This window comes from Ambystoma mexicanum, chromosome 5q, assembly GCF_040938575.1.
Source record: "Ambystoma mexicanum isolate Mex_15411 chromosome 5q, UKY_AmexF1_1, whole genome shotgun sequence".
Lineage (NCBI taxonomy): Eukaryota > Metazoa > Chordata > Amphibia > Caudata > Ambystomatidae > Ambystoma > Ambystoma mexicanum.
The window spans coordinates 13,410,159-13,482,247 of NC_090933.1; positions in this window are offsets into that span (position 1 = coordinate 13,410,159).

The window sequence follows — 72,089 nt, forward strand, 5'->3', positions numbered from 1 at the left end:
CAGTTCACAAAATGTAACAAACAATTCCTTAATACAATAATTTACACCATAGAGAGTCAGAAAACCCTAAGTGGGTTATTTTAATCAACCAAAGTGTATAATTTTACAAAACCTTTTTTAGTGAACATAATCAAAGTCCCACCATAGTTGGTTTGTCTCACATAATTTGTTTTAGTACATTCACAATTTGTAAGTGTTTTGTTTCACACATAGATTTGCACATAAATTTGCATTTGCAAAGTCTCTTTTCCCTGTATGTGATAATAACAAAATCAAATAATATGATAAAGTTCTTTGGTTCAAAGTCACCAATCCAAAGTAGCATCAGGATATTTCAATGTATTGCCAACGCGTTTCGGACGTTATGCCAGTCCATCTTCAGGGCCAATGATACTATTTGATTCCAAAAGTTCTATAAATTTGTGATTTCAGTTCCTGAAGCAAAAAACATAGAAGGTATTCTACTATCAGTGTCATTACGCTGGGTCAATCTTGATAATCTCATCTTTAAGCTAATTATCACTTTAAGAGTTGCAACTCTAATAATTATAAACATAATACTCAAGGTACCTCTTTTATAGTGCCAATAGCACCTGTATCTTTGGTCTTTGGACACACCCTTTAGGTAGGATCGATTGTGCGTAGCTCGCTGTGTGTGTAGTCAGTTATACCTCGAGAAGACTCTCACAAAAAGAACTTCTGGAGAAAAAACAGAGTAGAATGTCGGTTCAGTGCATGTTTCTACAGGGATTATAAATACATTTGTATGCCATCATTTATAAAATTGGTTCCTATGAAGAGACCCTTAATATTAATGGAGTGAACTGAATCATCCCTCACACCCTCCTTATTTGGCAAGCTAGGCAGGGGTAATTCTAACCTTAACAGTGTTCAGAGTCACTCGATAGCTCCATGGCAAAGAAGAAGCTGGTCTCTGGTTGGGTAGTGACCTATCCCTCACCTCTCTACGCAAGGTGCATGTGTGTTCAGAGTTGTCAGGTGTCTGGATCTCGAGGTGCTTCCTCCGGTCCGTGAACTTGCGAATGTAGACTGTGTTAGGTGTTGTTTAAGTACTTTTACGCATGCGTTTCGGCGGGCCAGTCAGCTTCCCAATCGCGCATGCGCATGTGGGGTGTTTATAAAAGAACCCACTGCGTATGTGCGGGTGATCACCGCTACGCCCATGAACTGATCGCATTTCGTTCTGCGCGTGCGCAGAGTGTGCAGTGTGCCACCCTGAGGCTCGCAGGCTACCGACCTGCACATGCGTGCGTGCTTTTTCCTCGTTCCTGCCAGGGAAACAAGAATGTGTTGCGTATTTCCATGCTGATGGTGTCTAAGAGGTCCTAATGGTATGTCAATTACCGACTATTGGGGGCTCCCACCGTTCTTACTGATGTAACCATATGATCGTGGACAATTCTAGTAACTCTGTGTCTCCCTTCCATATCCCACTACCTGGAGACCAATGTGCCAGATAGCAATGCCTGTTAAGCCTGATTTTTTAGAAATGCCTGTTAATCCTGATTTTTGAGATTCAGGGCCACGACGTCTCATTAATTCTGGGTTATTAATAGGTGTAGGAGATTCTGAGTGCTAAATGGGAAATCGGGTCATAGGGCCACAGCTCAGGAGAGTGGGGAGTAGCGCAGATAGTTAGTCTGCTCGGGTCCCCGTCTATCCTATGCTGTAGCCAAGGTGGCACGATTCTCCGTCCCTCCAATTCTGGCTTTTGAAGAGGGTACATTGTTGACTGTATACCTAATGGTTTACATGGCCATGGGGTTTACTAGCTCCAATGTGGTATCATGCTTTCATCTGGTAGGGGCTTTTCCTGTCTCACTCATTACGACAAAACTTAGTCTTAATTTATGTACATTCCACATTTGTCCCTGCCGACCTGCCGGCTCACACTCTACAGCAATTCCTCCTGTACCTTAGTTTCACAATTCAACCCGAACAAAAAGTTTTGAAACATGTAAACATGTAACAGGCATTTTTTAGTGTGTATTATTTTAGAGATCATCATATGACTTTACGTCAAGGGTCCTTCACACCCTTAAGGTCAGGCATCAAGAGAGATCTACTTCTCGTTCATGTCCATCAAACAGAACATATCAGATCGAACTCCAAATCAACTTTACATTGTGATACATCAAACATAACACATCAGATCGAACTCTACATTTATGCCTCTAGGGACAAGACAGTCAAGGGTATCAATCCATGTTATCTCCCTCTGGTGGAGAGCTCTTACAATATCTCCACCTCTAGGGCCCAGTTTCACATGTTCAAGTATTACACATTTCATTTGTGCTACAGAATGTCTGGCTTGTGAAAAGTGTATTGCAACAGGCGATTTCTGACTTTTTGTTCTAATGTTGGATTTATGCTCTGACCATCGGATTTTAGCTTTTCTGCTGGTCATGCCTACATAAAATAGGCCGCAGGCGCATTTGAGTCCATAGATGACATTTGATGCATCACATGTGCAGGAGTGTTTGAGGGGGATGGCTTTCCCTGTATACGGGTGACTGATCGTGTTTCCTTTTATTATATTGCCACAGTGTTGGCAGTTGTGGCATGGGACCGTCCCTTTGAACGTGATTTTTCCAGTTCTCATGGTTGTTATGTCTGCTCTGATCAGGCTGTTGCATAGAGATATGTTATTCCTGTAGGCGAATGTTGGGATCTCCGGGAAGAGTTGTTGTAATTTTGGATCCATTTGTAGCAGGTGCCAGTGTTTCTGGAAGATCCTTTTTATCCTCTTACTCTGGGTAGAATAAGTCGTTACGTATACCAATTTCTGTTGTTCCTGGGTACTCCTGGTTGTCAGGAGAGTTTCTCTTTGGGTCAAATTCACTTTCTCTTTGATTTCAGAGATTACATTTCTGTCATAACCCCTTTCGATGAATTTTGTTTGTAAGGATAATGATTGCCTCGAGAATTCTCCCATTTCCGATATATTGCATCTGTATCGTAAGAATTGACTCAATGTTACGCTATCCAGTGTTCTTTGTGGATGAAAACTTGTGGCTAGAAGTAGGCTGTTCCTATCTGTCTCCTTTGTGAAGATACGTGTCTGCAATTTCCCTTCTTTCACGTAGACTTCGACGTCCATGAAGTGTATTTTGGACTCACTGGTAGTTGTTGTGAACTTGATTCTAGGATTCATCAGGTTCATCATGGCAGATTCCAAACACGTCATCAAAATATTGTGTGTAAAGTGATAGATGCCGAGACCATCTGGGGGAGGTCAAGATATTCTCATGTTCCAGATAGAACATGAATATGTTGGCGTAGCATGGTGCCATAGCAGCTCCCATGCTGGTTCCTGATACTTGCAAAAAATAGCGCTCTCCAAATTTAAAGAAATTATTCATTAGAACCAATTTCAGTAATGTCCAAACAAACACCCTGTCTGCTTTGCAATCTGCTGTTCTTAGCAATATCCATTCTACCGCCTCCAGACCCGTTTCATGTGTAATATTAGTGTAGAACGATGTCACGTCCATGGTGAAAAGGATGTCGCGACCCTCTGCAAATTCAACAACTTGTAGTTTCTGTAGAAAACTTGTTGTGTCCTTCAAATAAGTTTCTGTGTTCTGGATCAGTGGTTGTAAGATCCGGTCCAGATACTGTGCAAGAGGTTCTAAAATGCTGTTTGTAGCTGCAATTATTGGACGGCCAGGTGGTTTCAGTAGTCTTTTATGGATTTTAGGCAATATGTATAAAAGAACAAAAAAGGGAAATTGCACACCCTGCATTTCAGTGAGAAAGTTATCTTGATTCAACAATTCAAAGCTCCACTGGCTTGTCGATATGTTAAATAGTCTTTTGGGGTGCCGGGGAGAAAACAATCGACCTTGGTATCATAGGTCAGTAATACTATGGAAAAAAATGGTGTTCCTATTGATAATAGGAACTCCCGTCCCCTGCACACCTCTAAATATTGGATTGCAGTATCCAAACAACATATAATTTTATGTCAATCTTTTACTGATATTTAACTACTCAGTCTACTGGCTTTGCAAAAATATTAAGTATGAACATTTAGTGAACCAGCTTATTTCAATGTACACAAACATTTTTAAGGAAATGTTTGTACCAAAATAATAGTATTTTAATACCATGTGTTAACAAATGTTTGAGTTCAATTCACAAGTTTTTGTGGACTTTCGGTAGTCCATAGAATACCGGAAGAATTGGATTTTTATTCAGAAGGAATTCCTTAGTTTTCTCTGTTATCCAATCTTCTTCTGCTGCTTTGTTCATCACCTCTTCAATCATCCGTTGGATCTCTCTTGTCGGATCATGTTCCAGAGTCATATGACCACATTTATATGAAAAACACCCTCAATAGGAGCTGCACTGTACACGTATCAATGTGACTAATTGTGGATAATTATTATCTGTTTCCTGCTTACTTTTGTGGAATGATGGCAAGACAATCTATAAACAATTCCTTTGTCCTTACACACTCAGATTAATATGATTCACTTTCCAAAATGTAACTCTTAGTGATCCCATGGCGGCACATTTAAGCATCACCAAATGAATAAGATGGGCTTAATTTGCATAAATCCCTCTGGACTAAATAGCCCGTGAATTAAGTGAAACAGTTTACTTCATTTGTGAGCTAAATAAAGGCTACACATATAGATCAGAAAATTAAGGACCACAGCTCCCAGAAGTCAGCCTGACTAAAAATAGCGGTTTTGTTTCACTTGTGAGCCGAGTAAATAACAGCACCAAGAAGACTCCAAGAGAGATGAATATGACATCTGTTATGCATTTTTATAAACTAGATGGGTATGACAATTCCCAGAAATCAACAGGGCTATAATCAGCACAAAGAATAATTGAAGCGTGCTGCTTCACTTGTAAATCGTTATAATGACGACACACAGATAAAAGCACACAACCAATATGACCTTTGTTGAATAAAAATGAATTTATACATTCGGCGTGATCTCGCATATGAGCTCGCCAACACTACGATTCCCAGAAGTCTAAATAATCACCTGACCTTGACAGACACATGACTGAATGCCACATGACATCAATCAGTAGTAGTGGATCTAAGTAACGCACGGTTTACACAGATTTGTGTGCAGAGACTGCAAGTTTCAGGTTTTGGAGTGAATGAATACTACCAGCAAGGTAAGAAAGGCATGGGGGAATCTACATAATGACCGTGAGTGAACTGAAAATTAGACATACTGACAGAACGTTTTTTCACGTAGGTTTTTCCTGTAACGTTGAGGACAGAACCACGAGGTGCTCACTGTTGCAGTAGCACTAACAACAGGGCACACAGGTAACACATTCACCTTTTGATAAGGAATTACGCTATATTTCTAGTAAAATGTGTGATTAGATTTTGACACATATTATTTCAACACAAACAGAATGAAAACTGGGTAGATGCCACGGAAGCCAACAATTAATGGTTCACCTATGAATTGCGAAATACAAAAGACATGATCAGGAAATACAGGTACGAACAGTGCTACTTTCAGGGCTGATAATATATCGAACATTTGAGTGCAACTAATAGCTAACACACACATTACTGTTATTTACAGCTCATCTTTAAACGACACCATTAGATGACGTTTGCATCATTCCACAACAAGAAGGGGTGTTTGAAGTCGTAAAGACACAGAGAAAAAAGTAACCAAATGAATATATTGTTGCTTTAACTGTTGACTTTGAATTATGATTATGACAAAGAAGTATTGTGTTTAAAAAGGAAAAGTTATTGCTCCTGAAGAAGAGAGGCACACTCTCGAAATGCGTAGAGCTCTGAATCAAGAATGTTTTTCTATTTTCTTGAATGTTATATATTTCTTTGAGTGAATTGAACTCAAACATTTGTTAACACATGGTATTAAAATACTATTATTTTGGTACAAACATTTCCTTAAAAATGTTTGTGTACATTGAAATAAGCTGGTTCACTAAATGTTCATACTTAATATTTTCGCAAAGCCAGTAGACTGAGTAGTTAAATATCAGTAAAAGATTGACATAAAATTATATGTTGTTTGGATACTGCAATCCAATATTTAGAGGTGTTCAGGGGACAGGAGTTCCTATTATCAATAGGAACACCATTTTTTTCCAAGGCAATATATATAAGACAGGCATGATTGGATGTTTGTTATTTAGAAACGTATGTGTTTTTTCCGAGATTTTCCCCATCTCTTCCGCTTCGTCGAGAGTTTCTTCGATTAGTGTCATAATCAGATTGGTGGGGTCCGAGTTAATTTCTCTGTAAGTTTCTGTATCCGCCAATTGTCTCTCAATTTCCTCTAGGTAGTCACTTTTGTCCATTAGGACAAGTGCGCCTCTCTTATCTGCGGGTTTGAAAATTATTGTCTGGTTGTCCAATAGATTCCTAAGGGTTTGTTTCTCCCATGTCGAGAAATTACCATGGCTACTGGTCTTGATCAGGGTCACGACCGAATGCATGAAAGACTGGTGCATCTGAGCAGCTCTGATCAGCCTGGATCAGGAAAAAGGCATTTGACCGAGTGTCCCAGGAGTTTTTGGACTAGGCCCTGCAGGCTCTGGGCCTGGGGGACTTATGTGACATGTTGAAGGTAATGTATAAAGACATCTTCAGTAGTGCCATGGTCAATGGTTAGTAGACCACCTATTTCCCAGTGGAGTCAGGGTCTGACAAGGTTGTCCACTCTCACCTCTTCTCTTTGTTTGTGTTATGGAGCTTGTGGCAAAACACATCAGATGGAATGAGGACATCAGAGGGGTCAAGGTGCCATGAAGTGACGGAATGGTGAGGTGAAGTGCTGCTTCTACATTGACAACGTCTCAGTCTTCTGCACGGATGGAAGCTTGTGAAGGCACTGGTGAAGACCTGTGAGGACTTTGGCAAAGCTCCAGGGGCCAAAATCAACTGCATGAAGTCAGAGGCCATGCTCTTCGAAGACTGCAACCCTGCACATGAGCTTCTGCACTTCCCCATCAGACTGGTCTACATGAAGATCCTGGGAGTGTGGTTCGGATACGAAGGCACCATGATGAGGATGTTGGACGAGTGAGTGGCAAAGGCCAAGCAGACACTGGGATTCTGTAGCCTGCGGAAGCTGACCATTGAGGGGAAGATGCTGGCCCTGAGGAATGACATGCTGCTAGAGCTGCAGTACGTTTTGCAGGTCTGGCCCGTGCAGAAGAGGACGGCAACGACCATCACCCAGATGGTGTTCAACTTCATCTGGAACTTCAAGATGGACCGAGTGAAGAGGTACACGTTGTACAAGGAGTAAGAGAAAGGAGGGAAGGGAGTTCCGGACATCCCCACTATCCTGAGAGGCTTCTTCGCCTGCAACTGTGTGAAGAGCAGCAATGAGAGTCACATGGGATTCCTGATGGCCCCCTTCTTCCTCCTCCCAGTCTGGTCGAAAACTGGGCTGGGAATAGTGGAACACCCGGATGCCATACAAGTGGCCAGTGCCTTGGTACTATGCAGAAGCAGAATGATTTGTGAGGGACTTCCAGCTGGACGCGGGGCACCATAACAGTGGAAGACAGGGGACATCCACACACGCATCTGTGAGAGGGACGCCTGCAAGCAGATCGGTGCCCTGTCCTCAGCAATTGCGTAACACAGGTGGGAGAACATTGCATCAGAAAGGCTTACAAAAAAACACAAAAAATTGCCTGGATGGCCGTCCATGGAGGTCTGCTGATGTGAACCTTCATGCATGCCAGAGGAATTAACCGCTTCAGGAACTGTCGGAAGGGATGCACAGCAGACGAGATGGAATACCACCTCTCCTAGGACTGCACCTATGCCAGAGACCTGAGGAGGGTCTTGTCCACAGAGCTGAGGGGCCTGATCCCTACAACAAACATCACTGCAGAGTCAGTGTTGTATGGTTTGTTCGCAGGGACCCACGCACAGCGAGAAATCCAGGCCTGCTGGAGAATCCTGTGCTGCATTAAAGATGTGCTCCTCTTTTGCAGGAACTGCTTGGTGGAGGGGAAGAAGGAAACTTTGATCGAATCTTGTCGATGAATGATCCACAGCCCCCTGAGGGACTATGAGAACATTGATGGGCCAGAAAACAACAGCGATGAGGAGTGAGTAAAGTACACTTTCATTACCTGCTTGTGTGCTTTCTCTTCCAGGAACTACCCAGGGGTGGTAAAGAAAGAAAGGTTGACCAGAACCTGCCGGCGAAAGTTCCACAGCCCCCCGAGAGGGACAGCGGTGGAGCAGAAGGTGACAGGGACAAGGAGGGGTAAGTAATGTACACTAATCTGAAAGCAGGTATGTGTGTTATCTTCAACCATTGTGAGCCCTGTTGGTCTCTTAGGGGGAGGGTGCTTTAATTAATAACATCTGCCTCTCCAGCAAAATAAAACTCAGGCAGCAAAGCCTCAGGCCGAAAGGAAAGCGCAGACATAGTTGTCTGGACTGTGGCACTGAGAACAGTCAATGCCTGACTTTGTACTTTTCACTGAGGATGACGGGCAGTTTAGCAGGAGTGGAGCGATATTAGGGCACCCATCTAAAATAATAGGTAAACCTCACTGATGTACGGGACCTTTTCTGCTCCTAACGTCCTTACAAGTGTGTCTATGTTCGACTGGGGGAGCTACGGTTTTGTTTTAGAATGCATCCTGTGAACTATTTAACTTTGCTGCTAATCAGCTCTTGCTCTACATTAAGCAAGTGAGATTTTGTGTATGAGGAGCCAAGCGCTGTCCTTACAAATGTTCCTCATTATGATATGTTGCGCTGCAAGATGCTGAATCTAATTAATTTCACCCTTTGACCTCTTACCGGGTACACTTGCTGCAGACTCTGAGTGAAGAAGTGGTACCTGGATTCAATGGATCAATCATTTAATTAGCCATCAAGGGAACACACTAATTGTAACTTGCCATTTGTGTTCTTATTCTAATATTTGAAGTGTTGCCGATACAAGTGCAGACAAATTAGACGAGCAGGAGAGGTGGAGGCCAGACGATTCCCCTGGTTAAAAGGTGTCCAGGCTTTGAAGTGTGAACAAGATAAAATGGGATCATGGGCAGAAGGGTGGAGTGCTGATTGCGGGTCGTCCGTACCGCTATCAAGGAATTTGATCATTTACATTCAATATTGTCATCACCTCCTTGACATAACACATGGCAGCTGCCCGGATGTTGTCTTGTTGCAGGGTGGTTCTGCTTGACCCTCTTCCTATAAGGAACCCCACACAGAGTCTTGGTGACAGATGGCGGGGCGCATGTGATGCTAAAGGCGTGAAGAAGAGCAGAGGGGTAACGCGCAGGAGAATTTAGTTCCGGTTCCGGGGTGTCCAGGGGCTTTTCACAGGCTGTTCACGGGTGAAGAAGGAAGCTTCCTCCCTTACTCCAGGGCTTTACACTCCCCTTCCCCCGTGCGTCCTCCCCTGGAACCGGTGAGATGTCAGGGTTCTCTCCCCATCAATGTTCTGGGGTGCCAGACCCTGGGTTTGTGGGGTTCTGAGCTGCCATGTTCATCTGAGAGTTCTGCTGAGCCCTCAACATGCGACCCAGATCCTGTGTGAGATTCTGGACCTGGCGCTTCAGTTGGGACACCCCTTCCTGGCTGGTACGTGGGTCTTTGTTCATACCTAGGGGTTTCACGGGAAGGGTAACTACCCCTTCTCCCCGAGTACCCTGGGTACTGGGGATTTTGGTAACACTTCACCCTTGTCCTCCCCTCTCCCGGATTGGCTAGTCTGGGCTCCTGAAAGCAGGGAAAGAAAGGAGGGTTGTCCTGCAGGTTGAGGTTTTGTGGATACCAGGGAAAGAAACTTAACCCAGGATTAGGGGGATTACTGCCCTCCTGAGGGAAGTTAGGAGGGAAGTTCCCTGAGGCGGTACTTACCTGGTTGGATCGCCCCCTTCAGCTGGGGAGTCCATACATACCCCAAGATAGGTTGGCTTCCCTTATATCTGGGACTTATGTAATCAGGAGCGTTAGGGGTCCCATTGGTAGGATTACCTTCCTGTCTGCCACCTGTTGCTGATTGGGCAGAAGGCCTTCTTGGCCTGTGATTTTGCTGATTTTGGGTAGATACATTTTTAGACCCCCCACCATTTCTATGTCTAAAATGGGGGCAACCTTCACCTCCGCCACCTTAGCAGCAGCGGGGGTGTTGGTTGGTTTGGGGTTTTTTGCCTGTTTTTTTTCTGCAGGTTTTTGGACCTCATAGGTGCGGGTAGCCTGCAGTCCAGGGTCCTTTTATCATAAAAATCCCTCACCAGCTGGGTCATGATATATTTTGGAAGCGCATGAAAGTAGGCAGTTATAAACTCTCAGCTATCTGTGCGCACGTTCCTGGTGGTTTGTGCAAAGGTTCGTTTTAGCTCCTGCACAAATTCTCGTGGGGCCTGATCTTCTCCGCATTGTAAATTGTAGGGCGCTTTGTGTGCCTCTTGGGGGTTTCTGTGGGCAGAAAAGTACTTCAAGATGGCCGTTTTGTAGGTGGACCATCTTGAATGATTTTGGTGTTCCAGTCCAGCAAAGAAGCTGGAGTACTCCAGAAAGAATGTCCATTTAGCATAATCTATGCAGTTCTGGCTATCTTTTATGTTAAAAGTGTCCATCATTTGTTCATAGAGTTCCAAATGTTCCCAGACAGAATATTTTGTGTTTTTATCGTACAGTGTTATGAAATTCCTAATAGCCTTGATCTGCCTAATGGGGTCTTTACCCAGAACTCTCTTTAGTTTATTTGCCTTCTTTTGCCGCATCACCTGAGTCTATTCGCCCTCAGACTCAGAGGCGTTACTGTTTGAGGTCCCCTCATGATCTTCTAGGTGCTCCATGATTCTTTGAGCTTGGGAGGGGCTAGCAGAATGGTGGGGCTGAGTTTCTTCTCCCCTGTGGCGCACAGGAAAGTAGTCTTCTGTCTCCTCCCTGCTTCCAGGGTTGGCGGAAGATCCCCCCCACTGCCCTGATTGGGTGGAGGTCTTCAGAATTCTCTTTTGGGCCTCATTTAATGATGTTTCTCTGCAAATCGAACCAAATGGTCCCTTTGGAGATAGTGCTTTTGCAGCTTTAATTCCCTGACTTTCTCCTCATAGGAGGCTTCCTTGTCAGAGGCATCAGCCATATTATTTTCATATCTATAGAGCGATGCCCGTCCATCAATTTCTGGGGGGCGATGGCCTGTCAGCTCCATTATGCTAGGCTTATTTAATTCGGACAGCTTCATGGTTTCTGGCTCATGTGAACCAGTAGACATGAAGTCAGCAGTGTACAAAGTTTTAAATGGGCTTGGGTCCCATAGTACAGAGGTCATCATACCATGATCAGGGGTTGCCCTGTCCCTCTCTACTTGTTCAGTGTCCCTCCAGTTTGGATTATGTCAAGCATACTCTTTCTCCAACCTTGCTAATTTCTGCTTCTCAGCCCCTACTTCTTGATAATCGGAAAAGGTCTGAGCCTTTTGCTCGGCTATCAGGGCTTTAGTGGCCTTTATGACCTGCTCTTGAGCTGCCAACTGCTGGTGGAGCCCATCTTTCTCTTCACAGAGGGCCTCATTACCTTTTCTGGCTGGCTGTATAATTTGGGAATACTGAGACAATTTCTTTTGCAGGAGATTCACCTCCTAAGTTTGCACATTTTTAGCTTTGTTGTTCTCTTCCAGAGCACCTTCTACCCGTCCGGTGTGCTCCAATAACTTTCCGTATTCTATTTTGAGTTAATTTAATTTCTGGAGGCCCAACTCTTTTTCCTGCAAATCTGTTTTTAGGTTTCATACTTCCTGACATAGCACATCTTTCTCCTGATTTAGGGTGCCCCTCTGTTCAGCCAGCTTGTCTCTTTGTTGCTTGATAGCATTTCATTTCTGGCATTCTTGATCAAATTCTGCTTGCGAGTGGAGTTCTTTAATAATGAATTTGCTATTCTCCTCTTCCAATTTTTTTAACTGATTTTGTAAGATGGTTATTTGTTCTGAACAGGTTCTGTTACATTTTAGTTGTTGATTCAGCTTCTGTTGACTCCCTTGCAGAGAGTCAAAACCTTTCCTGACACTCCACTTTTAATGCATCTAATTGGGCCTCTTGGTGAGATGTATTCTGTTGTTCTAGAGCCAAGTCCTCTTTTAGCTGTTTAATATAATTTCCAGATTCTACCTCAGAATCTTGGTTCTTTTTCACTTTTTGTTCCGCTAATTTTAGCTCAGTATGGATTTGAGTTCAGAGTTCAGATTGATTTTGCGCCAGAGTTCTATTTTCACTCCCATATGGGAGGCCATGATTCTGCCAATTTTAATCTGCTCCTCTTTAATTTTCGGAGTCATGTACAACTCGCTCAAAGCTTGATGTAAGAGGCCACCATCCTGCCACATGTCCATGTCCATGTCCATGGCGGTGACGTGTTGCATCATTTCTTCTAGCCAGACTTTTCATCTTGCTCTGCTCATTCCCCTATGACAAATAATATGTGCAGAAGGTGCTCCCTGGCCATATTGATCTCTACTGTGGCCATTTTTGGAAAGTGTTCTTTCTTTATAAATTTATTTCTATAACGGTAAACTGGATTCTGTTGCTTTTTGTCTATTTTGGGGTTGATTTAGCTTTAATTTTATACACAGGCCTGATACTTAGGGTCTTTGTGTTGGGAGGCACTTTTTAAAGTGCAACACAGTGTTCCAGCCACACAAAGTATCACTACCTTGAAGGTTAGCCTGCTGTGTTAAGCTGTCACGGGTGAATACACAATCCCAAATCCCGGACGAGCCCCCAAGGTGTAAAGGATTCCAATCGGGCGTAACACCGGACCAAGACTCTTGCCCTTAGCCTAAGATGTAGCACTCAATTGGAATACTTTTTCTTTATTTTCAATGAATTCGAATTGAGCTGGCACCCAAACCGTATCACACCCCTTTTTACAAATACCCCGGGTCACTAGGCTGGTTGATGGGAATACAATATTTATTTATTTTAAATTCAAAGAAAATCACATGAATATTGGGCAGAAATCACCAATGGGGTGATAATTACAATGTAAACTAATGAAATACACTTGGTTGACCTTCTACAAGAACATATCCAAAGCACAGATGAATAGGAACAATTTTACAGTTCAGGTAAATAGCACCCGAGTTAAGAATTCCCCCTGAAATGCTCCCTCAAACCCTAATTAATCGAATTTTGAGTGGATAGAAACAAGCAGCAATGGAGCAGGGATATTAGGCAGCAAACAGAATTAAAATCTGACCTTCCCTCACAATTTTAAAACCCTTTGCAATTGCAAAAATTGACACTCGGAATTGGTAAATGAATAATTTACTTGTAGTTGAATAAATGAGATAAATATGACTTATCATAGTATCAGGGATGTAAAATCACTAGCAACTACAAGGCAAGGTATCCACAAAGGGGATACAATCAAAAAGCAACTCGAAAGTAAGAACACAGTGCAGCCAAATCACACGTTGAAAAGTTGCATTTTACACTTTTTGCAGTTTTAAATGTCAAAACGAAAATGGGTGAAATAGACAGAATCGGAATGTGGTTTTTAGGCGAGGTGATAGATGCACATCACAGGGATACCATAGAAGTGAAAGAGTGGCTCTAGCTGAATAATTGGGTGAGATTTTTAAGGTGGAAAGAGATTCAGTTTTCGGAAAATAAACACGGTTAACAGAGAAAATCGGTTTGGAAAGGTTTTACTTACACTAGATTGTTAAAGAAAGACACGGTACGCTCCAAGGTTAATCTGCAACTTAACCTTTTCACCCCACATTCAGCTCTATGTGGGAATTCATTTAAATTATTCAAAATATGACTAAGATTCTATGCAAGACAGAAATGAATAGAAGAATGGTGCTAATCGCCGAGAGATCAAGGACAGGAGGCACCGAGAATTCTGACAGTTTTAAACAAGTTACCAAGGTATGGATAGGATTAGTTAGAGAGGGGAACAAAGACAAAGTATCAAGATGGGGTAGGCTATGTGGTGCTATGGGATGGGGAAATATTCACAATCCACACTTGAGTTTGGGATTTGGCACAGCCAACCGGGTTCTGGACTCAAAGAGTCTGGTCACAGCAAGGTGGCGGACTCTCCTAACAGCAAAAAGCTGGGCAAGTCTGGTCACTGGATGGCAAGGGTACAGCTGACATGCAGGCAGTGGCAAGAAGCCGGTCTGGTCACAGGATACTCCCACAAGGGCACCACAGCTTTTCTGCCTTCTCCCTGAGTTAGTGGGATTTTGTTATGGGGTTTAGTAATGAAGGGTGGTTCTGCTTGGATAGGAGGGCCTGAACCAACTATCCATTTTCTGGCAGTGGAGTTTGGAATCTGCAGGGTGGATCTGGAATTTCTGGATAAGCAGGCGCTGAAAAATTTAGAATAGAGTGACCCTGTCTCTGTCAGCTTCCCCTTTTTATAAGGCAGGTGACTCACAGTATTTATTGTTGGGCAGGACTAAGCTACACCTATGTATGGGAGGACAGGTTTGTAGGAACCCCCTCCCCTACATTGTCCACCTAACTGCAGCTCATAACTCGTCGGCAGCCCCCCATGCACCTGGGCCCGGGAGGCAGGGCGGCTGCGGACCGACACGTGAGGCTGCACGACCATTAGCCTGGTATAATATAGACACCATTTTGTAAGAACCAGGCTCCATTTTAAGTGTGCTAAATCCCGGCCCATGCAGGATAGCCTGCGAACAGAGCTGCAGCTTGGCCCCCACTTGACCGCACACGGAGAAGCCTGCACTTCCCCCAACCTCCACTTCATGGCAGATCCACTGAAGGCCCGTTCCCATGAGCAACTAGACGCGAACAAGTAACAGAACAAACACTGTATCACTTAACTTCCGCAGTACATCATTGCCCTAGAAGTGACCGGACTTGTAGCCGGAGTCTTTAAAATAACAAGAACCATCCCAATCAAGTCTGCCCTGACCCTGCACCTAACCCCCAGCATTTGTGATATATGGTGTCCATGACCCCCTGCTCAGTCCCCCCAGATGGAGTGTTGACAATACATACCAAACCTTTGGGTTTCACTGTTTTATTCATGCTGCTAAATATGTGATGGAAAGAGCTAAAACGTATAATGCTATTAAGGCCAGATGATCCCCGATCCCCCAAGGCACAGTGGGCTGTGATACTTAATGTATGAACACTCGAAAATCCAGCCTGTGCTAACTAACGTTGCTGCTAATGTAAAAAAGAGTAATCGAGAAATAAATGTAAAATGTATGTATATGATGTGATAACACATGATTGTGTTGTATGTAGGCCGTCTAGGGCACTGAACTAGTTTTTACTGTAATCGAAATGTTAGATTAAACACATTGATTTCTTGTTCTCAAGCACAGAACCTGACCTGATGCTATCTCATGTTTGTTAGGCGGTCAACGTTCTTATAAACTACAAGTGTAAGGCCGACAGATGATGTGTACTGTTTATAAATCTTCATTGCTGTGAACTTACTAATATAAGCATATGTAAATAGGAGAAGCGTGTAATTCCCCTATTGCTCCCAGCTTTAACATTCGTCCCCACCAATGGTATAGTGTGCAGTCACAGGAACAGAAAATCACACAGAGTTACAAGGCCATCTCCCCCTCCTCCCGCCAAGGCCCGCCGGGGCTCGCTGGTGTTCGAGCAGCACAGGCTCACCTCCCCACATTCCTGCTGGACCCGCTACAAGTATTTACCTCCCCCAATGTCAGAGGCCGCCATGGCCTGGCCATGTGAATTATGAGCTACCTGATCCTAAACCCCACCGCCGTTGAGGCACCAGTTATGTGCCTTTACTGACCCAATGGTATTCCAGTTCACTCCATGTTTAACGGGCCATGGAGCTAGTTATTCACCTCTGTACTAACATATCGTAAAACCATCCCTCACTATATATAAGAGAATGGAATGAGAAAGCAGCGTACCCTGTGCCCCCTGACACGACACCTGGACTCATGAGACTAAGCTGTTCCATTAGAGGCATCTTCATAATGATGTAGATCAAACTTCTCGTTGCATACGGTTTTCTCTGTCTCCCTCTTGATCTTAGATTAATGTATTGTAGGATTTACAGGACAACTGAAACTGTGTAGTATAATGAATAGATGTGAGTGTGTGGCCACAAGGGCAAATTGTTAGTACAGCCACCAATCATCAATACAAACCGCGTCCGGCATGGCAGCTCCACCCCGAAGAGCCCAGCTGATCCGTCCACCCCACGTTGGCACCACACAGACGTCCAACAATCCTGGAGCAGTACCTTTATACAAAGTGTATAGTTTAGCCAACGGGACCAGATCCCTAAGACTATGTGCCCCCTATAGCTTACCTCATGCATGACATATTTTTGTTATAAATATGACTGTCTTTGCTATTGTCAGACAGAGCACTCTCAGAGTTTGCAGAGTCCTTTGCATGCCCTATATCGATTTAGATAAAAACCTTTTAACCTCACCCGCACTTGGTCGTGGTCTCATTCCCTTCTGGGGTGTGTCCTTTACTGCCTCTCATTAAGGGGGGTGCCTTATTGGGGGACGCTTACATTCAGTGGTCACCCCGATGTGATTCGTCTTTTGATTGTCCCCTTTTGGCACAAGACATTCCCGGCCGTAGTGGAGACGCACGGCACGCCCGCTCAAGAGAGCTGCCTGCCTACGGCAACTGGTACGCTTAGACGTGCGCACGCAGTAGGCCGAAAGGGTACAGGTCCCGCTCCAAAAAACCCTTTGTACCGCTCGCCGGAGCGGGGGGCAGCCATTGAGTGTGAGGCAGCGCTGCCTGGATGGACCCAGTCCGGAGACCCTCGGATCAAGACGGGCACGTGAGTGACAATAAAAGGAGTGGGGGGGAGACCAGATTGGGTACTTTCAAACATGGGTACTATTCTCTTTCTCTGCAAATGGCCATTAGGATAACAAGGTGAAAAAGGGAAGATAAAGATGGGAACGTAGCTCTGCAAGGGGGTAGAAGGTGGCACTGCATAGTGCTATCTTGACTAGTACTGGGAATAAGTTGAATAGTGGAAAATAAAAATAAGGGTGTCTGAGAATAAGGGAGAAAGTGTATATATTAGAAACTGCTTTTTTTCTTCTTTATTCTGGGTGAATTGATCCTAGAGAAAGTGCTATAACTTCTAAGGGTCAAGGGGAAGAATTGGGTGAGGGTTAGAAGGCCTTGTCATAGACAAAATCGCAGGGCAAGAAAAGGGAGGGTCATTGTTATGTGTTGTATGTTAAAAGTTTGTTGAATGTCTGTTCCGTGTGGCATATGCTATGCTATTAATGTTTCAGAAAATTGGAGGAAGAGTTGGGTACAGAGGGCGCAGAGGGGGTGGTCAAGGTTACGGAGGGAATGGCGGATATGGGGGGCAAGGACCTAGAGGAGGACAAGGGAATTGTTGGAACTGCGGGAGGTGGGAACACTTCTCACGGGAATGCAGGAACAGACTGAGCAACAATTACCAAGATGACCAATCTTATGGTCACACACACCCAGGGAGTCCATACGGGTTGCCCATGGGAGGGGGACATGGACAACAAGAGCAAAGATGCACAGAGCAACACAGGGAGCGACCACATAACGTCCAACAGCACCCATAATGCCACAAATTTATACCATACACACAAGGCAATTATTTTGCCACAACAGCAAACGGTGCACTTGCACCGTATGGAGGGGTGGCGGTGGTATCAGCTAATGTCTTCAGCCAAGGGGGGGCCACGAGACACCCAGCATAGGACAGTCCACAGAGAGCACTTGCATGTCCAGTACTATCGACGTCCCTCAATGCAGCAGAGGAACCATTGATAGGGGTGGAGATAGGAAACAAACAATTTATTTTTATGGTGGATTCGGGAGCTGAAAAATCATGTTTGCGAGAAGGCCAGTTCCTGCTTTCTAATCGTAAATTGGAGACGCAGGGGTTCTCTGGGGCGGTGGTCGAAGTTCCTTACACAGAATATTTGGATGTCACAGTAGTGGGAAAGACAGCCAGAGCACCGCTATTGTACTATGAACAGTCACCGATTAACTTACTGGGAAGGGACATTCTCAGCAAGCTTAACATGACCATATCATTTACAGAAAGAGGAATAGTTTGCTGAACACCAGGGATTCGCCCTATGCGTGAAATGCTGGTGGTACACACACGAGCGACAGCGCCAGAAATATGCGGCACACCTCTAGATACTGACATGTTCATTCAAGGGTTAAAAACATTTGCCCAGGTGGTCCCAGAATTGAAAAACCTAGAATAGAGGGGACCCGCAGAGTTCATTTTCCGCCCCATAGCACGCCCAGAGATAGTGCCCGGGACAGTGATGTCATTGGATCTGAATGCAGTTCAGATCTCAGCCAAAAGAATAGCAGTTATTGCAATGGACATACACGGCTGTGAGTGGCGCACGGTATTGTGCATCAATGCCGACATTGCATTAAGAGATTTATCAGACGAAGATCTCTTTACAGATTCAGAGAGTGATGGAGAAATAATAATGGAAATAGCTATACCTTGTGATATCATGATACAGGAAAGACAAGTACCAGTACAGCTAATGGCGGTGGAAGGAGCCCCTCCTTCCTTTTTCAATGATGATGTGAAATCAGTGCCAAGCAATCTGTGGACCACCGGCCCCCATGATGTAGGACTACTACATGGGGTTACACCGGTTAAAATAAAACTCAAACCAGGAGCCATTCTAACCAGGGTGAAACAGTACCCCCTGTCCCGGGAGGCAGAACAAGGGATAAAAGAAACAATTAGTGCATTATTAGCTCAAGGAATAATAGTGCCCTCAAACTCGCCATGTAACACTTGCATTTTCCCCATTAAAAAAGCGAAAGGAGGGGCGTGGAGGATGATCCAAGATCTACGCCCCCTCAATGACATCATCCAAAAAGAGTTCCCTTTGGTCCCCAATCCTGCATCTATCCTGTGCAGCATCCCAAAAGATGCGTCCCACTTCACAGTGTTGGATTTGAAGAACAAATTCTTCTCAATACCACTTGCAGAATAGTGTAGATATTTAACAGCATTTACCTTGGGGGAAAAAGATATGAGCACTGCAGATTACCCCACAGGTACTGCGAAAGCCCCAGCATATTCAACCGAATCCTACATGAAGATCTAGAGAACATGATAGCAGATAGTGTGATTATTCAATATGTGGATGATCTGCGCAAAAAATGAGGAGGAATGTACGAAAGACTCTATTGCTCTCCTAACATTGGTGGCCCACAAAGGCTAAAAGGTTGATAGAGGAAAGTTGCAGAACTGCCAACGAGAGGTGTTGTACCTGGGACAACCAATCTCAAAGGACGGTAAGAAAATAATACCAGACAGAGTAGCTGCCATCACAGCACTAGGAAGACCAAAAACAGTGAAGGAAATGCAAACATTTCTCGGCATGTGTAATTACTGCTGAGCATGGATATTAGATTACGCAGCATATACAAGACCATTATTGCAGGGACTCAAAGAAGCCCAATGAGAAAACACAGAAATACAATGGTCCACAGAACTAGATGATGCTTTTACATCACTCAAAGAACTGAACTCAAGTGCACCAGTACTCGCGAACCCAGATTACGAGCGCAAGTTATACCTGTTCTCCCACTGTAAAGGGTCCCTCATGATAGCAGTACTGACACAAAAGATCTCCTTGGGACACAAGCCCCTAGCCTACTACAGTGGCACATTGGATGCAGTAATGCAAGGACACTTCGCTTGCGAGCAATATTTTGCAGCCGCAGCATTCACCATTGAAAAAAGTGCAACAATCGGCATGGGATGTTCCGTAAGATTGTTTGTGTAACACTCCTTATTCGCAATCCTGGAAAGATCAAAAAGCACACTCACAACACAAAGAGCCACGACGTATGAAATTATTCTGTCCAGCGCCAACATACACATAGTGAGATGTAAGACAGTGAATCCCGGAAGATTTATTACAGAACCATGCACCTTGGAGGACATGCAAGCACACGACTGTGCAACATACAAGGGCGAGGAAGGGGAGACAACCATGGTGAGTGAGAATGCACTAAATGAAGGAGAGGTATTCTTCATAGACGGGTCAGCATCAATAAATTCAGAGACAGGAGAGAAACACGTGGGGATAGCTGTTGTAAGGTTAGAAAAAGGTGAGTACGAAGTGCTAGTACAACAGCGCCTACCTGCCCATTACTCAGCACAAGCCGCAAAATTAATAGCGCTCATTGAAGCATTACACGCAGCAAAAGGGTGTGCAGTTACCATTTACACAGATTTAGCTTATATGACTACCACAGTGCACGGAGGACTAGCAAGGTGGGGATGGAGGGGATTCCAAAGGGCCGATGGGTCACCTGTACAACACACAGAGCTTTTAAAAGAACTTATTGAGGCATTGAAATACCCCACCATGGTAGCCATAGTGAAGTGTCAGGCCCATACAACCAACAGAGATGTCAACTCTTTGGGAAACGTGGCAGCAGACGCTGCTGCCAAGGAAGCCGCTTGTCTAACAAAAGAAAGGACAGGTGAGTACTTGATACACAAACACATAGAAGAGGATCTGCCAGATGGCTACAATGCCATGCCCGTGTCACAAATACTGGAATTGCAAGAAGGGGCAACAAAGGAAGAAAAATAATTGTGGGAAAAAAGAGGATGCAGCAAGTCAGCAACAGATTGCTTATGGCGTCAAAACAACACCCTAAAAGTGGTGATGCTAGTTAAACTATTGGAAATAGCTATCCAACAACTACACTTTCCAGCACGCAATGCGAAACAACATATCACTGCAGAAATTCAGGAGAACTGGTTCATCCCAGGTTTACAAGAGCAACTTTCAAAATTGGCAAAGGAATGTACAACGTGCCAAATATTTAACTCGGGCATGACTTTAAGGACACTGCGGGGAACAATACCAAAACCAAAGGGCCCCTTCAGAAAGCTCCATATTGATTATGTTGACATGGAAGAAAGATGCAATGGAGCACGGTACATGATAGTGGTAGTTTGTCCATTTTCAAGGTGGGTCAAAGCAGGGCCCTGTGCACATCCAGATGCCAAGTGCGCCGCAAAATTCTTGGTGAGGGAAGTATTTCCGCGCTGGGGAATTTGCAACGTTATTCACTCGGATAATTGCACACATTTTGTCAAAGACCTTTTCAAGGAAACTAGAGCTTTGCTAGGAATTAAACATGAACTATGCTCAATTTATCAAGGGCAAAGTAATGGCGTGGTTGAGAAAATCAAAGGTCTCCTGCAGGGGAGGTTGTCAAAATTATGTTTCTCACTTAAAAGGAACTGGGTGCACTGTCTGCCCGTGGCCTTGTTTGAGCTCAGAAATCAGCCCAGCAAGGACCACCATCTGTCAGCGCACGAAAAAGTGACAGGAAGGTGCATGCACACAGCACACTCCCCACTCTGCAGACATTCAGACGCCCACAAAAGCACCACTGTATTAGGTGAAGAATTCAATGAATACCTAATAAAACTCACCAGAGCACCCCGCATGATAGCAAGACAGCTTGCACCACCATTTACACGAGAGGAAGGAAATGAGGCAATAAAATTCACAGAAGAGAACCCAACAGGCCAGATAATATCAGGGGAGATGGTGTATGTCAGGAGTTTCGTGCGTAGGTGGAATGGCCCAAGATTTCATGGCCCATACGAGGTAATATATTGCACACCGACGGCGGTAAAGGTGAAAGGCCTGAGATACTGGATACATTTAACAGATGTACGAAAAGCCTATGATAGTGTCCCACAAGGCCAGGAAGAAGAAATACAAAGCACAGAAGAAGTATCACAATGGGTGAAGGGATGAGATGTAGCTGCATCATATTTGTACATAGTAGCACAGGTTCAAATGAAGATAAAACTAATCAAACTGATTATAGAGCATAGAGCATATAGAGCATGAAAACTGTATATAATTTTCAACTGTGAATATTAAAAGCTCTCTCTCTCTCTCTCTCTCTCTCTCTCTCTCTCTCTCTCTCTCTTTCTCTCTTTCCTCTCCCCTGACTATCAATCTTTGATGAAAATGACATATTCAACTGTTTCAGTATGCTTAATGCACTATTATGTTTTAATGTATAGGAGTAACCATGGCAACGCACGGGCAGCCCGCACAGAATAATTTTAGGGCAGTTAGAAATGTCAATGAGAACTTTGACTTACGTAGATACTCGTATGAGTGTGGGTTGTTTGTGTGTGCTGTTATATTTTTTGCAATGATGTTTGGCCTCATTGTTTATTGGGCTATTGCATTCATCTATCGAGATGAATGAGGGGGGAGGGAATGGAACCAACATGGGGAATGGGACGAAAATGGTTAAAGAAGGGGCCTATTTAATTTGGGAAGGTTTTCAGCTCATATGGGGTTATGACACTCCCCTGACCATGTACAGCACCCAAAGGACACAAGCAACAAGTTGGCCCCACGCCCGACTCCCCAGTACAATGCCACTGAATATAGTGTTTATGGTTTGAATGATCGTAATCCTTCCGTTATATCATGGTTATATGACACTACTGTCACCCTGCCCACACCAACAGTCAAACCATCCGCAGAGGCTGGACCCCCCCCAAATAGGAAGGAAGAAAATACAGAGATGGCTGAAAGGTTCCTGGCCTTATACGATGAGTGGGAAAAGGGGGGGGCGGGTAAAGAGGGCACAATACCGCAAGCAGCAAGAGATGCGAAAAGCTACCTTAAAAGCAGCAGAAGGAGAAGGGAGGTGGGGAGGAAAAAATATGATGAGTATTCCGGCCTGGGACTAGACACAATAGAAGACCCTAGACATCCACATCAGTCAAATAGGCGGATATGAGCTCCACTGCAAAACAGACAACTAATGAGAGTTGTTATGTATGTTCCTTGATTCCCCACGCCTTAGGCACACCTAAGGTCTTGCTGCCCAAAGAACTGCCTCTTGCAGATGCCCAGTGTCTCCTTCATTTCACCCTATGTAGAATTAAGAACACCTTCCAGGCACACACAGTGGCCCTCATTACGACCTTGGCAGAGATCCATGGTGCTATTTGCACCATGGTCCATGGCGCTAAGCTGCCAACTCAGCCATGGTGGTTGGCGGACGGACTTACCGCCCCATTCCGACATTGGCGGGGCGGTAAGTCCCCAATCCCCATTTACCCTTCCCCATTCCCATTTTTGCCCCATAGGGTATAATGGGAGTGGGGAAGGCGTTAATTACGCCACGGTAAATTACGGTGGCGTAATTAACAACAAGGTCCCTTAGCGCCATGGATTTTAGCGCCTGCAAAAAGCAGGCGTAAAAATCACCATGGCGCTACGGGAACTCGTACTCAGGCGGAAAGGGGCGCCATGGTTTACGCCGGCGTAAACCCCTTTCCGCCAGGGTCGTAATGAGGGCCAGTATCTTTTGAAATGCTGCAAAACGAGAAAACTTGCTACTCGAGAGCCAAAGGAGTGATCTGTTTGAAAAAACCTTTTTTCGTGATTAAAGGAACATTGTTTTCAGACAATAAGTGAAAGGATGAAGTAATAACATGCAAAGCTGAAGCACTACGAGGATTGCCAGAAGAGAAACTGCAATGGATCGAAAAGACCTGCACACCAGTGTGGAAAAAATACATCACAAAGCTTACCTGGGTAACAGCCATAGAAAAGCCATTCAAACTGCAAAAAGAAATATTATATGAACTATGATTCCATGGTGAGGGGAAAAACAACATGGGCGTGAATAAGAACTGCAATCGAACGCTCATTTTCCCAGATATGAAGAAAGGGACAGCAGCACTTAAGTGTGTGCCAGTTGGGTCTTCGATGCTGCGCAAACACAGTCCCTAATGATGCAATGATGATGGTGACAATGGGCAACGCCAGAGGAGCAGGCCAAATAATGCAGGAGGCACAGGCACAAACGGGTGAGAATCTGGAGCCCAAGTATAGAATGGTGCCATTATATTATGATGGGGATATAGTGGATAGGTTATATCACACAACAATAAAAGAACCTATGGAACGGGAATGGTATTCGGAATTATGGGTAGATCTGGAGGGAGACGGGGGATACATATACATGACCTGGACACCGGACGAATATGCGAGAAGGGGGGTGTGTGTAGAGCCTGGATGCCAATAAAAGGGATACCGGCGTGGGATGAAGCAGTTGCAAATGAGAAATGTATCGAAGGACAGGTCTGTAGGACCTCCCTCCCCTACATTGTCCACCTACGTGAAGCTCAAGACTCATTGGCAGCCCCCCATGCACCTGGGCCCGGGAGGCAGGGCGGCTGCGGACCGACACGTGAGGCTGCACGACCAGTAGCCTGGTATAATATAGACACCATTTTGTAAGAAGCCAGACTCCATTTTAAGTGTGCTAAACCCTGGCCCATCCAGGATAGCCTGCGTACAGAGCTGCAGCTTGGCCCCCACTTGACTGCACACGTAGAAGCCTGCACTCCCCCCAACCTCCACCTCATTGTAGATCGGCTCAAGGCCCGTTCTCACAAGCAACTAGACGCGAACAAGTAACAGAACAAACACTGTGGCCCTCATTACGACCCTGGCGGAAATCGCGGTGCTAAATGCACCGCGGAGCACGGCGGAAAGCTGCCGATAGCGCCATGGAGGTTGGCGGATTTTCCGCACCATGCCGACCTTGGCGGGGCGGTAAATCCCCATTCCCCATTTTACCCTTCCCCATTCCCATTTTTGCCCCATAGGGTATAATGGGAGTGGGGAAGGCGTTAATTGCGCCACCGTAAAATACGGTGGCGTAATTAACATCAAGGTCCCGTAGCGCCATGGATTTCTCCGCCCGGAAAAACCAGGCGGAAAACGTTCCATGGCGCTACGGAAAGTCGTAGTAGGGCGGACGGGTCCGCCGCGAATAACGCTGGCGTAAACCCACTCCGCCAGGGTCGTAATGAGGCCCTGTATCACTTACCTTCCGCAGTACATCATTGCTCTAAAAGTGACCGGACTTGTAGCCAGAGTCTGGCAAATAACAAGCACCATCCCAATCAAGTCTGCCCTGACCCTGCGCCTAACCCCCAGCATTTGTAGTATATGGTGTCCATGACCCCCCTGCTCAGTCCCCCCAGATGGAGTGTTGACAATACATACCAAACCTTTGGGATTCACCGTTTTATTCATACTGCTAAATATGTGTTGGAAAGGGCTAAAACATATAATGCTATCAAGGCCAGATGACCCCCGCCCACCGCAAGACACTGTGGGCTCTGATACCTAATGTATGAACACTCGAAAATCCAGCCAGTGCTAAATAACGTTGCTGCTAATGCAAAAAAGAGTAATTGAGAAATAAATGTAAAATGTATGTATGTGATGTGATAACACATGATTGTGTTGTATGTAGGCCGTCTAGGGCACTGAACTAGTTTTTACTGTAATCGAAATGTTAGATTAAACGCATTGATTTCTTGTTCTCAAGCACATAACCTAACCTGATGCTACCTCATGTTTGTTAGGCGGTCAACGTTCTTATAAACTACAAGTGTAAGGCCGACAGATGAAATGTACTGTTTATAAATCTTCATTGCTGTGAACTTACTAATATAAGCATATGTAAACAGGAGAAGCATGTAATTCCCCTATTGCTCCCAGCTTTAACATTCGTCCCCACCAATGGTATAGTGTGCAGTCCCAGGAACAGAAAATCACTCAGAGTTACAAGGCCATCTCCCCCGCCTCCCGCCAAGGCCCGCCGGGGCTCGCTGGTGTTCGAGCAGCACAGCCTCACCTCCCCACATTCCTGCTGGACCCGCTACAAGTATTTACCTCCCCCAATGTCAGAGTACGCCATGGCCTGGCCATGTGAATTATGAGCTACCTGGTCCTAAACCCCACCGCCTTTGAGGCACCAGTTATGTGCCCTTTCTGACCCAATGGTATTCCAGTTCACTCCAAGTTTAACGGGCCATGGAGCTAGTTATTCACCTCTGTACTAACATATCGTAAAACCATCCCTCACTACACCTAACAGAATGGAAGACAAAGCAGCGTACCCTGTGCCCCCTGACACGACACCTGGACTCATGAGACTAAGCCATTCCATTAGAGGCATCTTCATAATGATGTAGTGTTGAAACTGCACGTTGCATACTATTTTCTCTGTCTCCCTCTTGATCTTAGATTAATGTATTGTAGGATTTACAGGACAACTGAAACTGTGTAGTGTAATGAATAGATGTGGGTGTGTGGCAACAAGGGCAAAGTGTTAGTACAGCCACCAATCATCAATACAAACCGCGTCTGGCCTGGCACCACCCCGAAGAGCCCATTTGATCCGTCCACCCCACGTTGGCACCACGCAGACGTCCACCAATCCTGGAGCAACGCCTGTATACAAAGTGTATAGTTTAGCCAACGCCACCCAATCCCTAAGACTAGGTGCCCCCTGTAGCTTACCTCATGCATGACATATTTTTGCAAAAAATATGACTGTCTTTGCTATTGTCAGACAGAGCGCTCTCGGAGTTTGCAGAGTCGTTTGCATGCCCTATATCGATTTAGATAAAAAACCTTTTAACCTCACCCACACTTGGTCGTGGTCTCATTCATTTCTGCGGTGTGTCCTTTACTGCCTCTCATTAAGGGGGGTGCCTTATTGGGGGACGCTTACATTCACCTTCTTATGATAGTACAGAAGGTACTGGGACTATCCCAAGTACCAGTAATGTTTTTACTAGTGCTACCATGGAGAGAGGCCTGGAGGATGATGTTGATGAAGATGTGACCTCTGTCTCACATACCGGCTCTGGGGATGAAGCCATGCTGGAATTCAAGAAGCAAGAGCTGCTGTTTTAGCAGAAGGAGCATGAATTCCGCTTGGCTAAGCTGGATTTGGAGAGGTCAGAGGAGCAGAAGGACAGGGACCACCAGTTGGAGCTTGCTAGATTGCAAATAGGGGGTCTGGTAATGGGGGTGGCCGTTCCTCTCATCCAAGATTTCCAAAAGATCTACTTAGTGTGTATGATGACATAAATGACATCATGGACTGGTTGACTGCATTTGAGTATGCATGCAAGGTGCAAGAGTTAGTGGATGCTGATAAGATTGCATGGTTGCTCAGTCGACTACCCTATTCTGGCTGTAGTGCTATTATTGATATGTCAAAGACTGACAGAAAAGACTTTGCAAAATTGAAGCAAACTCTGGTTTGAAAGTTTGGGAAGACTCCTGCCCAATACTTGAAACGTTACAGAGAATACAAAAAGAAAGAAGGTAATACATAGGTTTCTTATGTTGCTGATTCTTTTAAAAAACTTGACTGGTTGGGTAGAAGGATACAAGGTTACCACCTTTGAGGGTCTCCAGTTCCACACCTCCCACCTCTTCCATCACAAAGAAGCAACGGGACAAAGTGGAGAGTGGCTCGAGAGTGGTGTGATTTTGTGGTGTGTGTAGGTAAGCTCATATCCCTTCTGCACTCACATAACTGGAGGCCACTAACATTATTGACACAAACACTGCACTGGGCTATGCAGGACGTTTCCCTGCTAAGTTGCTGGCGTTAATTATTTGGATTTTGATGGTTGTCGTGGCGACCTTGCGTACTAAACATTTTTTATCCAGACCTCTACTATTTCCAACAGCTTCTGCGTTGCTCACTGCTTAAAGCCCATAACTAAGTACATACTCAAAATTAAGCGATCAAATGTTCGCAAATATGGCTTACGTAGTGCTGCAGCCCAGGGTCTAAAGCGAACTCGCATCCCTTAGTAAGCTCCAGGGAGCGCACTGAGAAAAAAGTGGTGGCAGTGATAGACAGCCAACCTCCCATTACTTCTTTCCTGGGAGTCATGCCGCATATTCACGCCCCACAGATCCATGTGCCTCTGATTCATGCACCTCAGATCCACGCAACTCAGATCCATGTGCCTCAGATTCATATTCAAAATAAACCAACTAAAGCTGCTTCTCTCCCTCATTCAACTGCGTCTGACGCTTTCCCTGTTATAGACAACAACAACTCACTGTTGAACATGTGTATTGATCTGAAACAAAATCCCTTGGTCCCTAGACTGACGCAGACCGCAGATGGCCTGGACAATCCAATAGGCACTAATCTCTCTGCCACACCAGACCTATCTAAACTGCCCTCGCCCTTGCAAATGTCTGACTCTTTCTCAAGTGACACAGATAGCGACAAAGAGCTGTATTCCTTGGTACCGAGGACCTCACACATGAATGTTAATTATAAATTGACTTCGGAGTTGAACGCAATAACTGCCAATATTGAAGTGGTCATGCTATTATGTGCAACCATCACAAAAGAGCGAAGTGAGCTTAAACACATACTCAGGAGGTACTAGATTTAACACAGCACAACTCACTACTATCAAAAGCCACAAATCATGGAACCACGAGATTGGGTCGCACAAATCGTGCAACTGCGGGATATGAACCGCACTGCTCCCATGAAGGAAACCGGCTGATTATCCTTGAAAGTGGCTCGGAGGAAGCTGACTGGGACTATGAGCAGGTCTCCATCTCTCCTTACTCAGCTAAAGAAATGGAGACTGCCATGGTTTGTCCACCCATTTTGGCTTACTGCACAAAAACCCAGACTCATTTAAAAGTGGAAAAGGTCGCTTTAATGTGACAGGCCAAAGCTTACAATCAAACGCTTAACTGGCTCCATGGCCTAACAAGCTAAAGACATATTTGAACAATCAATTAAATAACTTAAACATTTCCAATTTCCCCCAACAATTAAATAATTAAATAACCAATATCCTCCCTAATGATCCCTTGGATCCTACCGTCTCCTTGCCCCTTTTCCAGGCGTCCCGCTTTCTCCCAGGGGCCATGCCCCTCCAGGCTCAATACCTGTTCCCCCGGGGTGACCTGCTTGTGCAAACAGCGCCACCCCCTCCTTTCCCGTGTCATTCCCCCATTGTGCTTCCCTCCCCCCACATCAAAAGGGGCCATGCCCCCGGCGCCCCAACCCACTTCGACCCCTTTTAAACTCCCCTCCACACCAAACTCACCCTTCTTATGACCTGCAGCCAGCCTGACCTGCCACATCAGCAACATATATTACACACAAACTTTCACAATGCCCTGACCTGTCATACGAAACTACCAACCCTACCCTCCTAACAGACCCCAAAAACCATAAAAAACTCCCCATGACATCTAGAAAACCCCCCGCATAATCCCATGAACAATGGACCCCCCCCTATTCCATAACTGACATTACCCTAAAACCAAAATGAAGGGGTGGGAGGGCGGGACAATCACCAAGTCCTAACCGTCGCCTGCCTCCCGAACCTTCCCTGATCCCTTAAGTACCCCTAGGGAGGCGCTCTGCATCCCCACGGCCACTCGCTGGCCGTGTGCAGCGCCAAAAAACTCCCCGGGGGGAAACGCTTCGCGTTCCCCCCGGGGCCCCCCTTTTCCTCACTCGCAATGCGAGCGCAGCTACCAAATGATTCAAATCTGGGAAAAAGAAAAGCAAATTGATCCGCAGACCAGATAGGGTTGAGCACGAAATGGGTCCCGAAATGGCAATGGAACAACTCGACAGACTTATCTGCATGGCCCAATCGGCCAATGGATGAAAACAGCGAACACAAATCAAAAACGTCCTGCCATTGGGCCGACCGTGCCTAACCATATCTTAGAAACTGATTACCAGCACGGCGTCCAGCAACGTAACACGCGGGCTTCTGACTCGTCCATTAAATAAGAAAAGCAGGCGCATTCAATGCGTACTGCAAATCCTCAGACCCAGCTCCATTATAATGCGTGGGAAATGTTTGTAGCAGCACAAAGGTCATGTACAACTATCACGGCTGAAGACATGAAATCATTGAGAAAATGGATTAAGATCTAGGAGATCCGCCTCACGAACCTCAGTCCATTTTTAAATCGGAAAATTATTCTGGAAATTTTCTCTCAAATTGCCGATCTGGCCGTAATTAATCCTACTGACATAATCCGCATTGAACTTCCGAAGTTTGACAGTATAACTAACTGGGTGATACTGGAAGTGGTTTCTCCATTGATTGTCGCAATGATAAAAGCATGCTCTGTCAAATTGGAGACATTTGGCTTTAGACTAATTATCTGTAGGAAACAGGGAATGCACCTGTATAACGCCCAATTGAGTGCCATTCTATTTATAACACCATTCACTATTATGAGCGCGCTTCTTTGCTGGCAGTGACTTCTCACAACACTGACAATGCACACGTCAATCCTGCTGTAGATAAATGGCTTGTGAGCTACTTTTAAGTACCTCAATCTGACAACGAGGTGTTGCTCCTTATCTCAAATGCCTATGTTGGAATGCACATGGCCATGCATCTTTTTTTAAAACGACCTAAGGGCCTTAGTATATTACGAAATCTGATGTTTATTTGCTGCCGGAGACCTGGCTCACATGCAGTTTTCAGCACAGAGGGTTACAGCACTCTTTGTAGGCATGCTACGAGCTCATACTGGGGCTGCCCATATGGTGGACTAGCCATTGAAGCGTAGTAGATTTCTTCTAGAACATTTTTGTGTTAATCATATCCCACAAGTTTTGGCTGCCTCCTTGTTTGTTCATCAGACCAATGAACACATTCTAATCATTAACATCTATGACCCACCTAATGGGTTAGAATCGCATAATATTCAGAACTAGGTCAGGCCATTGTATATTGGAATGGCAGGCACTCTACTGCCAAAGTACTGATGGGGGGGGATTTTAACACACATGACCTCCATCTCACCACACAAAATAATCGCGGCAAGAGATATGTGAAACAGGCCCATTACAGGTCTATCACTCTAGAGTTCGGGGATGGACGAGTTTCTTGATGGCCAACGATCTCAATTGCTTACCATACTTTAACGTTAGTAAACCCGGCAGTACTCATACCTGGTCTAATGGCGAGTCAAGGTCAACATTAGATTTTGTGTTTGTCAATCCTGCGATGCCTCGAAGCAGTGAGCCAGTAAACCTAGCGCATAATACTGAAAGTGATCATGCTACGCTAACCTGGATCACTAGGCTAGCCCATGCATTTGAGATGACGGTCCTTGCCACCAAAGTAGGTGTGAATGCTTCTGCTAATCGTATAATATAGACGGAAGAAGTCTCAAGACTATTCAATTAATTTATTGGGGAACATGAAGACTCCCTCCATACTTGGCTACAAAGTCAGGCTTGGGATATCGAGGCGATGTCGTCCCGGGTAATAGACCATACTCACCTTATTACGTATTAAAAAAAATGACAATCCCAAGCCTAACAAAGCCCTGTTGATTCCCTAATCTTAGAAGCTAAGATCAAATATTGCAAATCCAGGGCGCTTTTACATAGGCAAGTGTCCTTACCAAACAGAGGGGAAAGCCTCTCAACTCACCCTGCTATCCACAAGATATTAAAACTGGGTGAGAAATCATAAGCACTCGCTAAATAACGCTAATTGGCTAATGCTCTATGAAACCCTGAGAAGCAATGACAATCGAAAATGTTGGGCCATTTATAGGGAACATCTTGCACGCAGTGAGGTAGCTGAACTACAAGGTGTTTCGGAAAGTGTTTGGGCAAGATATGTCACAAATTTGTACTACAATGATGAAGTTACTAAATCAACAACGGAAGAATACAAATACACCTCTAAACCCTTTGACAAAGATTTTGATATTGAAACATTAATTAACATCATAAAAAAAGATAAAATCCTCTCGGGCGCTGGGCCTGAATGGCCTTGCAAATGTCATCATGAAGGCCAACCCTGTATTCTGGACTACCGCTCTGTTTAACTTGTTCAAGCAGATAGAAAAAAGTGGCAGGGTGCCCGAAAGTTGGATAAAATCAATATTGATACCCATTCATAAAAATGGCGACAGGCGTGATCCCTCGAATTATCGCCTGTTGGCCATGCTTGACACAAGACAAAAAATATTCTCAAGTGTGCTTCTTAAGCAGCTTAACGTATGGGCTGAGCAAAGGGAATTATTGAAGCCCTTTTAGACAGGTTTTAGGAAGGCCCATGGAACACTTGATAACGTATGCACAATTCAGTTCCTAATGGCAGAGGCAAAGAATTGCCTGATCACCAATGTTTATGGGTGTTCTGTTGATTACAGCAAGGCTTTCGATTTGGTCTCAAGAGAGAGACTATGTGATAAATTAACTGCTTGGGGAATTAATCCCCAATTACTATACTTTTTGAAACTCCTGCAAACTGATACAGTGTTCGCCATACGTATTACTCATGAGAGCGAACTAACTAGCTATATACGCACAAACCAAGGATTGAAACAAGGGTGTGTATTAGCACCCCTCCTGTACAATCTATACACTTGCAATATGGCAGTACATCTTGAGAAGGTGCTGTGAGAAACCTGAAGGTGTCTCACTAGCTAGTCCCCGGGGATCTGTCATCCAGGTGGCCAGGACACGGCCATCGCTTTTGGATCCTGTTCATGGGGGTGGACCAGTGGGGGAGGATCACCTGGATGGGGGGTCTTCAGGGTGTGGGGCTTGCTATGATATGATATGATATGATATGGCATTTATAAACGCGCCTATACACAAGTGTTTCAAGGCGCAACCACCACCGGCATGGACACTGACGGGTGAGACGCTGTGTTTCCCTTCTTTTAACACTCTTTCCCCATCCTACCTCCTAGGGTGTTTGCCCCACAAATCCTACGCATCTCGTCTTTCTCAGTCTACCAACCATTTTCTTTCTTGTGACACCTTTTCCCCATTCTACCCCGCAGGACCCGTAGGACACCCGAAACCTCTAAAACCCTCTTTTTCCAATACAAATACTTTTTGTTACCGTGATAGAAAATGGACTAATGTTAATGTTGGTTACCTGACATGTCCGATACAAGGGTCAGGCAAAGTCAGGCAATTAACCAAAATCTCACACACCTGACGGCCCTTTCCTTTCCCCACAGGGATAAAGGGTTGAGCGAGAAAGCACACTACGAGCACAGCCGATTGCACGAAAAGATGGCTAATCCAGCACAGCAGTTCAAGAGAAGGAGAAAGGCAGCGGGAAGCGAGAGGGTGGTGAGGAGAGAAGTGACCTGCCCTTTTCGTCCCAGACCTGTCTTGCAGAAGATGTCAATGGTGCACAGAGTGTGTCGACGCTGATAAGCAGGAGTGAGGGAAAATCCTGCTAGCGTGGTTGACTCCAGTAAAGCAGGCAGCCAAGTGGTTCATCACAGCCAGTGAGTTGAGGGGAGAACCGATAAGAGCCAGACTGTGTTGAATGAGGAATGCAAAGTTGCAAGTTTGAACTTCGATTAATGAACTGGGAAAGAACTGTAAAAGTGTTGAGGGGAGACCATCTGCAGAGGGAACCGGCACCACCTGGGTGTCACTCTGAGAGACTCTGGTAGTTCCCTGTTTGAATGAAACTACAAAAACCAAAGGGCCATAGGAAAGTCCCCAGAAGAGGTCAAAGTGATCATACTAGAGATTTTGTAAAATCCTTGTACAATCAAAAGACTTTGATCTACAAATTTAAGAAAGTAAGGGAAGTGAATCCTCATGGAGAAAGTAAAAGGAAAGTGAATCCTGTGAACATTGAGAGTCAAAGTGAATGTGAAATTGGAGAGAATGACCCCAGAAGAGGGTTGCTAACGAAAAGGGGACAAAGTCTAAAGTCGCGAAAAACAGGGTGTTAACAAAGGTAAACCTGAAAAAGGGATGTGCACCAGAACTATTTGAAAAGACATTGATATTTTTGAGCGAACGGTCGGCAACCAGAAGAGGGGGACCCAGGGGTGAAGTCATCACCCAATGTGAACTGTGAAAGAGAACTTTGTGTTTGTTTTGTTATTGGATACATCATGCCCTCGAAGGCAAGAGACTTTCATGAGAAATAAGACTTGGCCATCAACGATTCTGATTGCTGCCAGTGGAGCTGTTAAGACATGCTGGGAAAACTGAATTGTGTGCTGTGCTCCATACTCCCATCTTACGCCGTGCAGAAAGCGTGGGAAGGGAGTCCCAGTTTACTGCATCCTGACTTATTATTCATGAACACTTCTTTCTTTTCCTGAAAACTATCCCACACCGTTTTTTGTATTAGTTGTGAGGTTTGGCAATAGGTTTCTTAGTATAGGCCTTTTTGTTTTGATACAACGCCACTAGGACTGACTTATTTTTCATTTCATGGTCGACGCTTGTTACCATCTTAGATTTAGGTTTAGATTAGGCATTTTTCCAACCTGCATACAAAATTAATTGTTCAATAAACACCTTTGAACTGTGATCACTTGTGTCTATCTGTACTGTTGTCACCATGAGTTCCTCTCATATGGTGCCAGAAGTGGGCTATGACTCAATTGAAACTAATTGGGAAACCCTAAAATTTCAAAAGCTTAGTCAGAGAGCTCCAACCCTTCCATTGCCACCAAGGAATCAATAGGATTTGAAATATGTAGCATTAGCGAAGCTATTATTCCCCTGGGAAAAGAGGAATGATTCCTATGGATTTAGTTGCACTGAAGGGTTTATAAAAACTCAACTAGCATACCAAAAAGTCACCAAATGGTTGTGCTAGAGATCGCACATTCCCATCTCATGGGAGGTCATTTGGGCCAAGCAAAAACCCAGGTGCATATTAGTGGAATGTTTTACTGTCCAGGTATCTATGCCGACATCAAACCCTTTATACAACCATGCGAGATATGTCAAAAGACCAACAGGCACATTCCATGGCCTGCCCCTCTGAACCCGTTGCCAATTATAGAAGTCCCCTTTTCACAAATTGGTATGGACATAATAGGACCTCTGGAAACATCTAAATTGGGTAACAAGTATGTACTGGTGATTGTGGATTATGTGACCCGATACCACGGGGCATTCCCAATGCAAAATAATACCATAAATCCTGAAACATCTTCTACCATATTTTTCTAGGGTTGGCTTTCCCAAAGAAATGCTAAACAATCAGGATTCAAATTTTATGAGTAACCTTATGGCTGAAGTCAAAGAGCTACTCCATATTTCCATCTTACAATCTTCTGTGTACCATTCCCAAACCGATGGTCTAGTAGAAAGATTCAATAAGACCTTGAAACTCATTCTGTGAAAATTGGTAGATAAGGATGGGAAGGACTGGGAGCGAATGATCCCATGGGCATTATTTGCAGTAAGCAAAACTCCCCAAGAGTATACAGGTTTTTCTCCCTTTGAGTTACCGAGAGATCCAAGAGATGTCCTGGGCATGCTCCAGGAAACCTGGGCAGAACGCGAGGAGGTCCCCTTTCCAATATCCCAAACTGCCACGAGAATGCGAGAGCAAATTAAATAAGTACAGAACTTCGTTTGTACTCACATAGGAAAGTCCCAACAACAGCAAAAGGCCAGTTACGACAAGAACGTACATTTAAGATCCTTTCCTAATGGACAGAAAGTACTAGTTCTCTTACCCACCTGAGAAAACAAACATGTCTCCAAGTGGCATGGAACTTATGAGATAATAGAAAGAACGGGAACGTGCATGTATAAAATAGCCCAGCCAGACCAAAAACAGAAAGTCCACTTATATCACATTAACCACTTAAAGGGTGGAAAGAAAACCTGAGCTACCCATGGCTAAATTCTAGCCTGCCTGGTTCCCAAAGACATAGATAACTTTGACTTAATTCCACCCGAGTTATCTAGCCAACAACGAGAAGATCTAAAAGACGTAATAGTCTCATTCCTTGATGTATTCTCAGAAAAACCAGGAAGAGTAAAAGGTACATATCATTACAATCGAACACCTATTGGCTAAGTAGTTCACTGAAAACCTTATCGTCCAGCAGAGGCAAGTAAACAGGTAGTGATTGAGGAAGTCAACAAAATGTTGAAGGCTAATATCATTTAGCTCAAGTCCATGATCCTCTCCTACCGTGTTGGTCAATAAACCCAAACGGTCCTGGAGATTCCGCATCGACTTCCGGCAAGTTAATGCCATATCGGACTTCGATGCCTCTCCCATGCCATGCATCAATGACCTAATTGACAAACTAGGAACAGCCACCTATCTATCTACCCTAGATTTAACAAAAGGGTACTGGCAAGTCCCCGTACATGGACCAGATAAGGAAATAACTGCGTTTTCAACATCCCTACGGTTATTCCAGTTTAAAGTCCTCCCATTCGGCCTACACGGTGCAAAAGCTACGTTCAAACGTATTATGGATAACATCCTACAACCGTATTCAGACCTTTATGGAGCTTACAATGACGATATTGTCATTTATAGTAAGACATGGGAAGGCCATCTTTTCCATCTGTATACCATCATAAAAGTCCTTAGGAATGCTGGTCTAACTGCAAATTCAGCTACATGCAGATTGGCCCAATCCGCCGTGAAATATCTTGGCTTGTTTACTGTAGTCACCATGAGTTCTTCACAGTGCGTAATTTCCCCCGAGGCTATATGGGACTCCAATTCTTTAGTTAGTGTACGCTGACAACACTATCATTTTAGATCAAACTGCATTAGGTCTGCAGCATACCCTTGATGCCTTGGCCACTTATGCGCAAGCAAATCACATGGTAATTAAAACAAAAAAACAAAAAAAATTATGTGTTTGGCTGGAAAATTGCCTTTTTACATGGAGGTTGGGTAATGATAAACTCGAAGTAGTGGACTGCTATACTTACTTGGGTTTCCTGACTAAAGCAAATCCCACTAACCTTTTTTACAAGGCCATTATTATGACTAAGAATTGGCAAAAATGGATGGTTATCAAAAGATATATGAGCTGTAGAGGAGGAAATAACATTGAGGGCTTGCTAACTATATATCGTATGAGTATTGTGCCTGCGTTGTTGTATGGACTGCAGGCTCTCTCTTGGAAACAGATCAAGTGGTAGGATAGATTTGAAGCAAAGGTCCTGCGCTCCATTATGAATCTACCTAGTGCAGTCCCAGTGGAAGCATTGAGGCTGGAATTTGGTCTCTGTTCACTTGTCGCCACTTGGATGGTACAGTGAACTATATTACATCTCAAATTGAAGCAACCAATAACTAGCATAAACAGACTATTGAGCAACTTAGCTAAAAATGTTCTGGGAAAACTAAACAATACATTCCTGATGGAAATGGAATAAACAGGGATTTGTTGCTAATTGCCTTGGATCTAACACATGATTAGATAGTGGATAACCCTAGAAGAGACTAGGTCCTAAAACTCAAGGCTAGGGAGTGGGACAGGAGCAATAACTTGGACAAGCTTGCACTAAAGAAAAGATACAGGACCTTTGCTACTCAATGTTTTCTGCTCAACTTGCCTCGCTCTAACCTCACCAAAACCTCTAGCCCGGCCTTAAAATGTTTTATCATTTATCTACACTTGAATATACTTCACACTGCTGAATATAATGGTTCCTGGCAGAATAATCATTTCATAGATAGAAAATGCAGAAAGGGCCAGCAGGAGATTGAAACAGACAGGCATGTATTAAAAGGTTGCAGTGTGATGCGGGACAATTATCTAAAGGCATATGGGAAATTTGTGGATGGTATTGAGCGTACTGAAACAGATCAATTTTGGAGCACAATCTATTGTTCTGAGTCAATGATAATCACTGCAGCGGCATACTACTTATGGAATCTGTTTTTGAACCTACATACAAAAGCTGACGATTAACATTAAGTTAACTTGAGTCAGGGTATTATTCAAAATGTGTCCTCTTTATGCAACATACTCATTTTATTGAGTGTTTTAAATTTAAAAAATTTGATTTTTTACACTTTATTGGCTTGTGTCAATGTGAAATGTATAACTTTTGATATGTCTTTTTTTAATAACTGCTCTGTATTTTTAATAACATCTTATTAATTACTATTCTCTATTTTATTTTCTCTAATGTGCTTAAGGTTTCGTTAACTAAATGCACATTGAACTTAAAAAAACAACAACAAAAATACAGTGTCCCATAAGGACAAGCCTGCTTCTAGGAAGTAGGAGGAGGGGAACAAAAACAAGTATAAGGAGGGTGGGGCATCTGAAAAAATCTTCTTCCAAGAAGGGCCACAAAAAGTTTAAAAAGGGTAAGTCACCTGAGAACAGTCAGAGTGGTGGGAGTAAACCTCCCACGTATAGCTCAGGTTACAGTAAGCCTCCCTATCTGCACAGACCCAGTGGATCTTGTGTGGCTTGTAGAGCAAGTGACCATGTGAAGGGGAACCCCAGATGTAAGGTCAAAACCTTGGGGGTCCACTCTGTGAGTCTGGCCTTCCCCTCCTATGAGAAGGAAGACATTATCACTTGGGCATCCTTCTCCACAGATTCCATCCCCAGTGGGATAGAATCTGAGGTAGGGTTAGTTTCTCTGGGTTCCTGGGAGCCAAGAGTTTAAGAAGCTTATGCTAGGATACCCGACTACACCAAGCACTACTTTAAAGACAGTGTGCTGATCAATGGAGTAGACACTCCCGTCCTTAGGGATAGTGGAGCCAGCGGAACTGTGGTGGATTCCACTCTGGTCAACCAGGAGGAGGTAGCCAGAGCTCCCCTGATGCCCACCAAGTTAGCTGATGGCTGCCCTCACAGGCTCCCAGTAATACCTGTCAATCTGACTATAAACGGTACTACAGTAGTAAGGATTCATGTGAGTGTACAGAGGCAAGTCCCTGGAAATGTTCTGCTGGGAAGTGACCTCAGAGACTTAGGTCTTGTGGGGGATACAGCAGAAAGACAATGCTCAAGGTCACAGACAAAAGCTGCGCTGGACAAGTCCAAGGCTGAGCCAAATCCAAAGGGGAAACCAAAGGCTAAGGGAGACAGAAAATCAAAAGGAGGGAAAGAAAATAATCCCCCAAACTCGCCTACCACTGAGGTGGAGGTAGTTGGCCAAGCACCTGAACCTGAAGAGGAAGATATGCTGCCTGAAATACTCAACCCACATGACCATCCTGAAGTCCAAAGTTTATTGGTTGAAGGTGGTCCTGATAGGGAAGGTTTTAGTAAGGGCCAACGTGAGTGCCCTTCTTTGAAAAGATTTAGGAGACATGCCTGATCCCAGCTTGATGGCGAACCTCCTGGGAAGCATAGGATTTATTGGGAAGGTGGGCTTCTGTACAGTGAGCCCACAGAGTCTACTGAAGGAGACCATAGGAGGTTGGTTGTTCCACTTCAAGTCAGACCCTTCCTCCTGCAACTGGCACATGAAGTCCCTCTTGCTAGTCACCTTCGGATTAAGAGAACCAAGCAAAGGTTATCCATGCACTTCTACTGACCCAAGATGGGGGTGCAAGTAGAAAGTCCTTGCAGGAGTTGTGCCAGATTTCTTTATTTTTATTTTTTTAACTTTATTTTGTGCACTTACAGATTTACAACCTCAATAACACGTGTACATACAGGAATACTCATTGTTTTAGGGCATAAGAACAATCACATTAACAGGCCGTATATATTAGATACACAAGGTTGTTAGTGTCAGCATTTATCACAATTACTGATCTGGGTCTGTTTTCCGTAGATATTCCCTGAATGGTTCCCATATGTCCTTGGGTCTACAGGTGGGTATTACAAGGGAAACATATCTCTCCTCATTCTCATTCGCATATGAACATTCTTTAAGCCATAGGTCAATACCTGGGGCTACTTTTGATTTCTAACAGTGCAATATACATTTCTTAGCTATGAAACACCCCAGATTAAACAGTTGACATATCTTAATCGGTACTTTACCAATTTCACCAAATAAGTGTTTCAGGGGTGAGAGTAAAGGGGATATGCCAGTGATCTAGTGTAATTCCTTAGCCTCCAGTTTCCAGAACTGAGCAACCTGTGGACAGCTCCAGTATATATGTATGGAATCAGCCATATCAATTCCACACTTTGCACACTTTCCGTCTGCTTCAAGAGAGAATCGGGCTATTCGCTTGGGGGTGTAGGGCAGTCGGTTAAGCATTTTGAATTGTATCAATCTGTACTTGGCATTTAGTGATACCTCCTTAGTGAGACGACACCATCAGAGCCCTCTGTTGTCTTCAACCGAGCTGTTAAAGTCTAATTCCCACCTTTTTTTAGCCTCTTGTACAGATGTTTGGGATCCCTGGCTCACCCTGTATAGCCTGCATAGCCTGGACACCAGTCCTCTAGAGTCCCTGCCAGAAACCACTGTCCCCAATAGCTCACATTCAGTTGGCTCAACGGGAAACGAGGGCCATAGTTTCCTTTCATCTTATGATATTGCAGCGTTTTGGTTGGGTTTCTGGCAATTATTTCAGTAATTGCTGTGTAGGTGACAAAAGAACCATCCGGAAACAAGTCATGTAATGTCAGCGTTCCGTCAGGGTCCCATGCATTCTGGATATCCTTATCATATGTCAGGGGAGCCCTGGGCATTCCATAGCAGGATCGCTCTGTAGTAGGGGACAGTGATCCCGAGCCTCTTGAACAATCTAGCCCATGCATTCACTGTTGTTCGGACCGGGTCAAATGTACATTTATCAGCATGCTTATAAACCAGAATGACGGCTTCCAGGCTCAAAGGGGAGGCACTATACCTCTCAAGGGCCACATGTATTGGGGTTACTTGAGGGGGGTACCAGCAGCCGGCGAATTTTGCCTGTGCCACTCCATAATATCGGTCGAAATTTGTGGCCTATAGGCCACACTGCTCCTATGGTCTCATCAGACCCGCCTATTTCATCCACAGGGCACCATGGCCCACACAAACCTAAGCAACAAGGACCTCAGTGTGACAAAAAAGGCACGACCCAGCCAGACCAGGATGTTGGAGAAATAATATAGTAGTTTAGGAACCACAATCATCTTAAGAATGGAGAGCTTGCCGTACAAGGAGACAGGGAGTCTAGCCCATAATCCCTGTTTGTCGGCCAGTGCCGTTAAATATACCTCATGGTTTTCAGTTAGTAGGGAGCGATGTGTACGAGATACCACAATGCCCACAATGTCCGGAAACTATCTGAACCCAGCCAGGTCTGCCGGGGCTTGAGTACCTTCTGTCAATGGGAACAGCTCCAATTTAGATTCATGAATACGGTATCCTGAATGGACAGAGATTTTATGTATTTCCTCAAGTAATGGTGGCAAGTTTAGGGCCGTGTTATGTATATACAGCAAAGTATAATCGGCATAGAGTGAGATTAGTTGCGGCGGACCATTCTTATGGAGACCCCAATGGATGTGCCTGAGTCGCAAAATGCAAGCAAGAGGTTTAATTGTGAGCGCAAAGAGCAAGGGAGACAGCGGGCAGCCCTGCCTAATACCACGTCCCAACAAGAAAAGGGATGAAAGTGTGCCGCCTGTGTGAACCCTGGCCGGGGAAAAAGCATACAGCAGGTGAACAAACTGGAGGAAGTGATCACCCAGGCCCATTTTTCGCAGAACCGCAAATAGGAACTGCCATGAGACCGAATCGAAAGCATTTTTGGCGTCAAGTGAGGCTGCAACCGCCTGTGCCCTCGGATCGATCTGGGACAAAATGCTGAATAGTCTGCGCAAGTTGAATGCCGTTGAGCTCCCAGGGATAAACCCAGATTGGTCCGGGTGAACCAGCTGCGACATGTAAGGGAGAAGAAGGGTGGATAGCAATTTGGCAAAGATCTTAGTGTCCAAATTAATCAGGGAAAGGGGCCTATATGAGGTCATATCTGTGGCCGCTCTATTGGACTTCAGCAGTACAGTAATGACCACCTCTGTGAGAGAAGGGGGCAGCCGACCCACCTGGAGTGACTCTTTCAATAATTGCACTAACTTGGGGGCAAGGATATCTCGGAATTCCTTATAAAACTCGATGCCCAAACTGTCAAGGCCGGGGGCCCTGCCAGAGGGAAGTGATTGGATAACTTCAATAATTTCATTCGGGGACAGTGGTTGACTGAGTGCAAGCTAAGCCTCACGCGAAACCGTCGGGAGTGGTATCTCAGCCAGATAATCCTCCAGTTCTGCATTGGTGCCTTGATCCGCATTTGAATATAGGGATTCGTAATACCGATGAAATTTATCATTGATTGCCACAGGGGCAGTTAGGAGTTCGCAGAGGGTGCCCTAAGCCCGTAATGTGTTGCATTCCTCTTTCAGATCTAACTGAATTTGCAAGGAGTCTACCCGGTCTATCTGCCTCCCCGTACCGACATACCTGAATGGGTAGGTACATCAGTCGGACCTCTCTATCTGCCAATTCCCTAAACCTCATAAGATTACCATTAATGAGGCCCAATAGAGCTCGGTCCAGCCTGTTACCATACGCATTGTCAAGCTTCCTGAGATCTAATTCCACATTGCCTAACTCCTGGCGAGTCTCCTTAAGCGTACCCGAAGTTATAGAAATCATCTCCCCCCTGACCCAAACCTTGAACGCCTCCCAGACCATGTGATGATGCTGTACTGTACCCTCATTCATGTGGAAAAAATCCAACACACCTGTACGAAGTGTTTTGAGAAAGGCCAGATCTAATAGGCATGTTGAAGGCATGCACCACAGGGGGCGCAGGAGAGACGATCCATCCCATTGTATCGTCAATATAATGGGACAATGATCCGAAATTGTTCTAGGGAAGATCTTATAATCTTGTGTTTTGTCATTAACGTGGCCGAGACCAACCAGTAGTCTATCCTGGAGTGTGCGTCATGAACTGATGAATAAAATGTACATTCGCATGTAGTAGGGTTGCGATCTCTCCACGCATTCACCAGATTGAAGTGTTTCATTATATGTAGCACTGTACGGCCTTCATTCGTAAGTTTACGTTGAGTTGCTCTGGAACGATCAAGCACACAATCCAGGATTGAGTTAAAATCGCCTCCCCATATAATTTGTGTACTTCCACCCACAGATAGTATATTCATTACCGGCCCATAAAATTAAGGGTTGTATAAATTAGGGCCATATGTGTTTACCAGTGCAGTGTCTATGTCATGACCCTTGCCCCTGGCCCTCAATGGCAAGTCAGCCTTCCAGTTAGGGCCAGGTCAAAGGCCTTAAAACCTCATCCAAGACTCTCTTGGAGTCAGTCCTGTCGCCTTTGCCGCCAGGATCATAACCATCATGAAGACCAACATTAGAATGGGACTATTTACTTGGGACTATTTAACTTGCGCGGGTTCAGCCAACATGGAGGCACACATATAGCTCAGTTACAAGGAACTGAGCTATGCGGTCTAGTCTTTTGAGTGTGGCAGGCCTGGGACTGCTTTACCTGGATTACTTTGGGTATGGCAGGCCTGGCACTATTTTACCTGGACTACTTTACCTGAAACTATTTAAACCACACGCAAACAGCAGAACATGCTTTTCGTTATTCTGCTGTGGGCAGCGTAACGATCACCGTGTCCAGTTCTTTGATGCCAGCTTACCTGAAACCAAGGACCTGCAGAGAGAGAAAGAACACTATGGGCCGGATCACGACTTTGGCGGTAACCTTTAAATCAAGCGGAAGCGCTATTACCTCCGGATTTATGGGTCCGTCAAATCAGGACTTTGGCAGATTTCGCCCCAGCTCTGAGCTTGGGGGAAATCCGCCGAAAATATGCGCTATTACCACCGGCGGGAAATGGGGCATTCCCAAATGGGCTCAATGGGGAATGGGGAATTACATTACCGCCGAACTCGTGATCCGGCGCTATCCCCCTTGGGGAGAAGGCCCAAGGGGAGGAAGGCGTTGAGGCCAAGGGAGGTGGGAAAACATAAAGACAATCTGGTATTGAATCCAGCTCTCCTATATTGCAGACCCATCTTTAACCAGAGGCATTACGAAGGGACCGGGAGAGGGTTCGAGAGTGCAAATCATCCAACCAGGGCTGGGTGGCGTCCCCATGGATACCAGGTGAGCGTAGCAGTCTATGCCACCCAAGCTCCCCCACAGTATCACATATCGCCCTAGTGGGTCTATGCAATGTTTAGATTCCTGAAAGGGGACCAAGAATTGTATCAATGTCATCACACCCCTGAATTGTGAAGAGTAATCGGTGTAGCACCGCTGAAGATCCCAGTCGTCAGCAAACCCCTCATTTGTTTTCCCTTGGGCATGTGTTTCCTTGAGCATCACCACCTTCGGGGTCTGACGGTTAATGTATGCTATTACCTTCTGCAATTTAATAGAGTGGTTGAGGCTGCGGATATTCCACGTCATAAATGAAACCTTATTATCTACTCATATCAAATAAGGGCCCATACTTATGTGGAGAGAATTTTAGGGTAATACTATATTGCGTGATTGAGGAGCAGCCTGCACTAATTTTCAATAGGGTAACTGACATCTTTAAAACATTACTTGTATAACCTCTGAAACAACAATTTCCTTGTGTGTCATTCATCCCCTGCTTGACACCTTCTCCTCCTGCCACCCACATCATCACCCCCAACTTGAAGATGGAACCCCAAAACACCAGTAACATCTTTGGACATCCCCTAGGGAGCTCCGTGAACAGAAGCTGCTATTTTCAGATGGCCTCACATCTGCTGCCAGCCCCGGGGCAACAAGTTTAGTTATCCATATTTTAGGAAAGGGATGGAACACCAGTCTGTGTGCATCAATCAGTCATTGTCCATGTTATCAGGATCATTGTCACGTGGGCGTGGGCTGTGACCTTCCTCTCGGTCCCACCTCGGGAGCGGTATGGGAATAGAGGCCTCAATGTAGGCCATTGCCTCCACTGGGTTTTTGAAGAAATGGGCGCATCCGCCATGCTGGATGCACAGCTTTGCCAGGTACAATAGAGCACATGAAACCTGTCTCATGCGTAGAAGTTTTTTGACAGCATCATACGATTTGCATTTGGATTGAACCGTGGCAGAGAAGTCAGGGTAGATGTGAATATCAGTGGATTCATATCTGAGCACTCCTTTTTCTCCTGCTAGATGAAGGATAAGGTCTCTGTCACAGTAATTGAGAAGCTTAGCCAGTGTGGTATGGGGGAAGCCCCTGGCTTGGAGACTGGGGTCAGCACTCAGTGTGCCCTTTTAACCAGGAAATGCGGTGAGAATTCTGGTGGATCAAACAGTGATTTCAAGAGGCTTTCCACAAAGTGTTGCATCAGGCCCTTGCAGGCCGCTTATGGGATACCCATGATGCAAATGTTATTGCGCCATGAGCGTGACTCCAAATCCTCGCACTTATTTCGAATCTTGCAGACCTCCTGCTGCAGCTGTGCAATATTCTCTGCCTCTGTAATGCGAGTGCTCTCTTTCTCAAGTTTTGATTTCAATGAGCCCATAGTGGAGACAATCTCATCAAGCTTCATATTTACTGCCATAAATCCATTTTGCATGGCTGTCAATAGGTGGTCATCCCTAGTGGTATTGGAAGCTGAGCGTTGTTCCTCGCCAGGTACTGGCTCCACCGTGCCGGGTGGTTCGGGTGGGGTGTTAGCGTATGAATCCACTGGGCCCTTTTTCTTTCCACCGGAACTCTTTGTCATGTTGTCTCTGTTCACAGGCCAGGTAGGAGGCAATGCAGGAGGAGCGGCCCCCACAGGTTAAAGAGTGGTTGACTCTGAAGTCTAGGGTTAAGGGAGTGATAACTTCAGTTGTCTACAGTGTAAGGTCAACCTATCTACAAGATTGTTGATGTGCCCAGAGAGGTACATCAGGTTATTTCTTGCTAGTTGATCATGCGCAGCATAGGTGCCCACTGCATATTGACTTCCCACATAGAGCTGCGCCAACTTTTAATAGCCTCCTGCAGACCGCAGGCGGCGGCACCCATCAGCAGGCACTACCCAGGTACCTAACCATCAGCAACGGGATCTTGAGGGAATATGCGTTTATGACAGGATCCCCACCCTGAGGTCACACCGGCGAGGGGTCACAGGTACTGGTCCAGACCCACCAGCAGGTGAGTGCCTTTTCCTATAGTCCCATCAGCCACATAGTTTCCAGCAAGATGGAGGTCGCGTATGACAGGCGTCCTTATCAGCAGCTCAACTCACTGCACCATGGGTCCCTGCTGCAGCAGGAATTGCCCACCATAGGCGTGGGGCCACAGGGCCAACCCAGCACACCCTCAGGTGAACATGCTCCTTCTATACCATGAGGGGGGCAGGCTGCATGCCCCGGCCTCAGCCTCGGCACACTGGTCATCTGGCCTCTCACCGCCGGTGGCCCGGGGAACCGGAAGGTCAACAGAGCCAAGGTGTCCCTGAAATCCCATGCCAGACTGGCCGCAGCTTCACAGTGTTGGGAGCAGTGCAGGCAGCAGGGGGGCACCCGCCGTGAGCACCTCGCCAGTGGGCTTAGCACCAAGGGGAACCAGTCACGGAGGAGCAGGGTGAATCAGGATGCGGTCAGAGAGATGGCAGTTATGAGGCACCAGAAGTGAACCAACACAGGCTCATCGCTAGCACCCATCCCCCATCGAGGGTTTCCAGCAAAATATAGAAAAATGTTCACCTCCACTTGGCGTGAGCTGGGTGGTGATGCCAGGTTATGCCCTGCTCCTCCAATGCTGATGAATCTGCCCAGACGATGATTCAGTGACCCCCCAGACATCAGCTCACTCATTGGGCCGTTACTTCAAATGGAGTCCGGCACTGCCCTTCCCGCGGGCAGTGGGCAACCTCAGAAAAATGGTCGAACTGTCAAGATGCCATGCAGGGGGTCCAGAGGCAATATTCCATTCCGGCTGTCCATCCCACAACTGGGTGCAAACTGGGTATTGTATCATGCCCAGTACCTTAGTTGGAGCGGCGTCTCACTCACCCACCTCAGATCCAGGCTGCTCCAGTCATGCAGGGGTGTGTGCCAGCGGCCACATGGTGGTTGGCGAGCCACTGCCCAGGATCAGCAGTGGTCGGGCTATTGGAGGAACAAGCAGTGGGGCCAATCTCTGCAGCAGCTCAACATGCTCTCCCCGCAACAGGAAGGATCTTATTCTGAGGCATCGGCCGTTATAAGGGCTGTGTCATTTGAACTGCATAGGCCACGTAGCTGGTTTAGCCCTCGTCACACTCTGAAGTTCCTCACTCCACTCATAGGCAGTGGATGAGTGTCACGTACGGTCCGTTAGCTCCATGTCCCTTCTATCAGCACCGGAAGTCTCCAGAGTCTCCATTTATTTTATATTTTAGGATTAATTAATCCAAAGTGTATTTTGGGGCCAAAGCTCCAGGATTAAGCGGCCATCTTGCTTGACTGCACAACAGCGCCCCCACATGCCAGATTTCTGGAAAAAGTGGTTCAACAATCCAGGCTCCATTGGTGTCACTCACTGCTGTGAGAGTGGCGTTTGAGAGGGTAGGGATTGACATTGTTGGTCCCCTTGACCCTCAGACATCCTCTGGCAATAGGTTTATCTTGGTGCTCGTCGACCATGCCACCAGACATCCTGAAGCCATCCCATTGAAGACAGTGACTGCCAAGTCATTTGCTAATGCTTTACTTGGCATTTCTACTAGGGTTGGAGTCCCTAAAGAAGTTGTGTCTGACAGAGGCAGCACATTTATGTCCAAGTATATGCAATCCATGTGGAAGGAATGTGGGGTCACTTATAAGTTTTCATCAGCTTATCATCCACAAACAAATGGCTCAGTTTAGAGGTTAAATATAACTCTCAAAAGCATGATTGGGGCTCTGGAAGAATGTCAAAGGAGAACATTGGATCTCCTGTTGCCATGCTTGATCTTTGGCTTCAGAGACGTACCTCAAGAGGGGGTTGGCTTTAGCCCCTTTGAGCTTCTTTTTGGTCACCCTGAAGGGGACCACTGGCCATAGTAAAGGAAGGGTGGAGCTACCGTCTCCTTCTGTCACTACCAATGTAGTGGATTCTTTGTTGGGTTTAAGTAAGAGGATGGTCCTCCTGATGGCTCAGGCCAGTGACAAGTTGAAGGCTGGTCAGGCATTGGTCAAACATTGGTATGACCAGAAGGCTTCACTTTTCCCAGGTCAAGGAGTCCAGATCATGACCCCCATAAGGCCTAGAGTCCTACAGGATAAATGATCATCAGGCCATTACACAGTTGTGGAGCAGCTGGGCGAGGTTAACAGGCCCCACAAGTATTTCACATAAATAGGCTGAAGGCTTTCATCCCTAGGCTTAAAATAGTTGCATTGCTGCTGGCTTCACATAGGGAAGAGGAGGAATCAGAACCTCTACCTGACCTGTTCCTGAATGGTCCTTCAGATGACATCATTGAGGGTGTCCATGTGGCCCCGTACCTGACTTCTTACCAACAAGGGGAAGTAAGAACTTTTCTGAGGCATTTCTCCTCATTGTTCTCACTGATTCCAGGTTTGACACCTTGGTGCAAACACAACATTGACAATGGAGATAGTTACCTACCAAAGTTAGGAGATACAGAATGTCAGACAAGGTAAGATCCTGCATCAAGGACGAGGTTAACAAGATGTTGGATCGAGGAGTGATTGGGCCTTCCAAAAGTTCCCGGCCCAGCCCTGTGGTCTTAACGCCAAAGGCTGGTACCTCTGAACTTAGGTTCTGTGTGGATTATAGGGCTCGGAATACTGTCATCAGGCCAGATGCTCACCCCCTACCTAGAACTGATGAGTTGGTGGGTACCTTGGGTGCATCCAAGTAGTTCAGCACATTTGACCTCACTGCTGGCAGAGCATGCTAAGGTGAAGACAACATTCTCAACTCCAGAAGCCCTTTACCAGTACAGGGTAATGCCCTACGGATTGAAAAATTCACCTGACACTTTTCAGAGGTTTGTAAACCATGTCCTTAATGGGATGGATGATTTCTGCTTAGCATATCTGGATGATATAGCAGTCTTCAGTGCCACCTGTGAGGAACAAGTAGAGCACCTCAGGATTGTGTTGCAGGCTCTTCAGAAGGCCCACTTGACCGTAAAGCCAGCAAGTGCCAGATTGGTCAAGGATCAGTGGTCTACCTTGGGCATGAAGTAGGTGGAAGGAGGATTCAGCCTCTACCCAGTAAAGTACAAGCAGTACCAGACTAGTCTACCCCACAGTACACAAACCCAAAGAACTCACAGGGTACCACCAAAATCTTGTGGCAGACTATGGCACCATAGCTGTCCCTCTGACTGCTCTCACTACTCCAAATAAGCCTAAGAAGGTATCTTGGTCTGAGGACTGTGAGGAGTGTGAGAAGGCCTTGAATGGCTTAAAAGACTCCCTGTGCCAAGCCCCTGTTCTCAGGGCCCTCCAACTACAAACATGCTTTTATTTTGTAGACAGATGCCTCCGACACTGGGATAGGTGTTGTATTATCACAGATAGATGAGAAAGGCAAGGAACACGTGATTGGATTCATCAGTCGCCAGCTTAAGGAGAGAGAGCTCAGGTGGCCCACTCTGGAGAAATAATGTTTTGTTTCTCTGTTGTGTGGGCCCTATGCAAGCTGAGGCCCTACCTCCATGGAGCCCACTTCCCTGTGCAGACTGACCATAAGCTGTTAAAGTGGCTGATTAACATGAAGGGACAGAATCCAAAGTTGCTACGGTGGTCCATAAGCCTGCAAGGGTTTGACTTCACCATTGAGCACAGGCCAAGTGGCCAACATGGTAATGCTGATGGGCTGTCCAGAATGTTTAAACAACCTAAACATGAGGCCTATCCAGAGGTGTATTAGTTCCCCCTATCCTTTGTCTGGGAGGGGCAAGTGTTAGGAAAGATTTAATTTATGTGCAATTTTCCCTCAATTTATAGACCCCCTCAAACCTCTTGCATTTATGTGGCTATTCTAATCTGACTTTTCCAGTGGAGCACAGCCTTCTGCTGAACTCCCCTGGGCTTTTGCTGACTTGTTATGGGGAAACTGACATGTCCTTCTGACTGTCAGTACTGGGAAACTATGTTTCCCTCAGTCTTTGACTATGTTGCCATTTCTTGGTAACTTTTTAATAGTGCACAATGTACCTTCCAGTACCGTGCACTGGGGTCCCTTTTTGTTTTATGGCCCTACACACCCTCAAAGGACTTTCTGGTGATTGTACGAGTGTGCCTGGGACGAACTGGTGGCAGCGGTTACTTTTCATGATGTTTTACTTCTTTTTACTGAGTTAAACCGTGTTTACCATGTTTTGGCACAAAGCTAATCTTGGAAAGAGAAGGGGCTTTGCACCCATTCCAAGTTGATCACCTGTCTTCTTATCAAACTACAGAAGGAGCAAAGTTTCCTACATGAAGAAACAGACTTGTGAAACCACCGGAGACGCTTTGTAAGGTTTTCAAACCCTTCACCCTCTGCTTTGCCGTCAGTCCCCTGCTTTCTTCTTTGTTCAAGAAGGCCTGCCATGGTGCTTTGCCCCTTTGGAGTACTAGGAACAACTACTCTCAATGCCCCATGCTTACCCACCAAACGAGCCCCTTCGTAAGTGTTCCTGGGCCCTCCAGCGAACTCTCCTGCTCTACCTCAGGGTAATCCGCAGCATCACCACCATCTTGAGTGCAGACCCGAAACTTGGGACATTGCTTATTTGTGGTCTCATGCATTCTCCCACCAATTCTCCCTGAATTAGGAGAGTGCATAAAGCTGCCCACATCCACGATTCCCACGTCACTACCTGGTGGTGACGGCCAATATAGTACCCCTGCTTTTCTGCTCTCCTGTGCCCTGAAGCCAGCTGCACCAGAATTTTCTTCATGCTGCCTTTGGAAGCTGAGAAAAGGCAACTGCCCCATCATGGACAATTGTTCTACACTGCAGCCGCTGAGAGCTGGAGAGCCGTGAAACTGCAGGACTCGAACCTACTAGCGACCTTGACTAAACTGGCGAAGTTTGGTCTGGAATGTGCTGAGAGTTGGTGAGTACTTGCATAACTTTTCGGTGGCCCCCTGGCACAGCCTATCGTTTTTATGCACAAGTGTCCCTTAGAGGTATTCAAACTTGGCTGGGTTAGCCTGTGCCTCCTAGCTATTCTCCCCTTTTGAACACTGCTTTGCCGCCAAGGACAAGGCCTACTCCAATAGTGGGAACCAATTCTTCATCGCCTCAAGCCCCTTCCTGATTTGCTACAGCCACTACAAGAAGACACACTTTTTGTTCATCTGCGCGATCATGCTTTTTTACACACACCTGTACTGTTGAGCGCAAGGCTCCCCACTTCTTAGCGTTGGACTCGAAAGTTAGGGAACAAACTCTGAAGAATTACCTAATGCTATTTTTGTGCTAACTTAACACTCTCTTCACAGGTTGTGGTTAGTTCTTCCAACTGAAATTGTGTTAGGTAATGTGTTGTATATATACTGTGTAGTTTAAGCAGTTGTGCGATAACTGTTTTTCTCATTGCTAAAGTTAATTGTGTCTATTTGGTCCGGCCGACAATAAATGTAGAGATATTTTTCATATACACTTCTCTAAGAGTAATTTGTGGTTCATTGCTGTTTGTGCTCATTGTGGGCTTCTGATCGCTCCCACCCCCCCTGATACTTAGTCTTGACCGCCTGCCATGCTACCCAGATTGGTCTTGCTTGTCCAGAACCTTCCCCTGTTTCACTAAACCGAGGGTGGCCTCCTGAACTTCTGCCCACCAGGTCAGAGTTTTGAAATCCAGCTTAACAGAAACCAAGCTAGGACCAATCAGATGCTGTTACATCTTATTTTAATATTGTAATTGAATTACACATAAAGCTACAACAGAGAGAGGGAAATGGGGCTCTGAACTGATGAACAACAAGCAATACCATGCCTGCGTCACACTCTCTCTATGCCCAAACACCCACCCTACCTCCTCTCTCTCTAGCCCCACCCACCCTACCTCCTCTCTCTAGCCCCACCCTACCTCCTCTCTCTCTCTAGCCCCACACTACCTCCACTCTCTCTAGCCCCACCCACCCTGCCCCCACTCTCCCTACCCGACCCACCCTACACCCATCCACCCTACCTCCACACTCCTTACCCCCATCCACCCAACCCCCACTGTCCCGACTCTCTGAACCCCCACCCTAGCCCCACTCTCTTTACTGCCGAACACCCACCCTATCTCTCTACCACCACTGACACCAACCGCTACACTGTCTCTACCCCCACCCATCCACAATACCCTCACCCTCCCACCCTATCCCCACTCTCTAGGCCCACCCACTCACCCTACCACCACTCTTGCTTGCCCCACCCACCCTACCACCACTCTCTATTGCCCCAACCACTCTATCACCACTCTATCTCCCCCATTCTGTAAGAGGATTCAATTCAACACTACAGCTAAGTCAACACCTAGTCTAGAATACTGAATGAAAACCCTTATTGATATACCTTTATGTCCAGTTCATGCGTTCTGGATGACTACCCCTATATAACACACCTCTCTTGGAATCCTCCTGACCCCACTGAGCCAAGAAGTAGTTCTGTTTTGCAAGTTAAAAGGTTTATTTGATAATTTAAACAATAGATATATATATCACACTTTATAATAAATTAATAATTGAATAGCACACTTAATCTGATATGATAAAGATTAACAACTGAGAATCTGGCACCAACACGCTTCTCTATAATCAATAAGGAGTTGACATGAAATGGATAAGGTAGCACACAGGTGAATAGGAACAAAAGAAGAAGGTGGTACAGAATGCTTTATGTAAGCTCAGGTGGATGCAATATTCAATGAATGCAGTACAGAAAATACTCAATATGATTTCAACCAAACAATGTAATCACTTTTCTCTGGCTATTCACTCCCCCCCTCTTTATGCAATGCAAGGAAATGGGAGGAAAGCACACAGTTCTCAGAAATGCAATCAATGTAATTCAGTTCAATCCCCCCCAAGCACGCTTAAAGAAAACAGATAGGAGTTTTGAAAACACAGGCCCAAATGCTTTTATATGTGCTAGCAATGGATGAGAAATATGCTGGAAATGCTTTTAATTCCCTTTCAGAGGTTCAGGGTGAGTGGTATCTAGTTAATATTAGTCCAGGCTCACACTAGCAATGATGCAGGGATGGTTTTTATGAGGCAAACGAATTTCTTTCAGAGGAAAGCAACAGCAACTATCTTTTTGCAAGTGGAGAAATTTGCAAATCGCGGTAAAATTCACGAATGCGTCTGGTGCGATTACAGAGGAACTACAAGGAATATCACTATCGTTTTGAGGTCCTAGGAAAGCCTAGGATCTCAGCTTCCAGATGAAAGTTACTGCAAGTCTCTAGCACAAACGGTCACGGAGATATGAGCGATTAAATAAAGGTCGTTTTTCAGATTTGAAATTTTAAAGTTCAAAAAGACAAGTGCAGCTTGCAACTAGAAAATGACAAGTAACAGCTTTACAAATGACAGGTGACAGTTAGGAGACAGTTCTACTTAGATTAAAATAGATTGAATTATATTATTTTAACTAGGAGATTGGTTCTGCACAGTTTTCTAGGTACTCACACTATATTCTTGAGTGAAATGGGCCTCACCATGGATCTGGTCAGGTTTTAGACGGGACTCTGGTCTCTGCACTTCACAGTGATCTGGGTCTGCTCTCTCTCTGGATTCTGAAGATTGAGGGATTTAAAGTCTGGATCTTTCTGCACAGCTTTCTCTGGAGATTGATGGAGGTAAAGTATGGATTTTCCCGGCAGAGCTTCCAGCTGCAAATGGATTTGAAAGTCCCTATCTGTCCTGTCTGTCTGCTTTTATGTGTTTAGAATGTGGGTGTGTTCTAGCATCACTGACCCTACCTCTCTCTCAGCTTCTAATTGGTCAAACTTCCATTTCTCACTTGATTGGGGTTGCTAAATTGTGTCAGAGTGATGTCATTTTACAGCCTGCAGAGAGTCCACTCCTCCTGTCAACTTACACACAAATCTAGATTTGAACCAAATACATATTTCATAACTACACAGTGGTTTGAAATTACATGCACCCATCACATATCACAGGAGGTATACCCTGTTCAAACTCTGCTCTTCCTGGGGGCTTGCATTCAGAAATGGCGATATTTTGCACTTTTTAACTGGTTTGCAATACCGTACATTACCCCAAATTTACACACATGTGCGCAAGGAGTATGGACATTAGTTGATGAAGTGTCAGATTTTTCACATGCACACATTTTGAGTAATATCCTCTTTTCCGCTAAAACCCCCCTGAACATACCACCGGGTCCTAGCACATCTTAAAATGTGGGCAGAAAAATCACAAGAATTATGGTATCATTTATAAATTTTCACATGTCCGCTCTATGAGTTATTCATCTTTTTCTAAAACCATATTCTGGCTATAGAGGTGTGTCTTTTCATGTCACATGGTACAGAAACCAGTCTTTCCAGTTTCTGCCAAGCTCAGAGACCCTGCCCCTCCCAGCTTCTGCCAAGAGGAAGCTCCATTTACGACTCCCGCCAATAAAACATTTGCCTGAGTCAGGACAGGGCTTTGTTCAATTTCCTGCAGAGCCCAGGTAATTCAATCAGGGAAGTGTCATATCCCTTTTGGTGTGAGCAGCAAAAGGGCAGCTAGGCCTGGGAACACAGCTGTGACTCAAGTTTCACTCCTGATGGGGGTAGTTGCCAGGCAGAATTCAGTTCCTTAAGCCAGGTTACAGATAAAATGTCACTTTTTGTTCCCCAGTTTAAGTCAAGACATTTTTTTACATATGCAGCTAGAATGCTGATTCTAAGTTCAAAACTATGACATTTAAACAATTGCAACCTATGTGACACTCAAAGTAGGTCACTCATTTCTCTTAAACCTTGAGATTTTTAATGTCTTTCAGTCCAAATTTACTTAAACTGCTGAAATCCCCAGCTCAGCCAGTCTTGTTATAAACCTTCAAGTCACTTCAGAATATAACTTTACATTGGATCCACCTCTCAGTAAGTCTTTCTTTGGCCTGTTTTGGGTTCATTTATTCAGTTTTCTACAAAAAAGTAAAATCTGGTGGTTTTAAAACGCCGGCTTTTGGATAGTGGTGAGTACTGGTACTGCACCCCTTTTTGGGATTTAAGAAAATGAATTCCCAACAGTTATGGGTTTGCTTTTGGCAATCAGCATTGCCACTCCCAATGGTTTCAGACTACTGTGTGGGTAGTCCAATGGTGGTTTTAGGCAGTGTCCTTCTGTGCCCATAACATCGGCAAAAATCAGTGGCAGCCTATTCTTCATGCATTTCCCTGTGCATTTTCTGGGAAGCTCTGGCCATCATGATGTTTTCCATGTCAGTACTGCACAGTTTTGAGGTATGGCTCGGATGCATGGGTAAATACATCCCACAATTCACCCTACCACCAATCTCTCACCCCACCCTACCAGTACTCTCTCTCGCCTCACCCTACCACCACCCTCTCTCTCCCCATCCACCAACCCTACCACTACTCTCTCGCCCCACCCTAACACCACTCTCTCTTGCCCCACCTACCCTACCACCACTCTCTCTCACCCCACACACCCTACCACCACCCTCTCACCTCACCAATCCACCATACCACCACTCTCTCTTGCCCCACCCAACCTATCACCGCTCTCTCTCATCCCACCACCCAACCCTGATCCACTCTCTCTACCCCCACTCCCCTCCCACACCCACCCAATCCCCTCTCTTTCTACAACCACTCACCCCACCCTCAGTTTTCTACTCCCACCAACCTTACCTCCACTCTGTTTACCCCCACCCACCCAACCTAGCACCGCACCCATAGTGCCCCTTCTCTCTACTCCCACCCACCAAACCCCACTCTCTCTACCCTTACCCAGCCTACCCACACTCACTACCCCACCAACACACCCTACCACCACCCTCTCTCACCTCACCCACCCACCATACAACCACTCTCTCTTGCCCCACCCACCTGACCACCACTCTCTCTCACCCCACCCACCCAACTCCGATCCACTCTCTCTACCCCACACTCTCCTTACACACCCACCCAAACCCCTCTCTTTCTACAACCACCCATCTCACCCCCTGTTTTCTACCCCTGCCCATTCTACCTCTACTCTTTCTACCCCACCCACCCAACCTACCCCCTAACCCATACTACCCCCACTCTCTCTACCCCCACCCACCTATCCCCACTTTCTCTACCCTTACCCAGCCTACCCCCACTCGCTACCCCACCCATGCACCCTGCCCTCACTCTCTTCCTCCACTTTACCCCCACCCACTACCCCCACCGTACCCCCACTCTTTATACTACCACCCACCCTACCCCCACTTGTTCTGGCCCCACCCACCCAGCCCTGACTCTGTCTGTGTTCAACCACCCTACCCCCACTTTCTCTACCCCTACCTACCTTACCCAACTTTCTCTACCCCAACCAACCAACTCTCTCTACCCACATTCACCCAGCCTAGCAACTCACTGTACCCCACTCTCTCTACCCTTACCCAACCTACCCCACTCTCTCTACCCTTACCCAACCTACCCTCACTCTCTTCCCTCACCCATCCTACCCTCACTCTCTTCCTCCACTCTACCCCCACTCTCTCTAGCCCCACCCACCATACCTCCACTCTGTCTACCCACACCCACCATACCCCCACTTTTTCTACCCTCACCCACCCAACACCCATTCTTTCTGCTCCCACCCGTAGTTTTTCTACCTCCTCCCACCCAACAGCCAGTCTTTCGACCCCCGAACCCACCCACCCTACACCCAGTCTTTTTACCCATACACCTACCCACCCAACCCTGACTCCAACTTCACCCATCCTTCCCCTTCACCCACCTTACCCCCACTCTTAAGATCATAGGGACAGGAGGACGAAATATCTCCACAAGGCCCAGCGTAAGGTCTTGATTTAAAAAAAAATGTCCACTGTCTGGTCAAGAGAATTCAAGTGATTTTGATGTTGTGCAGCCTTGGTGAAAATTACAGAGTATGTTGAATCAACTGCTGTATTAGGAAATCATGGAGCCAACAATACTGTGTTGAAAGTAGGTCAACGTTCTTCTCGGCTCCATTTCACCCAGCAATTTGTCTTTGTTATCAGATTGTATAAGTATATATGTCTGTATATAGAGGTAAGTGTAACCTGCAAGCAATTCCCTGGAGGGGGAGGTGTTGGAATAGAGCTGGCTAAAGAAGTTGAAGATGCCTGGGCTTTCATCAGAAAAGGAAGAATGTCCTCTTCACGGTTAAAGTGATGCTTTTGTTTAGGGACTTGCTTCTTTTTCCCTTTCTTCTGACTGTTTGTTTCTGCAGCTTTTGTGTCTGGTTGGATAATCATGTCAACTTGCTCTTGGTGTCCCTCAATCGGGTCTGCAGCGTTCAAGTTAGGCAAAAGCAAACATTCCCTTAGACATTTCTTTAAAGAAGGTGACATCTTCCCAGATCAGGTAGCTTGGCCTTTTTCTTGGTCTCCTGTCTGTTTCTTATTGTTTTTCCCAGCAACCTTCTGATGTGTTTCCCTTTAGTTGGGACAGACACTCTGCTTTTGTTAAGAAGCTGCAGAGAGTTGGTTTCAAACAAGGCGTCCAAGTTTTAAATCACCCAAACTGATATTCATTAAAATTGACAAATGGGTCTACCTCCATTTCCATGATGCACGTTGATTTGAGCTGATAATTGTGGACAGGTCATAGAATGGTTTGTCCGTCTGAAAAGAAATGAAAATATAATTAGTAGTAAAACAAGACATGGAAAGATGCATACATTAACTTTTCAAGTTAGATGTTTAAGTTAAGTTAGAAAGGGAAGAGACCAAGCACAGTGCATCCGGCGGTACCATCCTTTCCTTCTATTCATTTTCAAACAAATTCTGTCCCTGAAGAGGACAAAGGAGTTTGAGAAGCAGCTTTCATAGCAGAAGTGGTGGCTGTTCCTCCCTTTCAAAGGTCACCACTATCTCTCTGGAACCACCTCTTGGAGGAGATAGAGGAATTAATAATAGGGTCAGTGGTGCAAACAACTGAGTTTGCTTTAGGACCTTTTAGAGGTTATAGAATGTTTACACGCTATGTTGGAAATGGCAAATTATTCGCAGTAATCGTTGTACACCATTTGTAGGTATTACACTATTGCTGTTTTAACCTATTTCTAATCATTAAGTCAAAAGGCAAAATAACTGAGGTGAATTGATAACATTGTTTTACTTTGAGTGTTAGTATATGTTTAGGTAATGATAGCAATATAATGTTTAGCACATTCAAAGTTGTCAAATACTTGATGGCATATTTTAACTGTCATTTGTTAAACACGTATAAAGTGTATATATAAGATAGTTTTGTCTTTTTATTTATGTTTTAAATGATTTAAATATCCATTGGTGTAAGATAACTGTGTTACTAAAGATAATATATATTTGATGGATAATTAAATGATTGAATATTAAGTAGGCATTTTGTAGGTGGCTGTAATCTTTGTTTTTATGTTACATTCAAACCAAACACTTCTTTGGTTGACATTTGCAGTAAAGTGTCCTGAAGTGGTTGTGCCACCTGTGTCCACCCAGGGAGACTCTTGCATATGAGAAGTTGGTGAGTTCACAGTTATATTTTGTGATATTTGTTTAATATCTTAAAAGCATTAGTAAAACATATTGTCCATGTGCATCTGTTTCTACTGTTGACAGAATGGGCCTCATTCCGAGTAGGGAGGTAATGGATACCGGGCACCGGTAAGGAGACCGGTGCCGGTAATCCCTTACCGCCCTACCACGAGGTCCCTTAGCGGGTCTCACCTGACCAGGCGTTATGGACGGGACTCGTTAATGGACTTCAGAGCTAATAACGGTACCGCAATTTGCGGTACTGTTATTAGCGCCTTCCGCATTCCCATTGAGCCCTTTGGGGGCTCAAATGGGAATGGGGAATGGCTTTTTCAATGGGGACTTACCGGTCCCGCAAAGGTCGGACTACACGGTAAGTCCTCATTGAACCAGACCGGTGCCGGTACCGTTATTGGAGGCAGTCATGGCGCAAATAGCACCATGACTATCTCCAATCTCGGAATGAGGCCCAGTGTCTGAATTGCAAAATGAGCACAACATGTCATGATTTGCATTATGTAGAAGTTGTTGAAATACTATTGTATCACAATTTGGTATAGATACATGCACACATTATTTATTGGGAACATAGTCTTGTGAAACATGGTTGCAGAGACTGCATGTATGTTTCCTTGTGTATGTTTTCTGAAGGATTTCGTTAACAGAAATGTTTTCTCTCTCTAGTCAGTGCAGTAATTACATGCTGAATTCTTCTGGATCCTCATGTGTATTTATGGCCAATTTAACAATTCCTGCACATTGGTCAACTACCTGTCTTATATCTGATACAGTGTATGTAGTGTTCGAATTATGTGTGGCTTTTCTGTGCAGGAGATGGAGTTGTAAACATAGCTGCTCTGATCCATGTAACTAAATATTGTCCACAAGAGATGACAACTTGAACAGTAGATGGATTGCTATATATGCATTCTAAATCACTCCAGTTATGTGCTGAAATGTAAAAGGCCTTGAGCATCTGAAATGTAGTGGATATTAAGTTTCTGTAATAGCTCTTTTTTAAGGGAATTATAGGGAGCTATGATGGAGTTTAATTGTGTATTTGTCTTTTAGAAGGGTTCCCTTTTCAGATACACAGTACATCTACACCTGTGGGGTGTACAATGCAAGTAGTTTGTTATATTCAAGAATTGATGAGATGTCTGCTTTGAATTTGATTGCATCAGAGTTAAGTAAATAGTGTTCAGAGTGCACGAACATGTGAGACTGCTACATAACTCATACCTTCTATGAAGACTATGCTGCCAATGTCTACAAGTATATGGTTGAGGTTAAGACCTTGTGACTTTTGAATTGTTACAGTGTATGCACGAGAGATATAGAATTATGCTTGGCGGAGTCAGTGCAGAGTCTAAGGAGCTGTCGGAGCAGAGTGCTATCTGCTCAGTCTGTCTACACTGTCCTCTACTGCTGTGGGCGTGCCTGCATTCTTCAAAGACTTGACTCCCCCCCGCGGAGCGGGCGCAGAGTCAGTGCAGAGTCAAAGGAGCTGTCAGAGCAGAGTGCTGTCTGCTCAGTCTGTCTACACTGTCATCTACTGCTGTGGGCGTGCCTGCATTCTACAAAGACTCGACTCCTCCGCGGAGCGGGCGCGGAGTCAGTGCAGAGTCTAAGGAGCTGTCGGAGCAGAGTGCTGTCTGCTCAGTCTGTCTACACTATCCTCTACTGCTGTGGGCATGCCTGCATTCTTCAAAGACTTGACTCCCCCCCGAGAAGCGGGCGCAGAGTCAGTGCAGAGTCTAAGGAGCTGTCAGAGCAGAGTGCTGTCTGCTCAGTCTGTCTACACTGTCATCTACTGCTGTGGGCGTGCCTGCATTCTACAAAGACTCGACTCCCCCGCGGAGCGGGCGCGGAGTCAGTGCAGAGTTTAAGGAGACTGAGGAAGTCCGTGGAATTAGTGGACTAATTCCCTTCACTCATCCTAACTGAACTGCCCAACCATGAGAGGCAGCCTGAAGGCTGTCTCATTTTCAAAAACCTGTGCACAAAGAAGGCTTGAAGCTGTGTCACCGATAGAAAAAGACCCTGTCAGTGGCCAGGAACGGGATCTCACGGCCCCCTCTTTATCTGCAGCGCCGGGTGCTTCGCCAAGTCCATTAACGGCACATCCAAAACTGGCAACTACACTCGTACAACAAGTAAGTGCTAATTTGGAGGGAGGCTCTGTGACATGTACGAACGCTACTGTACTTACAACTAATGATGGCATCAGTTTGTCTGAGGTGCAGCCCGACCCCAATGTGCCCCCGTTCCTTGTAGAAATGGATGCCGGTATGATTTTCACACTTCCGGCGGCGGCGGAGTCTGCGGGGGGTGGGGTCAGCGCGATTGCCCCTTTGGCGCCCGTCGAACTCGGGGAACTCACTGACGCTGTGACCATTGCCAGCTACGCGGCACCGGTCGACAGCGCAGCACAAGCCGCAAGCGATTTGCTGACTTTTCCATGCGGCGACCGAGGGCACTCTGTGTCGGCAAGCATTGAGGGACAGCCATCTAGCATTCCCGTACGACGTCTGGAGGAGGTACCCGACACCTCAAGTTACAATGCCTTGAACTCAGAACGACTAAAAGTGCAAGCCTACAGTCACCTCAAAGCCGCTTTTATAGTGTTGTGGACACCATGGGCATCCCAGGAGAAATGCCCCCTTTCATTTGCGCCACTGTCCCTCATGGCGGAGAAGACGGTGGCTCCGTCAGTGAGGACGAGGTTGCTGTGTTCTGTTTCCCACAGGGACGTGTGGCAAGTGGCGGAGAGAACCTCCAAGATGGCCTACGGCCGCAATCTACCAGGGCTTACCTCTCCACTGCTGAAACATCATTTGGCCTCGAGAGAAGAAACTCGATGGAGGTCGTCAACAAACTGTTGGCAGACCTCACTCGTATTAATAAAGAAAGAACTAACAAAAGTGCATCAAACGGCGGGATGGCCATACTGGCCGTGCACGACTTGGAAAAAGGGAAGACTGATGGCGAAAACGGGATTCCCCCTAAGCAACCGCAGCCTCAACCTCCTAAGGCTAAAAGTTTAACCAAACGTAGAGACCCGATGAGAGCATCTCGCCTAGCATCAGATGCTCCCAGAACGAAAAGGTCAAAATGTCTACCACCTTTTCAAAAAACTCTCCTTGACCTCTCCATCTGAGTGCTCCCTACCGGAACAAGGCATCATTGATGTGCGCCTGGCCACAAGCGACTCCACTTCTGATCAAGTCTCTTCAGATTCCTCGCTAATGGAACGCCCTTTCCTGAAGATTAGACACCCTGTAAACTGCAGAAGAAGAGGCTCACGGCCTGGAGGCACTGAATCAGGTGCTTTGGGATCTGTTCAACTAATGAAAGACCTTCAGGCACTGATAATATCCATATCCATCGCCCCATTTATCAAATTGTATGAGCACCTCAATGAGAACATCAAAGACCTTTCATCTGTAGTGGCGGTGATGACCAGTAAACTACGGAGCATCGAAAACAAGAACACATACTGAAAGGAAGCACTTCAGGAGATGCACAAGAAGGCAGACTGGGCTTTTGCAGTCATGACAGACCACGCCAAAAATGCAAACACGGACAAAAGACTGTTGGCCGAAGTAGCAAAAGAAGTGCTGAACCTTTTCCAACAATAAAGGGAGCATGCCGGTGCAGTGGCTGAAGCCAACTGCTTAAAGTGCCAAATTACGTCTTCTCCTGTCAAGGCTCAGACTCTCAACTGCCACGTGGTGACTCCCGTGATTAACAATCCCGAGAATCAAGCAAGGCTGTCTGGAGGCACAGTTCCGCCCCTAAAAGGTGCGGACGCCTCACTGGCACAGGTAGTTGCCGCTCTCTCAAACTGAGAAGATTGACAACACAACTTCTCACTCTGATCCTGGGTTGCCCCTTGCAAACACAGCAAAGGAAGGAAGTGCCGCTTTTCAAAAACCCCAAAACGCAATAAGCGTGGAGGCATCGCAGCCCAGCAGTGAGTTTCCCACGGCCGTAAAGGAGTCGCAGACCGCCGCCAACTTAGCCTTACAAAATCCACAAATGGCCTCAACCTCAAAGGCAACCACCAATCAGGAGCTGCCCACACAAGAAATGCTACCAGTAAACAAGGCCGCACCAGCCAACTCGACTGCCCTATACAACATCTTCAAGGACTCGGCGGACACCCAAAAGGTGGTCACCCTTAAAGATCAAGTACCAAGTGGTCCTGCAAAAAAAAAAAAAGATAATTACCAGCAAGGAAAGGGAGACGCAGTAATGACTATCGAAAATTCCTGCGTAATATCAAAACAGTGAACGTAACTGTCAATGGTTCTATCTCCAAAGACAAATTCTTTGAAAGAAGGCAGTCTGTAAAAGCTGCCAAAGCGGTGGTAACTGAACCGGAGGGGTCCTACACCTGCATCAGTGATGTCTCCGACGACCTGACGAATGTATCTATATACGAAGAGGAAGAAGAGATTCCCATTGTCTCGAATCTGGCCTCAGCACAGGTTATTCCCACAATGCCATCAGGCCTACCTCCTCAAGATGCCCAGGTTGAGAACAACCCAGTTCTGGGCCCCGGCAAGACGACAAGTATCCTATCGTTGAAAGTCATAAACGAGGGGCCCAATGGGGAAGCCCACCCAAACAAAGCGGCAAGATCATGTCAACCGATTCAACCACTGCTCTTGCCTCAACCAGCAAAAGTCGCTCAGGAGCCGCAATTTTTGACTCTGGCTGCCAAACGAACACTGCTGGCAGTGAAGCTCAGCAATTCCTGTGTATCGCTAAGCGAGGAAGCGGCCACAGTCGACCTGACAGGCAGCAACAAGCTGCACGCCAATGGTCGGACAGCGCTTACAGCACCCAACGCGTCACCTAGTGAGCACAAACAAGACAACAGATCGACTCGAACCCTTTGTAGTCAGCCAAAGACTCAACCAGACATGCAGAACAACACTACTTCGAACTGACAAATCCCAAAAGCAAAAGGGAGAAAGCAACAAACATACTTGCATCAAGCCCGGCATCGGCTTACTCTAGATCGCATCGAATCCTCGGACGACCTAATCTTAAATCGTCACAACGTACTATGGCTGTGTCACCTGATTCCAAGTCTAAGAGCAATCGAATCAGAGGACTTGAAGATTGTCGAATTCCTTAATGAAAAGAAAAATGACGGTGTGATACAATTCCTTAACGAAAAGAAAAACGACGGTGTGATACAACACCTACAATCTACACTTATAGCTGATGCATTGCTTGACGCCGGTCCCGTGCTGATGTCATTGGGGTTCGACATATCAAAAGTAGACAAAATCTTTCGGCCCAAAGCGCCCAAGGTCGACTCCAACAGCAGAACAGATACCGCAGTGAGTCAAGTATGGTCTCAGGAAACTGAACTAAGAGCATCTGTTGTGTTGACACAGGCTCCGCCGACCACAAACTTTCCCATTGCTGACTCCCTGGAGTCACCATATACGGGGGAACTTATAAGGATAACAGTCAACGGAGTGGAAAGTTCACTCATCACGAGAGACGATGACAAACTAAAAGACAACGCGACTCACAAGGAGGATGACTGGTCTTGGCTGGCGGCAACCTTAAACACGGACTCGATCAATTAACGCCAGGCATCGGAGGACCTCAGCACTTGTACTATGGGCTCTTGGAACACTAGAGACTTTACTCATCTGTTTGAAACACCGTGGGCAACCAAGCTCGACCTCTTGTTTTTACAAGAAACATGGCTAAGTGAAAAGCCACTTTATAAGGGCTTGAAATAGCAATCAACCCTGCGATTAGGCAACAAAAGGGCAGGCCTATGGCTGGACTACTGTTGGCTGTCAGAAAAGCGTCAGGATTCAGGCTATTGAAATCCTTCAACTTAACGCCACTCATTCAGGTGTCCATAATTGGCGTCCCACAGAAAGACAAGACCAAGGGCTTGCGCCTACATATCATCAATGTATATTGGAATCACTCGTCGAAAGACGCAATGTCATTCATCGATCAAGTGACAGCGGTGATTGACAACTTACTCGAAAAGGAACACCCGCTAGACTTGATTAAATGTGGCGACTTAAACATCATATGCACTCCAAGCACAGAATTTTGTGGCAGCAAGAAAAGTCACTTAGAACAAACAGCGTTCCAATGGCGCTTAGAAATGGATCTCCGCGGGATGTCGATGCTAAATGGTAACACCACGGGCGACATCCCGGCCCAACCAACGTGGCGACGGCTTGATCAAAACTCGGTCCTCAACTACATATTCGTCTCCAAAAACATCCATAAGAGAGCTCTGCACCTAGAAGTCCTCAAAATGAACCATAGCGACCACGACATGGTACAACTCACAATCAATAACTTGCGTCCAAGAGAGCTGGCCATATGCGGTGAGTACGGGCTCCAGCAGGATTCGCTTAAACCTTCTTGACACCGAAGTATCAGTCATTACATCTAACTTCCAGAAGAACACAATGGGTCTGGAATATCAACATCTCTTGTCCCAATTTGAAGAACGCAAGCACACCCTGAAGCACGTCGAGCTATGGCCAAAACACAAATTCAACGTGACTGTTCTCCAACGGAAAAGATCTATGAGACAAGAATTAAGGAAACTAAAAGGACTAAACAACAAAACCATGAGAGAGCAAAAGGGTGATTAAGCAAAAATATGAAAACTGGCTTAAAACACATATGGCCACTATGCTTCAAAATGACTCAGAGGACATGTTGTTAAAAATGGATGGAAAAAACTCAGCGGAGTACTGGAAGCTGATAAATAATAGACTGGCATTGCAACACACTTCACAGGCCAACGCAGTCACAGAAAAAGAATGGGCAGAGTTTTACACAGCCCCATTTTGCAAAGATGCCGTAACTCTAGACTGTGCACACACTGCCATAAAACAATGGGAACTCGTGTTTGAGAGAGAAGACATCTTACTCGCAATTAAAAATGTGCGCGAATCCAGAGCTCCAGGGCCCGACGGGTTAACAAACTATATGATCACGCGTAACCCGGGCCTATGGGCAGACTTCTGTGTCACTTTATTCAGCAGAATTGTCAAGAGTTGCTCAACCCCTAAATCATGGAAGAGCGCCATGGTGGTCCCAATCTTTAAAAAGGGGGACCGAACTAACCCAAAAAACTATAGACCAATAGCGCTCCTTGACGTCCTGGGGAAGATCTACGCTACCCTCCTCCAACAAAAACTCCTAAAATGGGCCGAAGTCTCCAAACATGTCGACCCAAGACAAGCGGGGTTCGTAAGAAGGGTTGGCTGCGGCTTAAACCTGCTCCTACTGAATCTATTAAAGATGGAAGAAATCAGATCGAACTCAAAGATCTATTTGGCACTGATAAACCTCTCTCATGCTTTTGACAGTATCAACAGGGAGATGCTGTGGAAAAAACTGACCAAGTGGAACTGTCCTTCTAGTTTAGTGGACGCAATTGGCGAATTACACACGGACACTTCCATCAAGATCTGACTAGACATGAAGGGCACGCTGTCCGTCCCAATCAACACATATAAGGGTGTGAAAAAAGGCTGCCCCTTGGCAGCAATTATCTTCAACTTGTTCATTTCAGACGTAAAGGAGGCATTTCACGGTGCAACCACGTTTCCTACAAAAATCCACGGCTCTCCCATTGACTACTTAGTCTACGCTGACAACCTTATCCTGGTAGATCAGACTCCAATAGGTCTCCAGTGCAAACTGAACCTCCTGGACGCCTACATAACATCCAACGGCCTTCACAATAACAAACAAAAATGTGAAATTCTAATCCTAAAGAGATTATCAGGTCCAAGTGGGAAAAGAAAGAAAATTAACTGGCACCTTGCTAAGGAACGAATTCAGATCGTAAAAAACACCACATACCTAGGCATGAGGATTAGTGCAAGCAGGAACGATGCACCTTGGGCTGAAGTGGCTAAAAGTAAGTGTCGGCAGTTGGCGTGTCAAGCCTTGCTGATCAACAAAAAATTTGGCAAGTTCTCGTTAAAACCAATCATCGTGTTTTTTCAGCAAAAAGTCATCCCTGCTCTAATCTACGGAGGGGAAAATGCTTTTGGGTGCACGAGTGACCTATGGAGCTCACTCAAAAACACTTTTTGGACCCGAGTGTTACACCTCCCGAAAGGTACCTCAACTGTCTGTATACGGTACGAACTGGGCCTCACTTCATTTCACGCAAGAGTATCATGGAATTTACAGAGCTTGTTTAAAAAGAAAACATGCTGAAGCATCCGGTGGCCCAAACCCATATTTTGCACAAACCCGATACGGACAAAGAATACACCATCCTCTCCAAATGGAACCGCCTCTGTCAAGACCTGCTAATAGAGTACGACATCACTCTCTTGACGCTAATAGAAAACCCAGACATGGCAAAGAGGAAAATCTGGAGATTAGACTGGATCAATACCTGCGACTTAAGACTCAAATCGAAACTGATTCACGAGATTCCAGGGGAAGAAAAAGCTTATGGCCGCCGCCACACTTACTTAACCCGCTTGTCAAACCAGTATGCTAGAGCTCTATACATGCGCTTTAAACTAAACATATTGCCAACGAAAGAACGTCTAGGTACTTGGGCTAAGCACGCCGAACTCGACCTCAACTGCCGTTTTTGTAACAACACTAAAGAAACCCTAAAACATCTGATCATGTCATGCCCGGAACTTCAGCATCAAAGAGGACTCAATTTTGGTCCGGTGATCAACATCCATCAAACAAGGAGCACTGAGGAGTGGTGGAAAGTCCTTTTTGAAGGGTCTAATAGAGCAGTATTGTTTCCCCTATTAAACTTTCTTCAAGTGCTAAAAACTAGGTTAGACGATACAAAAGTAAACTGACTGTTCAAGCAAAAGCAGAAAGACTGTTGATTAAGGCTGTGACCAATGGAGTACCGATTGAAAAATTGAACCTGTCAATGAAAAAAGGAGGGAGGGAGGGAAGTCGCTGATGTGTCACTTGTTTTCTTTTTTTTAAAGGTTGAACAAACCAATAAAAAAAATTTAAAAAAAATCGAAAAGATTATGCTTGGCAGATAGACATGTCATTAAAAAGAAAGAAATGTACTGTTGTGCAAGGAATTGTTTTTAGTTTTTTTAAGTTTGTCAAACTTTCTGAGGACAAAACTGATTTTTTTCCTTCATTTGGATATGTTTGTCAGCTAACCACTGTTGCCATTGCTCCATTTAGTAAACCTGGATCTATTTGAAGATTGTGTGTTAGTATTACTTTGCAGTTGAGGCAGAGAGTTAATACTTTTGTCCAATCCAGCTATGTTTGATTCAGATTTTGCTATGATATTTTGGCAGGCTGTGACTTGTTGACATGTCGGGAGTGTCATGCCATGGACTTTTAATTTGTTTATGAGGCTAATGTGGGGTATGGTTGACTTTCATTTTTTAGCAATGTGTCTTTAAATTGAACACTGTTTGCAAGGGTTGACATACAAAAAACACACCTTGTTGATGTTGCTGAGTTAATTGTTCCAATACTTGAGGACCTGATGTGTTTTGTCTATACAGTTAATTTTAAAGTCTACTTTTTAACTGCGATTTTACATGCTCTTTAAGTACGCCAATTTGTGTGCTCTTTAGAATTTGTACATATTTCGGGTCTGCTGACTGACACATATTTTGCACAAGTTCTCTGTAGCGAAAGTGATGGCATAGGTTAACATGCCCAATGCTGCTGAATGTGGTATGGCAATCTTTGTAACAAAATGTTTTAAATATGGGTTCATCTTTGACTGTTGTACACTGTAGGATATCACCAAACAGAATATGTTTTTCTCCAAACAGTTCTTCATGTCCAGCCTTAAGGACATCTTGAATTCTTGGGTGAATTAAGGCAAGCATTTAGATAGAAACCATTAGTAGTTTAACTATTAGATGAACGTTCATTTGTCATAGAATTCTGAGTACTTTAAATGCAGGCTCTGAAATTCCGATTTGTTGTGCAACTGGGAGGAGTAGTGATCAGTGTAAACTCCTCCTCCAATGTTATAAGCAGCTATAAGCTTCTTGACTGTTTTTTATTTAAAAAATGTATACATTATTTGAATTCAAATGTTTTGCCAGAACCAGCTTCACTGCTAAAATACAAGAGCAGAGGTTTGTAATTATTGCCATTGCAAGTTTTTTTTGTTCATGGTGTTATTCATGTTCAGTTTCCTCAGTGACTTCCAGGTAAATGCCGAACTGTTTATCATTTAACTGTGGCATGAACGCTTATACATCTTGTTCAGATCACTTGTATTGAACCATGCTGTTTTCTACTTCGGTCATTGCTATATCTGCTTAATTTTGAATAAGTGATTTCCCGAGTGGCTCTTGACTATCTGCAATGGATGGTGTTCTTCCTTCAGAGGTTTCTTTACCAATGTCCCTCTCTGTCTCTTCTTCTTGATGCCGTTCATCTTCTAACATATCTTTGCATTGTTTAACTTTGTCATTTTGTTTGCTGCTTTCAGTTGCTTTTAATGCAGCTTCAAATGTATCATGGCCACTTAATAATTCTTCCTCTGATCCCCAAGATTTGAAAAGCTGCAGTAGTGTCATGTAAGAAATTGTGTTAATGTCTGTGGATTTAACAGATAGTTTTACATGATTAATCACACCTACACAACTATAATACTGAATATTTCCGTGATGTTTATTTTGGTACGACATTATTTTTGTATGTCAAGTTATGTGCTCTTTCATTTAAACCCAATTTCTTAAAAAGGACATCTGTTTGGATAGTATGTGCCAATAAGATTATTTTTGCTGTCTAAAAAAATAAGTTTAAGCTGCCTTGGCTGTTTGTATTTTCTTTTGCTAGGTATTCAATACCTTGGTATGAATTTCATACTGTCTTGACTTGCTGCGTCGTGAAGAGTATATGGGCCTCTGTCCCCAAGTTCCCCACAGGGAGAGAGAAAACTACCCCCTGTGCGAGCCTTGAGGCCACAGGTGGTTGTTGTTTCACAGGATCAGATGCTGCCGAGGACCCCAGAGCTGTTGGAAGGAAGTCAGGTATTAGCACAAACAAGCACAGTACTTTCAAACAATGTAACGGTATTTCAAAAAGGGCTTACCTAGTTTCAATGGAAAGGTGCTAGGGACTCTGAGGCTATGGTGCAAGGGAGCGTCAGCAATCCATAAAGCCTAGCGCCAGAAAATCAGTGTTGGCTGCACACCTGTGTGATCCTTTGTGTATTCGTGGCACTATGGTAATCATGGAACACGTGGGGGCACCCTAGCAGTTCAAGGAGAAATATGAAGACAGGTCAAAAACAATCCAATGGTGGAATCCGAAACAATCCATTAACAGTTAGCCAAAATCAAAAGTCCGTGTATCCGAGCAGAAACCAACAACAGTATCCAAGGAGCAAGAAGAACCAGTCCGTAATCCGTAAACTGAGGTCTTTGTCCAAATAATCCGAGACGTGAATCGAGAACGGCGAACAGTGTCATGAAAACAGCTGTGAAGCTGCGAACGATTCAAATTGCCGGTTTTTATGTCTGTCGCCATGGCTCACCGCCTACCGTGTAATGAGGCCCATTGTCTCACAGTTTCCTGACGTCTTCTGAAAGAAGGTGGCAATATTGAACAGATATCAGCACCACATCAGGCTAAAGGAAGGAACATAACTATTTAAGGGTCGGGTCAGGAAAGTACCCATGAGATTATTAGAACCCCTTCAAGTATTACTCCAAGACAGGATTAGGCAACGCATTGTGGAGAAGGCAGAAGGTGCAGAGTGGTTAGCACCTATTGTACTAGTGATGAAACCCAATGAGAGCACAAGGTTATGTGTGGAGCTGAGAGGTCACAATAATAACATTGTGGTTGAAACCTGTCCATTACCCAATATAATCGAAATAATCCACAGCGGACAGGATGCCCCTATTTTCTGAACTATAGATTTGAGGAACCTATCATCAAATCGAATTGACAAAGGAGAGTAAACAACTAACAACATTTATCAAACCATGTGTATTGTTCCATTTTAATAGAATGCCTTTTGGGCTAGCCTTCTTAGCCTCAGTTTTTGAACGCTTATAGGGAAACTGTTTAAGGATACTCCACTCCCAAGGTCATGTACTTTCAGGATGACATGCTGATATACAAAAAAGAAAAAGAGGAACGCATGAAGAAACTCTAGGAATTGCTGAAGAAACTCAAGGAGTGTGGCATAACCATTTAGAAGCAGAAGTGTAAGCTGTATCAGAAGGAGTTGTAATGTTCAGGACATAAGTTATCAAAGCAAAAAAAGGACAGTGAGCTAAAGACTTGGTAGAGTCTCTCCCAGGGGTTATTCACCCAAGAACAGGTCATTGGGCTGTGTTCGTGCTGGTAGAGAGATTCCCAGAACCCCCCTTTGTTTGCATAAGTTATCAAAGGAATGTTTCGCGAAAAAAGAAATATCTGTAAAAAGCATTATACCTGCACCATAGCCCAAACATATCACTGAAAGGATGTCATTTTTTGGAATGTGTGAGTTTTAGATCAAGTTCACGAATCATTGAGGGACGGTAGCTTCTTAACAGAGCTAGGCAAGATGTCTGCTTGAGAAGCAAAATTGACTAATTTACCATATGTTTCACTTTTGCCATTTTGCAGAAAAAAAGCACCAGACAATTTTTGCCTGCGCAAAACCCAAACTGTAACATTTTCTCGTGGACAGAAATACTCCGATTTTGCCAATATGTGTTAATTTCAGGAGCAAAATTACAGCAAATAATGACATTTTGGAACATTTTGCAAAAGTAATGTGCATTTTGGGGTGAAGCAAAATGTGCCCAAATTGGCAAATTTGCCATGATTTCTGTGAAATTTCCATGAAATGGATTTGAATTGTACACACCCCTATTTGTAAATGGTGATAGTTCTTTGATGGCTTGAGGGGGAAAACTCAGTCGGACACACAAAATGTGCTTGTGGATAGGATTGAATGAAGCCCAGCAGGAGAAGTAGGGAGACGGATATAATACAAGATAGTTTGCAGGAGTGTAAAGATGAGGAGGAGCGAGCAGGATATCACATATCATTGATCAGTGGTCATAAGAAGATAGATTTCAGAGTGAGGTCAAAGAGTGGTCTGTGGTGAGAGAGCTAAGTTCATGGGGGCAACAGAATAATCACAGTTTAAATTCTCCCATGGGAGCAATAGGGCCTATAGTAGAAAGAGAGTCAAGAAGAATCAGGCAAGAAGAATTGAGGGCTATAGGACCAGAAAGATAAAGGGGATGAGGAAGGGAGTAGGTGCAAGGTGTTGGATGGACATATTTTTTTTAAACTAAAGGGAGAGAGAGAACACAGGTAGCAGGAGGTAGGCAGAGCTGTTGCCCTTTTCAATCATTAAACCAAACCCACTTACTTTCTCCAATCTAGGGCGAGTGAAGGAAGGTGGTAAAGTTAGTGTCAAGCAATACATATGTGGTGGTGTCATGGGGATGTATACAATTGTATGTGATACCCATATCTCTATGCTGTGGGTTGAGACAGATAAAGTGGTCGAAGAGGGCAGACACTTTCTTTTATGCACAGGAACTGAGCAATACATAGCCTAAAAAAGGAGCAGTAAAGGTGGTGGAAGGATGAGTAGAGGTGGGGAGGTAAGAGAAAGAGGATTTTAGAACATAATTGTCAGCAAGGGTGGCATTTTATGGCGATGCTGAGGCCAGAGATGGGAAGGAAAAGGGTGGGCAAGAAGCGGGAAATCAGGACCGTAATGTTAGGGTGTGCTTAAAGGCTTTGGTAAAAGCCTAGGTAAAGAGCAGAGGGTAAGCAAAAGAAGGTGTTCATGATAAGGGGGGTT